The sequence below is a fragment of the Hirundo rustica genome, chromosome Z, assembly GCF_015227805.2.
Source record: "Hirundo rustica isolate bHirRus1 chromosome Z, bHirRus1.pri.v3, whole genome shotgun sequence".
Classification (NCBI taxonomy): domain Eukaryota; kingdom Metazoa; phylum Chordata; class Aves; order Passeriformes; family Hirundinidae; genus Hirundo; species Hirundo rustica.
Genome location: NC_053488.1, coordinates 65,294,639 through 65,366,727, shown reverse-complemented (window position 1 = coordinate 65,366,727; position 72,089 = coordinate 65,294,639). Strand labels below are relative to the sequence as shown.

At 37.8% G+C, this 72,089-nt stretch overlaps 2 protein-coding genes across 2 annotated transcripts; one reads left to right on the top strand and one right to left on the bottom strand.

Annotated features, from left to right (window-relative positions):
- The first annotated feature begins 6,729 nt into the window (after positions 1-6,729).
- GNG10 (G protein subunit gamma 10) lies at positions 6,730-12,984 on the top strand. Its single transcript, XM_040090738.1, has 3 exons — positions 6,730-6,886; positions 10,215-10,346; positions 12,081-12,984. The coding sequence occupies exons 1-2, from the start codon at positions 6,806-6,808 to the stop codon at positions 10,338-10,340; spliced, it is 207 nt and encodes a 68-aa protein (XP_039946672.1). The 5' UTR covers positions 6,730-6,805; the 3' UTR covers positions 10,341-10,346; positions 12,081-12,984.
- A 4,691-nt stretch (positions 12,985-17,675) lies between these two features.
- On the bottom strand, positions 17,676-70,530 carry SHOC1 (shortage in chiasmata 1). The gene is made up of 31 exons (XM_058424118.1): positions 70,354-70,530; positions 69,538-69,624; positions 65,928-66,064; positions 63,997-64,074; positions 60,043-60,172; positions 59,373-59,454; positions 57,609-57,799; positions 55,770-55,932; positions 53,816-53,918; positions 52,841-52,997; positions 51,546-51,653; positions 48,128-48,257; positions 47,170-47,264; positions 45,944-46,186; positions 44,349-44,795; positions 42,322-42,447; positions 40,690-40,866; positions 38,029-38,136; positions 36,223-36,410; positions 31,611-31,683; positions 30,119-30,191; positions 29,350-29,534; positions 28,742-28,847; positions 26,946-27,057; positions 25,885-26,006; positions 24,843-24,936; positions 23,663-23,794; positions 22,144-22,293; positions 20,911-21,082; positions 20,135-20,692; positions 17,676-17,785 (listed from the first exon to the last, which is right to left on the bottom strand). The coding sequence occupies exons 4-31, from the start codon at positions 64,063-64,065 to the stop codon at positions 17,685-17,687; spliced, it is 4,395 nt and encodes a 1,464-aa protein (XP_058280101.1). The 5' UTR covers positions 64,066-64,074; positions 65,928-66,064; positions 69,538-69,624; positions 70,354-70,530; the 3' UTR covers positions 17,676-17,684.
- Positions 70,531-72,089: the final 1,559 nt, after the last annotated feature.

Below are 72,089 nucleotides of genomic sequence, written 5' to 3'. Positions count from 1 at the left end.
GGAGACAGAGGAGTCCTTTTACTTTATTCGAATAAAGGGAGAGGCCATGGGGCATTTCCCCTGGGGTCTCTCAAATTTTTTTGAGGACGCAGCCTCCTATTTATTCCAATTTTCTGGCCACATTTTCCTCTCTCTTTCCCCATTGGCTGAGGTACTTGAGAGGTACAGGCTTCCTGAAATGCCTAAGACCTAAGATTCCCCTTTTAATGTATAACTCCCCGCTAATTTTTAATTTTTATGGGATTTATGGGTTTTCCCCATTGTTGCTTTCATATTTCAATATTCAATTTCATTTATAAACAAACTTATGGTTTGTTTGTAAAGGCAAGTATCTTCTTTTTCATTCATCAACCAGTAGAATCCTTCCCATTGTGTCTCTTATCTCTCAGTGCTAGTTTTATCTACTAGCAGACTCAGGGCTTGTTTGTAAAGACAAATCTCATTCCTCTTAATTCTAAGGTCTTGACCTGGAAATACATTCCACATTTCTCCATAACTAAAAACTAAACTGTGCCAACCCATGACAATTGTTCATCCCACTTCCTCATATCCTCTCTGTGGTCCTTCTGGTAAAACCACATATGTGTACCTGTGGTGTGTACCTTCTATATACTCCCTCTTGAGCAAGAGGACTCCTGCTGTCAGTTGTAAAAACAGGGGTCCCTACAGGTTAGGAGTAGGGCATATTCTCTTTGAAATGCTGGAAATCCCGAGTCAGTTTATCTACTAGTTTATCTGATAGCTCTTCCACAGCTATAATGATGGGGGAAGGAATACTGTCTTTGTATTCCTGGATGTGGAAAATCCACCCACTGTTGTTTGTGCATCATCTTTCCAAACTACTGTTGACAAGGGCTTGGCATGCGCTGTTGGTGTACTCTGTACAAATTTCCACCATGAATCGTTGACATAAGATATCATCTGCACCTGGGGGGGGCTGCACATTGTCCAGGTCAAAAAATATCATTTCTCATGTGGCTAATTCCCTCAGGTATTTAATACCTTTCTCTATTGCAGGCAATTTGCTTAAGTTACATTAAATATCTTGTTTATAGGGACACCTTGCCCTCACACTTGATAAGTTACCTCCACAGATAAAGAACTTGTGTCTTTTTTCCCATTGCTTTTTTAATCCTCAGGTTCTAAGCAAATGATCCCAGTTCTCTGCCTTCCTTACTCTCTTATTGCTACACTGTTGGCTTTGTTGTTCCAGCACTGGAATGGCCAGGTGATTATACACTCACCTGGACAATGACTGAAATCTCCCACAGCTCACTCATGGAAAGGGATCAAGTTGTGCTTGTCTCTTCTGTCTGCTCTTCCATTTCCTATGATGGCCTTGATGATGGCTCTGTAATTTATCATTGTGATGGTGTTGCTTCTTTGTCCTCTTTATTCTTCCTGTCCTCCTTGACTGTTTTTGCTAAAGGTGTTTTCATGTACGTTTCCTCTTCCATACAAGGGTAACTGACACTGGTACCTGTAGATTCTGTTTCAGTAATTTCAGTGGCAGTTCCTGTTGCTGGGATTGGGGGAGCTGCAGCGTCTCACAGTGTCTGAAGCAGCTGCATGGCCTGTTTTCATCTCACTGCCAGATTCAGAGATCTTCTTTTACCCCTGAGACAACTGAGCAGTGTTGACCATGGCTCAATAAGCCTAGGCCAGGCCACAACATGTCACGGTGATCCAGGTCCTCTCTGGGCTGCCAGGGTGACAGCACACTTTAAAAAAGCAGTTTACTAGTTTTTTTGATTCTGTACTTCCTCAGGGGTAAAGTGCAAACATCTCATAAAATCCCCCACACCCTGCCACGCCAAACTATTCAGCTGTTCTGGTAGGGTAGGGTAGGTTATGTTAGAGTTAATTCAGCTAGGGTAGAAGAAATTCCTTCTCCGTAGCTGTTGTAGTGCTGTGTTTTGGATTTAAAATGAGAATGGTGTTGATAACACAGCAATGTTTTTGGTTTTTCCTAAAATTTTGCTTATCCAAAGGACTTTTTTTCCCTCCTTATCTCATGCTCTGCCAGTGAGAAGATACACCAAAAAACCCAAACTGGGAGAGAGCATAGCTGGAACAAGTGACCTGTACTGGCCAAAGGGGTATTCCACACCAGAGAACATAATGCCTGGTATATAAAGTGGGCAGAGTTACCTGGAAGAGTAGCCACTCTGGATTTGGGAAGGAGGAGTCTGATATCTGTCAGCAGGTGGTGAGCAATTGTATGGTAGTTTGTTTTCTTTTTATTAACATTATTATTATTTCCCATTATTATTGTATTTTACTTTCTTTTCAATTATTAAACTGTTCTTATCTCAATGTGTGAATTTTACTCTGATCCTTCTCCCCGTTGCACTGGGTTGGAAGTGGAGAATTTGGGGTGGATTTGAGCAAGTGGTTGCATTGTGCTTAATTTCCACCCAGCTGAAACCATAGTTGAGCATTTGGCACCTGAGCATGGACCCAAAAGGTTGATGTAAGGACAGGTCTGACCAAAGTGTGTTAAAAGAAAATTGCTATAAACATTCATTGTAGTAGTTTAACCATTGCTAGTTAAAATGTGCACTTCTTTTCTCTCATGTTTGTGACATTTTGTCTGTATTGTACCAGTAGTACTTGCAGTACTTGTTCTCTGTGGTGTATTTTGTAGGACGGGGCTATGATATGACAGCTTTGCTGGGCAGGACACCAATCAGGCATATGTATTCAGCATTGCAGACACCTCTGTGCTTTGGGAGTTCTTTACCATGCATGATTACTAAGCTTTGTATTTTTCTCCTCAGAGGAAAAACTTATGGGGGGGAGACCTTCACCTTTTTTTCTCCCTCTCCTTTTTTCCTTCCTTACCCTCCAGGCTGATTATGGCAGTGAAGAATTTTAAAGATTTTGAATATTCTTTGACTACCTTTGAAACCCAACTGGTTTTTTTACTAGGAGCCAGCATGTTGTTGCAAATGGTTCAAATCTTCTTTAAGGTCAGAGAAAAAATTGAGAACATTACCTAGAGATCTGCCTAAAAACTGGACAGTTTGGAGTGATGGGAAGGAGAGCTGAATTAAAATTTGTAAGCTAAGAACAAATTGATAATCGAAAATAAAGTAAAATAATATAACAGTGATAACAAAAAGGAAAAAAGCAAGTGATGCACAATGCAATTGCTCACCACCTGCTGACTGATGCTAGACTCCCCTTCTCAAACCCAGATTGATAACTCCCCACAGTTTAGGTACTGGGCATGACATTCTATGGTGTGGAATATCTCTTTGGTCAGTTATGGTCGTCTGTCCTTGCTATGCTCCCTCCCAGTTTGGGAGAGCAGGAAAAAAGGAAGGAACAAAAAGTCCTTGACTTTGGATAAACAGGACTTAGCAAAACCCAAAACATCAGTATGTTATCAACACCATTCTCATCAAAACACAACACTGTAACAGCTACTGAGAAGAAATTAATTCTATCCCATCTGATGGGGACCATCATGATAATAATATTATGCTGGATCTCTATAAACAGTAGTAAAATTAAAAAAGAACTTCTAAATTGTTCCTTCATCTCTGTTGAATGTAGGGTAGAAATAAACTGAATTCATTTTGCATCTAATTATCAATTAAAATCTAAAAATTGTTAAAGAAGTTATGCAGAAAAAGCTGTGCTTGCTTTCATGAAATAATCTTAGGGACACTGCAAAGATGCTTACAAAGTGAGAGACCACAGCTTTGATGTGTTGCTGCTTCATCCCCCAAAACACAGTCAGTCTCCTGCAAGAGTGAAGAGGGAAGAATAAATTGTTGTGGTAGAAACAGAGAATGAAGCTAAGCACAAATACAGTGGTGCTGATTATTAGAAAAGACAGTTGTATCTGGAAATGTACAAGGCAATTCTATAAAAGAGGATCTAAACCTGTGTGTGCAGTTTCACATGCTAATAGCTCTGCTGCTCTTGACCTTCTGCCTCATTTTTGCTCTGTCTTTTTCCAAGCCAAATATTTGGGTTATGCAAATATGAAGCTGAAACACAGATCTGTTTTCCCTTGTTGTCTACCTTCCTTGTAATCAAGATTAATTTAATGACCTCATAGTATAGTGAAAATCAATGCAATGGAGGTACAGTCCTGGCAGAGGACAGAGCCTTATCTTCCAGCGGCAATGGTGTTTTTTCTGCATAATACTTCTGGCCAGATACCAAGTGGCTGGAGAAGTCAGACTTATCATGCAGCCTCCTGGAAGTGAGACATTTTGCTGGCTCATTTTGGAGTCCCCTCTTCTCTAGACATGTCACCCCTTCGAAAATAATCAAATGCAGACATAAATTGATAGAATGTAGCAAAAATTTGCTCGGCAGAAACACTGCAGTCACATTCCTGTAACAAAGGATAGAAAAAACTCGGGCGTTTTTAGAAAGCTGTCAGCCCTGCAGTGACACCTCCTTAGCAAAGGCTACTAGGCATTTCTAGACTATCAGGGTAGTTCTAAATTATGTCTGTCTTCTGGGAATAAATTTTCAGAGACTGTTGAGAGTTACAATAGTAGGTCTAGTATAGCCAGTGTGGGTTGAATTGACTTGAGAGAGGAATGTCTACATGAACAAGTATTGCTGGCACTGGGTACTGGTAAGATCATTATGGGGAAAAGGACTGCAAGGTATTAGGATCTTAGAGAAGATTCAGTGCGTCTTTTCTGTGACCATGCTGAGGCTCTGACTGAGGCATAAGCATGTGCATGCCTGGTTGTCCCTACAGAATCATAGAATCATTAGAGTGGGGAAAGTCCATTAAGACCATCATTCTGCAGGACCCGAGCTGAACTTTGCTTGAAACTCTGTAGGGGACACCTCCTCAAATGACCAAGAGCAACCAGTAGAGGCCCATGCAGGTGCTGTGACAGTCACAAGGCTGTGCAAACTAAATGACTATGCATGAGGTAGGTGGTAACAAGTTATTAGTTAGGCTTATGTAAAAATAGAGTATTAGATAGGGTTATGTAAAAATTTGTGTATAAATTCTCATTTTCACTCTTCAGTGTGCTTGATTTGTAGAAAAATTTCTACCTTGCACCCTCTGTACAATAGGCAATAACTCCTTTCTAAACATAAATGTTTGTCTGTGTTCCTAAAATGTCCAAGTTCCAAAAATTTGGCAATACCTGCAGCTCAATGTTTTTCTTGTTGTGAGATATGATATGAGGCATGGCCTCACCATTGCCAAGTACAGAGGGAAAAGTCACTGCCCTGGTCCTGCTGCCCACACTACTGGCTAATACAGACAGGATGCCATTGTCCTTCTTGGCCTCCTGGGCACATGCTGGGCCATGTTCAGCTGCTGTTGACCAGCAGCCCCCGGTCCTTTTCTGCCAGGCGGCTTTCTAGACACTCTATTCCAGCCTGTAGCACAACCTAGGGTGTTGTGACCCAAAGGCAGTACTCACCACTTGATGTTGTGGAACCTTGCAGAATTTGCCTCAGTCCATCGATCCAGGCTCTCCTGATCCCTCTACAGAGCCTTCCTGCTCTGCAGATCAAGACTCCCACCCAACTTGGTGTCATCTATGAACTTGCTGAATGCGGACTTTATCCTCTCATCCCAACAGTTGATGAAGACAGTAAACATGGCTGACTCCAGTACAGACCCCTGGGGAACACAACTAGTGACCAACCACCAGCTGGATTTAACTCCATTCACCAGAACTTTTTGGCCCCAGCCATCCAGCCAGTTCCTTACCCAGCAAAGAGTTCACATATAAACACCATGAGCTGACAGTTTCTCCAGGAGAATGCTGTGGGAGATGGTGTCAAAGGCTTTGCTGAAGTCTAGGTAGACAACATCCACAGCTTTTCCCTCATTCTCTAGTTGTGTCACCTTGCTATACAAGAACATTTGGTTGGTCAGGCAGGACCTGTCTTCCACAAACCATTCTGGCTGGGCCTGGACTTCTGGATGTTCTGCCTTACGTTAAAAGCAACAATTTTAGGCTATAAGCTGCATCCCAATAACTTTTAAAAAAACCAGCAAACTAATAGCTGGCAAACCCCTGCCAAAAAGTGCAAAGACTTATTTATGGTCACTGCTGAAATGGTGGTGAACAGCGCTGGGTGGGGAGAGGGGAGATGCAGCAACCCTTGCAGCAGTTGCCAGGTAGTTGGAGCAGAACAGCTGCCTGCGGGCAGAAGACATATTTAGAACTCCATCTTTGTCAGTGTTCAAGACCAAGTTTGATAGAGCTCTGAGCAACCAGATATAGTGTGTGGCATCCTTGCCCAAATTGGTGGGGTTAGAGCTAGACCATATTTAAAGTCCCTTATGAACTATTCTATTACTCTGTGAATTCCCTTCCCCCTCTCTTGTTCTCCCCATTTTTCCCCACTTCTTTTTGCAGTTTCGCCCTTATTTTCCTTTTTCTCTCCTTTTCCCCTTTTTTCCTCTTTTTTTTTTCCTTCTTTTCTTCTTTCCTTCTTTTCTTCATCCCTGTTTTTCCTCCCACTTCGCCGTCTTTTTTTTTTCTCCCCCTCCTTCCCCCTTTTCCCACTTTTTTTGTTTGTTTGTTTGTTTGCTTGTTTCCTTCTCTTCCCTTTTATTTTTTTTCGCAACCAGCAGGTTTCCGCCCCCCATAGCAGCTCGAAACCCGCACGCAGCGCCGCTGTAAGGCGCTACAGACGGCGGCGCGCAGCGGGGTCCGGCCGGGAGCCGGGGCGGTGCCGCGGGAGCTGCGGGCGGAGCGGCCGCGGCCCCTCCCCGGGGCGGAGGCGGCCGAGCCGAGCCCGCCCGAGTCGCGCTGCTTGCCCGCTTCATCCCCTCCGTCTTCCCCGCGGCTTCGGCATGTCGTCGGGCGGCAGCCTGAGCACCATGCAGCGGCTGGTGGAGCAGCTGAAGCTGGAGGCGGCCGTGGAGAGGATCAAGGTGAGCCGGGGCGCGGGGACCGGGGCGCGGGGCGCGGGGACCGGGGTGAGGCGCCGGGTGCCGCGACCCCCAGGGCGGGGCGGTGGAGAGGAGCCGCTCCTGCCTTTGCCTCCGCGCTGGTCCGCGCCGCTCGCCCTGGGAAGGAAGAGGGCGAGGGGTGCCTGTGACCGGCGGGCTTCGAGCCTCGGCCGCACGGGAGCGATGGAGCGAGTGCCGTTCCCTGGTGGAAGCAGCAGCGATAAATAATACAGCAGCTCCTCGTTAGTTCTGCGCCAGCAAACAGAAGATCGGGAGTAGTTCCGCGCAGCGGAGCCAGCCCGACTCCCCCTGGCTTCGGAGCCCTGGCGGGATCTGCAGGGGGAGGCGGTGCGGGGTGGTACCCGCTGGCACACTTGGGGAAGGCAGGCGATTCGCTACGCACGCATGAGTCTTCTGCTTGCACGTTTCCAGACAAAGGCAGCATGATGAGGCGGTCCTGTCGTCTGCCAGCTCCTCAGGCTTGGTGACCTGACCGAGACAGCTCTTGGTTTCCAGCAGATGTTGGGGGGGGGTTCATAACCTCGAATAAAATCCAGCATAGTCTGTGAAGAGATGGAGGTCAAATTAATTTATATCCTGCATTTTATTTCTTATTCGCCTTGCATTCGCCATTTTTTTTCTGGCCAGTCACAAAAGACCAGCTTCCTCAGTCTGACAGCAATGCAAGCATATTGAGCTGCAGAACCTTAGCTAATTGATTTAAAAATAATTCAAAATACTTCTTCACACTACTCCTGTCCTGGGCTGGTGAAAATTTGGAGTGCTCGTTGCAAGGTGAAGCCAGTCTGGCTTTTGGATATCATCCTAATCAATTTGTTAATGTTATCACATTTTATTAGCCAAACAGAATCAGCAGATGTTTGATACACTAGAAGTGACTGTGCTTATCAGTGCAATAAGGTGTGGAAATGTGAAAAACAGCATGTTTCAGAGTAGAAATGTAGACTCTTGTGGTAAGACGAGTATTGCCAAACACGGAAACGGTTGCCCACCAGTTATTGTTGGTGCCTGGGTCGCTGTTCCTGCTCATTTTGAGTCATAAACTCAAAATACTCATATACACTTCCCCACTTTTTTTTTTTTTTTTTTTTTTTTGGGTGGGGGGAGTGGCTGTAAAATAGATAGTTTGCAGTTTACAGGTGTTACTTTGTGGCAGTAACATATTCTGCAGCTGGACTTCTCAAGGCTGTGTATTTTTTTAAGTTTGCTCTCGTAATCCAGGGAGGCTTGTTCTTCATGGACCTCAGGCACATCTTTCTTGCAGCACAGTGCACAGCAGTCTCTTTCCAGGTCGGCTGTTCTAGGAGCCTGTTCATGGCTTTGAAATGACACATGATTAAAAATATGTCATATAAATTGTGTCATCTGGGTTTCTTTACATAGGATATAAAAATAACCTGAAATATATTCAGCTGATGAAAAAACACTTGGTTCAGGTTTAGCAAGCACTGAAATGGGAGAAAACATTGTTTCAGCTACTTTGAATAGACAATGTGTTTCCAGATGGAAGATGATTATGAAAGGATTTTTAAAAATACATTCCATACTGCCAAGTTCCAATGGTGGGTTTGTTTACCCTGCTGGCTGAAAAAGCTGACAGGAACAATATTTTCAGAAAGAGGAAACTGAGTAGGAAAGAAGTCCCCGTACACATCTTGCATGCAGGAGGCTGCTGAAGAGAGCGTGTTTGTCATGTGATGAGATACTGCTGAAAATTCCTATGTGAACAGGAGAAAAGAAGAATGTTATGGGGCATAGGTAGGACTAAGAATAGGCATGTATCTTTTGAGGATATTCCAGGATATACACAGCTTGGTATGTGTTGGGGGATTTGGCAGCAAAGTGCAAGGAGATGCTGTAGCCACTGCTAACTCTCAAAGGAAAAAGCTCCACATGGCCATGGCCTGACCAAGGTTGGCTGGTGGCATCTTTGCCTGATAGCCACGTGGTGCACAGCTGGGCACCACAAGGGGCATGTGCTGTTGTTGAGGCAAGGGTGCTAATGTTTCAGGGGGTCCAAAGGACTAGGCAGGGCAGGAGACCTCTGCAGCCTCCAGGAAGGGCTTCTTCTCAGGTAAGGAAGGAATGACAAAGCCTGCTGACTTAGCAGGAATCCTTGCTGCAGATGTTTCTCCCTGTACTCTGCTCAAGAGAACCTGAAAGACTGAGGGAAAAAGGGTTCTTACAACTCCTCGAAGTGCCAACAACTGCAAGCTAAATTCAGGCAATTGCTAGGATGAGCGTCCTGGAGGAGAGCCTGGAGGGAAGTTGGAATACAGTGAAAAGGAGAGCAGCAAAATAGCAAACAAAAGTGTGTGCTAGGCCAGATTTCCCATGTGTTTTCAGATGCTATTAGATGGGATGGCCCAGAACCAAAATTCCACTGGGGCTTTGGGGTAGTTCTTTTAGACAGGAGGCTGGGAAGTGTGGATGGTCTTCCTGGTTATTGTTTTGGCAACACTGCAGAGCTGTGTAGGAAGAAAAGTCAGTATTTCAGGAGTCCTGTAACAAAGGAGGAAGTGAAGTCAGGGGGGAACTTATAGTTCCATCTATATATTTAGTATTTCCTTTTATAAAATCTGTATCAGGCAGCATGGGTTTTGACAGTTCCCTGCAGCTGTTCCTAATGAGTGTCTGGGAAATTGGAAATTCCTCTACATTTTACTTCAAAAATGTAGGTACATGACTGACTTGCCATTCACAAGGAGAGCAGGGGAGTTCAATGCTGAAGACATTTTACCTTTGGGATCCTGGGCTTGTTCTGCAGCTCTGGACTCTCCTTTTACGGGGCCAGAAGTTCTCACTTCACTGCTGGGGGAAACATGACACTATGTGCTTCAAAAGCTTTTCATCCTCATCTTTTTGCTTTCATTCCTTGTTATGCTCTGTGTTGTTTAGAAGTTTGGAATGAAAATCCTTTTGATAAAATATCAGAGAATATTAGAGTTCAATTACAAACCTCCAAACACCACAACAGATTGGAAAATGGTCATGGCTCTGAACATTTTAATGGGAAAAAATTGCATCACACTGGCACCTCAGTTCTCTACACTCTTCTGGCTTATCACTGGCATAATATTTCATGTGTACTTCATCAGAGCTTTGTAAATTGTGCTTCTGTGCTGATTTACTTGGTGTTCTAGAATCTAAGGCAATTTGGCTGCACTCCAGCTCTGTTTGATAGCTCTTCAAGAGGAAATGCTAAATAGCTGCTTGTGAATTAATTTGTTTCCTCTCTGGATGCCTTTTTTTTTTTTTTTTTTTTTTTTTTTTTTTTTCTCCTTTTCAGGTCTCTCAGGCAGCTGCAGAACTCCAGCAGTACTGTATGCAAAATGCCTGCAAAGATGCCTTGCTTGTTGGTGTTCCTGCAGGGAGCAATCCCTTCCGAGAACCCCGATCCTGTGCTCTGCTCTGAAATCAGGTAATAAAGTCACAGATGCCATGACAACTACTCTAATTTGAAACTCAAGCCCTTGGGACAAAGACACATGGTGATAGTTGTTTAAGTGTTGAGCTCTTGCTCGAATGTTCATTATTTCTCTGCTGGCTCTGCAAATGGTTTTCTGTTTTTTTCAGGTGTGGTAGTTGAAACATGACTCTTTTCTACAACTCTTTCTAGAGGTGTTTTCTTTATAGTTGTTTTTTGTTGGGATAGTTGTGGTTTTGTGTTTGTGCAGCAATAAGGTAATTAGCACCATCCAAACTAATTAAAGTTGTCAAGACACACAGCTGTCTTTGGCATAGCCAGACAGTAGACAGTCACATACCCAGCTTGGAGAAGTAAGAGAAAGCCGGGGCAATCTTATGTGACCTGATGACTGGCTCACAGCTTAAGCAAGTATCATGTTAAAATACATTTAGGTCTTTAATGTCATATTGCAGTTCATTTTGCCGTGTCTGTCCCTAGGTTCTTCCTGTTCTTACTGTTGGTACAGCACCAACACCAGTGGAAGCAGAGAGGAGTTGAGGCAATCTGTAATCACATCCTTTATAACTAAAGGATGTGCTACACCCTGAACTCTGGCTTAGTGCTCTGCAATGCCTGTACCCCTGTAACACCTGCAGAGTAGGTGGGTGGGTGGCTGTCATTTGCAAACCTTTGGGATCCAGTTCCATGATTCCCAGTCTGGCCTCTCCCATTTGTGAGAAAGGTTATCGGTGATTGCAGCAGGAGAAAGAAAGGCCATGCATGCTAGTAGTCTTGGGCAGAACCATACCATAACTTGGAAAATCTATTCCTTTTGCTTGACACACAAATGTGGAAGTAGGATATTCAGAAGGGGTTATTCCTCCTTAGAAGAAAAAAATAATTCCTGCTAAAGAGCTGAAAAGTCTACAGAGAGAGGAAGAAACACTGAAGTCTGTTCTTTTGATGAGAGTGCTATTAAAGAAAAAATTAATGTTTTCTCTAAGGGCAGAATTTAAGCTAGAAGATAAAATACTTGTAAAATCTTCCCTTTGCTGCTGCCAACTTTTCCTGAGCTTTCACTTGCGCTTTTGCCTTGTCAATAGCATGGCTTCAATTGCTGCTACATAGGTTTAACAAAACAGGATTGAACCTAAAGGAAGGAAACAACTGAAGATGAGATGATCTTCTGGAAAAATCTGGAGAGCATGAAACAAAAGCAGATTTTATTAATTTGGGTGCTACCTGTAATTTTTCATGCAAATAAGATAAAATTTTAATGACCTTTGCATATGTTCTCCTGTTATTTAAGCAGCCTTTCTGCTTTTTGGGTTTATGGGGATCTGGATGTGCGAGTGTCTTTGTATTTTGAGGTGACCGCATCATACAGATACATTACAAAATATTTTCTCAGGAGAATTTGATGATTAATTTATGATACTTTTAAAAATGCATAGCTTAGCCCAAGATGTCATTTGGCATTTTTTCACTGATAGATCAAATATTTAGTTTATTATTCTTGTGTTACCTTAGGATCATAAGAAATTCAGAGCAAAGTAAAAAAGCCAGTTAAAAATTTTATGATATTGTGAAGATCCAGAACAGGATCCAGAAAAGGAAAGTCATTATTTGGGTTTTTGCAGTGCAAAGGAGCTTTTCTGTTATAAATTGTAAGAGAAATTACATCTATCAGCTTAAGAAGATGGAATTTAATAAGCCTTTTTTTTCTTCTTCTTCTTCTTCTTGTAGGGAAGGTCATTGGAGAATTGCCTTCAAGCATGACATGAATAACAACAGCCTTTCCTTCACAAGAAGAGTTTCTGTCTTTTATGTGGCTGAAACAGCATCCTAGATATCTGTCTGTGTGTTCTTGTTAATCTGTATTCCACTATCTTTTAGTAATGTTCTTGAAGCTTTTTAAATGTAACTCTTATTCTTCCTGTAAGCATCACCACTTTTACTACACCATGCTAACTATACAAGTATTACTTGAGAAGTTTACATTTTCGAAATTAGAAGAAAAAGTGACCTTTTAACCAAATTACTTATTATGATTTTGATAAACTGTAACACCAGAATAATAGCAAAAATTATTCAAGGGGATTTTTTTTTTTTTTCCAAATAAAACTATCCAAAAAGGAATAATTAAAGTATAAAGCTAAATGCTGTTAGTGCTGAAGTAATGTCCTCAGGGGACATTTTGCTTCCATTAACAAGACCTGGAACCAACTTTAATTTTTTTCAACTGCATCTCAGTGCATAAATGACACATTTTAGTAACTGCTGAATACATTATGTAGCAGAGGCTTGATTCCTAAAGCATGTTTCTTGCAATACTTCTAATCTGTAAGCCTTTTTCTATGTTGTATTTGTAACAGTACTGCCGTGGTAGAATTTTCTTGATGTATTTAAAATGTTACCAAACAGACACTAAGAATATGTGAACACCCAAAGATAATTGCATGCATTGTTGTCACAGTTTGCAATACACAGAATTTACTAAATTGTGCTTGGTTATTTGCCTTCACTTTTTTGATAGAGCACTTTTACAAGAACAATTTTTAAATAGGTTTTTAATTTTGTCTACTTTCTATTGTTTGTATTAATCTTTTAGAAGTTTGGAAATAAAATTCCTATCCCTCTTGGCTTTGAACTCGTGTAATTGCAACAAAGAGCAGCTACTGAAAGGAGGAGGATACTTGGATTTTGCAGTGGGAAGGAAGGCCTCAAGCTCCTTGCTTTTTTGGGAAGAGAAGGTTACTGTTGGATTTTTAGAAACTGTATCTTATTAGTAGAAAAATCCCATTCATATCAATTGACCACATTTGGGGTTTGGATATGATGGGGCTCACACATTTTGAAGCTGCAAGGGAGAACTCTGCAGTCTGAGTACTTTGTGTTCATGAATGTTAACTGAAACGGGGTGACAGTGTCCTCCAGGCAGTTGAGTCTTCATCAAATACTTTCATGTTGCTGTCCTGCAAAAAGACACCACATGAGAGCTGTAGTACTGCCTGTATATATTGTGCCTTTAAATACAGAAGAGAATGTCCTTCATTCAGGGCTTTTCATCATTCTGATTTCCTTTCACTGTAGATTAAGTACGGCAGTTTTTCTGTTAGTACTGGACACAGGTAAGGAAGTCTAGAGAAAACCAAGTTATTCTTGCAGAGACTATTAGAGGCTTGCTTTGAGGCCAAAATGTCAAAGATACTGATTTGGACAGCCAGCATATGGCTGCTGCCTACTTCCTCTCAGGCAAGCCCTTTATATTTCTTTTACTTCTTGGGATGAAACCTACCCTCATCCCCACACCTTTTTCTCTCCCCAGACCCCCTGTTGCATACACTTTCAGGCTCAGCAATGTCAGATCGAGCTTGGGTTTTGAAGTGGCTGCTGAGCTGCCACAAGGAGTGGCCAAATCACAGTGAGCAGCAGAGAGCCACCACTGCTAGACAGCCAGTCAACTGCTCTTGTCTCTTAGCTGTGCTGTCCAACTCCATCGGGTCTCTCGCAGCTGGAGCACCAGGTCAACACAGTTGGAGTAGCACTGTGAGCATACTGCAGGACCTGGCTGTATCAGTGTCTTGCACCAACACGGACTAGAAAGATCTGTGCAGCAGTTGTGAGATGGATTGGGAACACTCCACTCTAGTGTCCCTCTGAGCGTGGTGTTTAATCCTCAGACACGGATTCCAGCCTTGTCAGAGCAGTGTGGTTGCTGTACTTTGCTCTAAGGGCAATATGTATCCAAGCTGCTGGGTAGAAGCAGGGAGAGCGGCATGTTACGTGAGACAAGTCAAATGTCAGAACAAGCTCCAAAATAGGATTGGTTATCACTGAGGCTTGTTGCTGTGTGTTACTTGTTTTCATGTTGTATTTCATTTTTATATTGGATTTTATAGTGGTTTGTTCTGTACTTCCCTGTTCTCCTAGAAAATATTGTATCCCAAGGACTGCCCCTGTCCCCCTTCCCTGTCTATCCTCCCACACTCCTCCCAGTCCCCTCCTACTGGGGGACAGGCCCTGTCTGTCATTTGGCTGTTCTTCCCAGCTTCTGGAGAGTTTGGGTAAGGACATCGGATGATTGGGTAAGAGCCGAGGAGGTTCCTCCCTTTATGTTCCCACTGGTTTCTTTGAATGTCCCTCCAACCCTGTTCCACTCCCACCTCACCCCTCATTGGGTGTTGGTTTGTCCCCTCCTTTAGCCCCTCCCCTGGGTATAAGCCTGGACTACGAAGACGGGCGATGACTTGGTTTGAGCCACGGCCCTGAGGCAGACGTCGAAGCAGGACGGGACAAAGACTGGAATAAAGCCCTTGGATTCACCATCTCGTCAAGTCTGACTCCTTTCCTCCGCCACAGACAGGGTCTCTCTCGTGATTAGGGGAAAAACCCCTCCACCGCTCCCCGGGTTTTTAGGACCCAGGGGAGATTTCCTGTCCTGTCGCAGTCTCGAGCTAGCCTGGGCAAAATGGAGCTGGTAGCTCTGTAAGAGACAAGTGACAGAGGCTCTTTGGTTCCTGTTGGCAATCAGTTTGGTGAAATGTGCGGCAGTGCTGCTTATTTTGTGCGGGCTGGGTGAAGTGGCTGCATCTCAGCAGCTCAGCATTTGCAGGTCCCCTTTCCTTGGCATACCCAAAGAACCTGACAAACAAGCCTGGGCAGCTGAGTGCTTCTGTAGGCAGAAGTACATGTTGTCTCTTTCCTACCCAGTCTACAGGGCAATGATTTTTCTACAGCTGCCAGTGTACCTGGGTTTGCACAAATGCTGAACTGAACCCAGTGGTGGCTTAGGCCAGGGCAAGCATCACATTTTGCCACTTCTGCTCCAACAGGTGTGATCCCCAGTAAGCTGGACAACTATGGGCAGCATCTTAGCTTCCTTTACCAAAGACTATCCAAGAGGGCTATCTGCTGCGCAGAGGCCTTCGATACCATCTGATGGCAGCAGGTCCTGTAGGACACCCATGGTAAAGAAGATTGAGTGAGTGTGCACATCTGTATGCTCAGTGCCTCACACGAGCCATGAGCCCCCTTGTCTCACTGTCATCTCTCCCAGCTGAGCAGCAAGGCTCTTCTCCATTTACAGCTGCCTCCTGCCTGGTCACTGAAATGTTTATAAACTTCTTCCAGGAATGAAGTGTCCCTTTCTGCTGAGGTAAGGCTGGAGAATAGATTTTATACTATGCAGTTTTGTCTAAGAATTAGTTGCTTCCTAATTCATAGGAACAGGTAATTTGGTGAAGGGGGGGTGGGGGGAGTGGGGAAGGGCATCACTGTTGTTCAGTGGTAATTTTACTCCACATTAAACAGACAAAAGGAGGGGGAAGAATGTAATATTTTATAAATTTGTCAATGTGTCCATATCTGTGAGAGACCGAGATTTGTAATAAATACAGTAAAAAACAACGGGTCATTGCAAGCCCTTTCTCTTATTTTCCACTACATTACCAGACATTTAACTGTACAGTGACATTTTTTCTACCTAATGAAAACTTAACACAGACAGCACTTGGAATTTTTATGTAATGTAGACAACATGCCTTTGTTTTTGAAGCTATCTACAGATTATCTATGCTACACTTTTGCAACTGTTCATGTGGGAGTTATCGAGTCAGCCTTTGCTCGTGGAAGAGAACATAAATACATAGCTTGGCACTGGCAGCTATAATTTTCTCAACCTGTGGTCATCTGTGACTGAGACTTTGTAGAGCTGTACTTTAAAAAACCCCAGAACAACAGATTCCTGGTTCTGGAAATCTGGAGCTAGTTCGGAACAACATAACCCGCCGATGCAAAAGAAGTAAAAAGGTTAGGTGAGGTGACCACAAAAATGGGCCAGGGATAGTAAGCAAATTGCAACTTTTATTTCAGTCTTCCTCTTACTCTAGGAAACAGTGCCTTGTTTGCAATTTTACTAGAAATCTTATGTTACCACTTGTGAAACTTATTTCCTCAAATCTTGCAATCAGTGTACAAATAATTCAGGGATATTACTCTGAACTAAAATTGCAATTACTGCTGTCATAGCTTTTAAGAATTTAGTCAAAAACCAGCACACTGTTTTCTCTGAGAGACCAAATCTTTCTTTCCTAAGTGCTGGCTTCAGTTATTCAAATAGTGAATATGTGCTTAATGAAGTCTTAATGTCAAAGAAGTATTTAAGTGCAAGCATAAATCTTAAATTTCATGGGTTTTCTTTCATTACTTCCCTGCTCCACCCACCTTTCTGTTACTGCATCAAAATTAAAAACATTAGTGAGTTTGAAACCTGAATTATCTCAGCTGAAGGCCACTGAACAGAGAGAGACATTCTGAAACTGGCTGGCATGTCTGTGCAAACAGTTTATGCATTCCTGCAGCAGAATGGAGTTACTGTCTACCATTGCTCCTACACATATTTCCAGTTTTGCTGCCAAATCTTTTGACGGAAAGTGAGAGTCTTGGTACTATTCTATCTTGTTCTTACAACTGAGATAGATTTTTTTTTTTTTTTAATTCAACCTTCTACCCATTCTGATTGTACCCTATAATATCTGGATCTGCCTCCCTGATGACGTTCATGCCCCTGCTTGCCAATGCCTTGCAGAAAGCTGAAAAATGTGGACGCCAATAAATGGCCTCCAGCAAGTTATGCAAAAAGTGAGGGTCACAGCTTAGTTCCCTGAATCAAATCTAGGAGAATGCTAAATTTCAACACGGCCTTTGCATGTTGTCCACAAAACAAAGAGCTTTTTCCTAGACTATGACTAAAAGGAGCTCAGGAACTTATCACATCATTCCTGAAGGAGCTGCCAGAAGAGGAGAAGTGGAACAAGGGACAGCTACAAAAAGGCAGAGCTGTAACTTCAAGAAATCTCTTAAGACTTTGAGAAGCCTTGAGATTCTGGCAGATCTAGCCCAAGCTCGGAGAGCAAACACAGGTGCCTTGAAAACTCAGAGTGAGCCTCAGCATCTGGTTTGGTTTTTGTTTTTTTGGGTTTTTTTTTTTTGTTTTTTGGTTTTTTTTTTGGTTTTTTTTTTTTTTTTTTTTGGGTTTTTTTTTTTTTTTTTTTTTTTTTTTTTTTGGTTTTTTTTTTTTTTAATATAAAGAGTGATAAAGTACCTCTATATCATCCATGACAACAGCAAAGCAGTAATTACCTAGCTTCAAGAAACTAGTTTAGCAACATTTTAAAAACATACAGAAGAAACCAGAGCTAGTAAGAATTTCCAAATCCTAATTTCTTTCTAAAAACGAACAACAATAATTTATTTCCCTCTAAAGAGTTCAAGAATGAAAAAAAAAAAAAAAAGAAAAAAAAAAAGAAAAAAAAAAAAAGGTATGTAATTTGGAAATCCCCCTTATGTTCAAAAGAATTTAAGACGTGTTTGCCCATCTCTTCTTCCAGGGACTCTTTCATATGTCAATCTCCTTTTCTTGAACTCCTTTACTTCTGGAAATCCTACATCTGAAAAAGAAGTGGAAAAAAGAAAAACCATGATAAACTAAAAATACAACATGTATGCAGACCTAACTGTTTGCTTCTCAGAAGCAGTAACAGACTTTGGCTTTGACTGGTGTGTTTCCTCAAAAAAGTATCAACTGGCATGAAACAAAATGTGCACCTTATACAAAAATAAATAAATCAACCTATACTTAAACACAATATTTCAGAAAATATTTAATGTTTATTTCTATTTCATTAATACTAAACTTAGAACTATTCTACAATTGTTGACATTTAATATTTTTTAACCAGACATGGTCATGTTTCTAAGTTGTTTTAAAAAGCTACTTACATTCTTAAGATTCAAGTGTTTTTATAATAATGTATTTGAGAAGTTGCTTATTCCAAGCAAGTTAATGTAAGGAAATTATATTTAGTCTTTACAAAAAGTATTGTCAGAAAATGTTAAAACTGACCAAGGATTTGATCTGCTCCAGTGGAAATACTGGTTTGGCATGGTGTGATGAATTATCTGTGGTTTAATGAGAGCTTGATCTGAAACCTGAAGAATCCTTGGGGTTTGTTCCCAGTGTGTCTTTTTAACTTGACTCTCTACATATTTCTTAAATTTCTGCTCTCAGAGGCTTTTATTGTATTAAGGTGAAGTTGGCGGGGGGGTGGGTGGGTGGTTGGTTTGGTTTTGGGGGGGAGATGGGGTGGGGGAGGGGGTTGCATTACCATGCAGAACTATTTTGTATACTTTTTTTCCCCCCTGGTTAGTGAATTATAAAGTAGAATAAGCCTCCTCTTCCAAAATCTAAACCAGAAGTCACTTCTCCTTGTTTTGATTTGATTCACATTGAAGTATACTTTTATCCTACTGGGCAAGAATAAAACAGAAAGCTTATCAGTTGGAGATCACAGTGTTTCCAGAACACTGTAAAATGTGGTACCAGGAGAATCTGCCCTGATCTCTACTGAAACATGTTGTATGTAGAATTTTATGCTATCAGTGCCAGTTACAGGTTACTGGAGTATTTGTTATCTACTCAGCATACTGCAAGTCTCAGTTTTAATTCCAGAGAAGCCAAAGGTCTGTTCCGAGTTTCTGTATGAACATTGACATAGGCTGAAAATTAAAAGAAGCTCACCATATCCAATTAACTTTTTCTCTTTTTACCTCCATAGTTACCCTAAGCAGTTCATGACAGAGTGATTTAAATTAGTTACTTAGGTTTTCATGAACGATCTGATTAAGGCTCTGCTGACCTTGTACCACCAAGAGATTTAGTGACAGCTAGCATCAGACAAATCATAAATTAAGTTATCTGTACTAGGTGTTAGGCACTTTCTAAAAACAAACTTAAACTTGCATTTATTTAAAAAATGTGGCATTTCACCTACAGGGAAATAGGAGAATTAAAAAGAAAAAAAAAAAACCACAATAAATGATACAGCAATACATAGTCTGATAAGGATTTTCTTAGTTGCAAGACTCCATGGATACATATTATGGCTTACTATATTTGATGAAGTAAACTAGGGATAAGAAAATGACAAAAAAAAAGAAAAAAAAAAAAAAAAAAAAAAAAAAAAAAGAGCCAAATATTTTGTATAAGGACTGCAGACACTTGCAGGGTAAACAAAGTTTTGAAATACACATCATACCATCTCTTTGAAAATATAAGCTTTGGAATTATTTCAAGTGGAGAATTTACCCCTGGAGATACTAGCTAAAAAAATATTCCAAGAATAAGGAAATATATGAAACAAACTTAGAAAATTTTCAGAGTGCCATTTATTTTTAACTCCATTAGTGCCAACAGCAAAACACAGCCGTTAGTAGAATCTGAATTTCACTCTCAGCATTTGCTGAATCTCCTTTTTGTCCTATGGAGAAAATACTATCTTTTGTTCACCCTTGCCTAAATCTATGTTTACAAAATAATCTTCCTCATGACTTCTAAATTAATTCTGGCATGTTCATTATCTATATTTTAGGCACTATCAAAGAGAAAAGGAGCTGCATCTTTACTGAAGAACTATGCTTTTCAATATTTACCACGGAAAAATAATGGCAGTAACACAATTCTAGTTAAGGAACTAGAATTTGTTTGGCTTTTTTTTTTTTTTTTTTTTAAATACCCCAAGACATATTTGTGCTCAAAATAAAATCTGTAAGGAACCTTTTATCACAGAAGAAATACATATGCAAGTAAGTTTTAGCAAAGGGAGCATGCAATTCTTGGCTTGAATTTGATTTAACAACTACTTAAATAAAAGATAAAATACAGTCTTACAGTACTCCTTACAACTCTGCGGTTGAGTAACAAAAAGAATTTCAGCAAAATCTGCTTACTTTGGACGTACCTTTTTTAACTTTTTCTTTTCTCGATAAGAATGGAGGCCTTTGTTTTCTCTTTCCTTTAGATGCTCCACCTATTTGGTTAAAACTCAGATTTTGAAGCTCATCCGTATCATCAAAGAAATCAGAGAGAAAACTATCATGAGCAAATGAATTATGTAGGCCTGTGGATGAAGAGTCATTCCACAGGGGCTGGTCAATCTGAATTTCTGGGTTTTTAAATGCTTTGTCTCTAAATTCCTCTAGAAAACTCCTAGAGCTCTTCTGAGGTATACAGTCACTGAAAGCTGCAAAGAAATCCTCTTTTTCAGTGTCATTAGAAGAATGACCAGAGCTATCATGCATCCTCAAAGGCTGTCTTTGAACATGGAGAGAATTTTTAACTTCTGGATGAGCAAAATCTTCATAGTCCTTTGATACAGCAAAGAAATTGGACTTCCTCCTTGTAACTACTTCTGATGAGCATGCTTTCTTTTGCATACAACTTGCAAGATCAGATTTTAAAAACCCCTTATGATAATTCAGTGGAGGAATTAGGGCTTCAGAATTCGAATGAGACGTTCCTGGTAGAGAAAAATTTGAACCATTTTGTTTGGAAAATAAAAGATTAGCTTATTTTTACATTTTACAGAAAACCAAGATGTCATTAAGCATTGTGATTGCAGTCTGTCTCATCAGAATAACCGACCTTACCATGATTAGAAAATAAAGATTCTAATACATTCGGATTTTTCACTTGATTTCAAAGGAGACACCTTTTCCTAGTAATTCAAGGTATTACCTGTGCTGTTTTGTGCCTTATCAAGCAGCTCTAAAATCTGACAATTTTGTTTATTATCAGGACACAATGTGTTGAAGTTATTCTGTTTTTCTGGGTGTGATGCACCTTTCACAGTTTTTTCTAAAGGAGCAGCAGTATTTAGGCTGTATGAAGATATTATGTCACTGAAATGCTGAAATGATAAAGAAAGGATTTGTCAGGAATGTTTATGGTACATATCTACACTGCCAAGTACAAAAAGTTAAATCAGTTGTTAAGATTCTAAGATGTATACATTTTTGTTTATTGGAACTACAACAAAAAGACTTATCAAAGCAGAAGAGGTGTGTACAGTACACAATGTACCACCTATCTTAAATCTATAAACAGATTAAGCAATAGTCTCTGTCTTGAAACACTGGAAAAGCAATATCTTAATACAGTTTATTATCTTTCATTACTCCAAGACTATAGGAAACAGTGTCTGGCACCTATCATGCATCACTGAAGAATTTAACTCAGCTGTTTCTGGCAATAAAGATGGCATTACACATATACAGTTAAAACAATAGTATGCAAAATTTCACAGGGCCCAAATACCTGTTCACTTGCTCCTTCACCTTAATGGAATTCTTCACCTAAAATGAATGGTGTCCTCAACCATATTCTTGAATGATAAAATATGTGCATTTTTATTGAATTAGAAGACTATATTCAGCCTATAAATTCCCCAGACTTGACCCAACTGGAACAGTAGGAGCCCACACAATTCTTCATCTCTAGGGTTTTATCAAACACTTAGTACTATGAACGTTAAGTGGTGGGTTTATTATAGGGAGGGAGGGAGGTAGGCAGGAAGGAAGGAGGGAAGGAAGTCCTGGAAATACGTCATTGGAAAACATCTTTTACATTAGAAATACACAAAAGCTTGCACACTGATAAAAAATTCAGTATTGTGACTCTTGAGGAGGAAGTTGATCTAATGAGTATTTTTCCAGTTAAGAAAATGCTCTCATTATCTTCCCACAAACAAAACGGTGACTTGACTAAATCTGCTGAGAATCAGCAGACTCAACATTTTAGAAATTAATGATATGCTAAAACCTGTAATTCATTTTTAAATGACATTAATAAATGCACATGTAGCATCAGATTTAAAAAAAAAAAAAAAAACAAACCACAACAACCCAAACCAACGACATATTACAACAGAACAAAAAAAGTTATCTGATACATAAAATAATTTTTGCCAACCTTTAAAACTTTTTTTGGAACCTCTGGCAGAAGTTCTTGGAGCTGACAAAAGTTTGCAAGAAATAACCTGTTCAGTGAAGATCCCTTCTTTAACATAAACTGAGCAACCAAAGGATTAATACATGGAAAAGTAAGCAGGAATTTTTCTGTCTGGAAATGGAAATTATTTTGTTAGATTGACATCTGACAGACTTTTTATCCCTTCTTCCTGTTACTACAAAGTCACATCTTATTGAATAAGTCCTAGAGCATATCAGAAAAACAGCTTTAAAACAGTGCACTTTTATAGTCCAATAAAACCTCCTTTTTTACTACAGATGCAACATAGTATAATTTCTGAAAGAGTAAGTTCTGCATAATCATTTGACAAAAAGCAAGTCTAAAGATGTTTATTTTTCTAAAGGTTAAAACAAGTGAATAACTTAAACTTGACTTTAAAATGCATTTACAGATTTACAATTAATTCTCCATTTTAAAGAAATTACCTAGATCAATATAAACTGTCAAAACTGGTTCTGTTTTACAAAAGCTGTATTTGTTAAAGGCAATGAAACAGGTGAAAAAAGCAATAGTCAGTGGGACAACAAATGTCACAAACAGGGCAGCAAGTTGTTATCAATGACAGCTTCCTGTTCCTGACTTTCATAAAACACTGCCAAGATCAAATATCTTTAACAGAGACACAATACAATGACTCCTCCTCATTTTTTACCAGGATCCTTAATCTCTAAATTGGAAAACCTATAATCCAATACCCCCCTCTTGAAAGGCCATGCCAATACCTGCTTTATAATGCTTCTGAATTTTACAGAAGCCAAAAACAATCTCAGCTTTACAAGAGATTAAATGAGATGAAATAATGAGAATCTTTACAAGATATTAAATGAAATGTCACATGCAATTAACAAATCCATACATTTCATTTGAGAACCTTACTATACAAATTAAAGAATATCATCTATTTGGTGGTGATTGATGGGCTTGTTCCAGCATTTACTGGAATGAGTTAAACAAGAAACTGCATGAGTTACACAAGTTTTTATCGTCTATTACTAAAGTCAGCAATGTCACTGACTTCAGTAATGGATCAGCACTGCCGAATTTGGTTTCCAGCCCACGTGAGCCACTGTAAGTTTATCTTTTACAGTTTGGGTAGTTTTTTCTAAACTTAGTGCCTAGAACTGTAGAACTGCACAAATTTGCAGGCAGATGTGGTGGATAAATTTCCCTACAAGTTAATTGTAAAAGCACAGGGAAAGTCCAAGTTGCATCTAATTGTGCTGACAAGGATGATGGAAATACTATATATATACATATATATATGTGTGTGTGTGTGTATATATGCCTTTGCATTTATACTAGAAATATGCTTGTATATATAGCTGCATATATAAAAAATATATAAATATAATGCTTATTATAATAATATATTTTAAGAGAACTGCAACAAAAAAGCCTAAAACTTTATGAATCTTAGAAACAGGAAGAAAACTGTAAATTCATGGGAAGAGAAGCAAACCTCAGATGGTAAGATAGAAAGCCAGGATTTATCCAGCCATTCATGAGGACTGATATTAGATGCCATCAAAATGTTGTCAGCAATCTGACGAATTACCAGTGTTGTCTCTTCAATCCCCAGCATAAGAATTACCTAAAAGTGATATATGATATTCTTGGTTGAAACTTACTCTAAGGAGTGTCTTAATTTACTACAGAAGTTAAGGTGAAAACTAAAGGTCACCCTGAACACAAGAGTTGGTACTGCTAAGTAGTTAAACCTGATCCAGGCTTATCATGCAGAAAAACTCCAACCTCTGACCACTAGCCTGGCTGCAAATTACAGTCCTTATTTATGCAAATCCTATGTAGGTGAAATTAATTGATTAATCCTATAGGTCTTTTATATGTGATCAAGTTTCTGGGTATGAGGTCCTGATAAAAAAGGCAATTGTGAGATGCTTATTACAGTTTAAGAAGATGTGAAACATTTTGAAGCTATAATTTCTACACAAACATGCTGAGTATATGAAATGAAAAAAACCTTTGTCCTCTCTTTGTCCTCATAACTTTTATTTGATCAGGCAGATTTTATACAAATGTTAATATACAAATAATAATGACTTTTCATAAAGATCTGCACTGAAGATTGGCAGCACATAAGTGAAAAAAAAAGTACCTAAAAAGATATCACTTGGTTCAAAAATATAAGTTAGCAACAAATTTGGTAATCTGAGTAAAACTTCTGCCCTACTTTTTAATGCTGACTATTCTAGATACTAAAACAGATTGTCTAAGATTCTAGATTTCCTGATTTTTAGGAAGAAGTTAATTTATCTTGTCACATGAAAAAGGCAAACTAGCTGACAGTAAATTATTTTTTTCTTTTGTCACATCAGCAACATAATATTGATCTGAAATTTCAAGTTAAGATATATGCAAGATTCATGTATATTCTAATAATTTATTAAAGGTACAATCTCACTTTTTGACTCCTAGTCATAAAGACTTCAACTGCTATTTGAATCTGATTTAACTTGTATTGCAGTCAACAGTCTTTTCACTGACTTTAGCAGCACTGAATTAAGATGCTCTCTTATTTTAGTAATTTTGAGCTATTTTATGTTTTTGATGTAGAAGGCATACTTGATCAAGCTTTATGGAAATATCATATCATGAAGATTAATACAGAAAAAAATTACCTTCACTTCAAAGTCTTCTGACTTCTGTGTAAGTTCAATTAGAGTGGCATAAATTAAGACAAGGTTAAGGAGAGTATTTCCCTTGAGACTGTACCTGTAAAACAGTTTCACTGGATCATTAATATTTTATATCCACAAGCAATAATCTCAAACCATTTGTTCCATGTCTTCATAAATATCTGTTTCATTTCCTGGAATTCAGAATACTGGTACAGTTTGAGCATTAATATCTGTGGAAAGAGAACTAGAATACATTAAAGGACTGACTGCTGAAGGATGGACTCTAAGGAAAGAAAAGAGAGTCAGTCTACAGAAAACCAAGTCTGGTCTGAAGCAAAAGATTTGGATCAAGGTCAGCCACTGGAGACACTAGCAAAAAAGCAGAGAGGAAATTACCACTTGCTTATAGAAAAAAAAATCTCAAAAGAGGTAATAAATTAATGTTTATGAACTATGTCAACAAAAAGTATGCTTCCATACCAAAAGGAGCAGTGGAAGAACACTTGAAGAATGTTTCCCTGTTGCAAATTATACACAGTGGTATTAACACAGTAATTCATAACAATGCATTTGTAGGGGTTAATTTACTTCAAACAGATGTAAGAATAATTCCAGTATTTCATATCCTTAGAGTTGTGAAATTTCTAAACCTGTTGATTTCAAATATACCTCATGTTGGTTATTGCCTGCTTCAAACTCTGTTATTTTATAACAACTATTTCTTTATCATGTGTGTAAGACTAAAAATAGCCTCACAAATAAAAAACAATTTTTCTAACATTTTGGTGGTCTCCAGTAATGACTGTTACTTTTACAATTTCACTGAGTTTTTCAGTAGGAGCATGACAACATTGTTACTAAGTGAAAAACTCAAAGCACAATAGAAGTATGAGCTTACAATATTTGTATTGTTCTAAGAGAAATGTATTCCTACATAGAAGTTCAAAGATAAATAAGTATCAACTTGTTTTAATAAGCAGCTTTCTTTAGTGACAAGTTTGTTTAAAAAATACCAGGAAAACAAAAGAATTTAATAACTTACTCTAAACTCAGTCTTTTTCTGGAATAGAAAATAATCCAACAGCACGTATATTGGAGTGATAATGCCATCAGCCTCGATATTACAGTGTCACAGGAGTCTTCATAATTTAGTTCTTCCATACTCTACCATGGAATTTAAATAAAGAGTTAAAACTAAATAAATATATTAACATGACTGCCCCAAGATTTTAGTGAGTATCGATATAATATACAGAAACTAGATCAAACAGCCAAATAATATAAGCATTAAGGGCACATATGGGAATTGGGAGAACTAGCTTGTATTCCCAACTTTTATTTTCTTTGAACTTCAGAAGGTTGATTCACAGCTTTAAGCCTCTTCTTTCTTCCTCTAAAAAGTAACACTGTCAATACATTTTTAGGCTGTTCTTCAGATTTTTTGCGAAATTAAATAATGCAAAATATTGTTATAAACTTCTGAAGTACTTACTTTGCCTATACAAATCATATCATATTTACACTAACTATAGAAAGTACAACATCATTAATTGCAGTAGCTTGTAGGAATGTCTACATTGAATTTGTAATACTAATTGATTACTTTATTATGTATATATCTTTCAGAAGCAGTTCTTCTACCTCTAATCTCTCTCGCTGCATGCCAGAATTTAAGCAGTATGCTATTGCTTAAACTATTATTTTTTAATTAAAAGTAGGACAAACTATTTTATAGACTAATTCAGATAACCATCTGAAATAGGAGGAGTTAATATGTACATTGGTAAGAGAAGAGAGCCACAAATACATTTAATTGGTTGCTACAAAATTTCTTTATACAACACTATTTCCAAGAATGCATCCTTTAATTACATTTTGTATAATCAGATCACAGGTAAAATGTTAGTTCAGTAAAGAAACTGAGAACATTTTAAACTAGTCAAACTAGCACAGATAGAATTTTAGGGTTAATGATTCGTGATGTGAAACAATGCATGAACTAAATATGATTATGGGGAAGAAAAGATATATCAGAAGTCCAAAGGCATGTCCTAGAAGTGACTGAACACAACAGAACTTAGACACAGTAGTTTCATTTTGTACCTGTAAAAAGATAGCAGTACATGCATCTATTGTCAACACAACATATCGATCTATACTTCCAAAGAGCCTTAAGGAGTAACTACTGCTTCTTTCAACAAAGGTAATGCTGTACCTAAAGAAGTAAAATAATTTAATTAAAATTCACACAAGTAAAATAATACTATATTCTTAAAGGAAATGGATAACATACACCCCTTAATACAGTTTTTTAACTTATAGTCTTGATCTTTTTCAAATGCTCAGTTCACTTTAAGACACACTTGAATACATACCATGCAGCAATGATTTAGTGAAAATAAATTATATTGCTAACTGCATTGAGTATGACCTTGACACACAGGCTTTGAGCTGGGGCGGGGGGGGGGGGGGAAGTAGAAACCAAGATGGATACTCAGATACTTAGAAACTTTTAGTGCATTTATTTTCCTCTTTTCTTGATTGCACAGCACAAGGCAAAGCAAACTCCCTGATTACCACTGGTATGATCCTAAAAATTTCTGACTGACTTAGAACTGCCAGCAGCATAGGCTCCTGCTGTGTTTTACTAGGAAACTCAAGAGACCTAAACCTGCATCTGCCAGTGGTATGTCCTCTAGAAACTTGTATGGACAGTGTACTCAGACATTTGTTTTAAAGTAACGCCTTACCTTTTCTGAAGGTAAGCTCTTTGCTCACCTATTTAACTCCTTCATCAGTGCTAAAGGGAGCTAGTGAAAAAGTAACAAAACCCTGTTCCCACATATTTGGATTACAGCCAGGTTGAACAGAGAATTTGAACAAGTCAGAGTTTAAAAGCATGTCAGATTATGTGTTCAAATTTTAAATGTCAAAGACATTCTCCCCCGTCCCGCCCCCCTGTCCCCACCCCGTCCCCCTTCTGAAGTATAATTAGAAACAGATCAAAAATGTCTCCACAGCTGACTCAAGGACATGGCCAGGATCAAAACTGGCATGTCTCTCCCACAATGTGGTGAAACACATCTGTGTATCTGTTACTGTGTTTGACAGATATTGCTGCTCTGGTCCCTGTTTCTTTGTTTCTTTTCTTTCTTACTTTCCCCTTATGAGATAAAAGGTAGCTTTACCGAGTATTACTGTGAAAGCAAAATTCAAGAAAATTATGTCAAAGAAATAATAAAGAAGCACAATGATTTACAACCCTAGCAGTTTTCATACAGGTTATAGAGTATTAAAAATTAAGTGAATAGTGGATCTGAATTTTATTAATATATTAGCTTTTGTTTTAAACTGTTTTTTGTTTAAGCCTCTCCTAAACACCGTGATGCACCAGAAAATAAGATGTTTTACTATTGTTCAGTTTGAGTACTTAGTATAGCTTCAGTAGATTAAAACAACAACAACAAAACCCCCAAAGCAATTTTTAAAGAAGAATTAAATGCAAAGTCTTCCAAGGATCAAGAAGCCCTAAGGAAAATTTTGTAAACATTATGATTTTCAGAGGAAAGAAGACAATTTAAAAAGTTGTTCTGATTAAAAAGCACCAGCTACAATTTTAAAAATTGGCCAATTCCATTCTGGTTGGCATGTGTGTGGACCTCTAGTACTAAATTATCAACTTCAACAGAAAAATCTATATTCTTGTCTCTTAAAATTCTAATAGTTTACTTGCAGTAAATGCAGAATAGTTTACTTGCAGTAAATACAGAATAGTTTACTTGCAGAAATGTACCTGATAGCCAAGTAGATGGTTAATACATGATAGACTAGAACAACATACATGTCCTGAAAATCAAAAAATAAATAGTCCAGATGATAAATAGGTTCTTTTCACTCACTTGGATTCAAAAAGCTGAAGAATATCTGGCATATTAAGAAGACCTTCAGTTGTCAGAAATACATATGGAATCTGTACTTCCAGAAGAAAGGAACTACCATGATTCCCTGAAATATTTTGTATATGTAAGATAATAGTTTAATAAGCAAAAAACTAATGATACATCAAATGGGCATTCAAAAATGCAGGTTTTGTTCACCTCCAATAAAACACTTCCATTCCATACTTACTTTTCCCCAAAATGAAACACCTTTGAATTTCTTTGAAATTATGCTTTAATTCAGTTTTTTTTTTTTTTAGATCTACAACATTCCCTTAGGATGAGGAAGGGTGGATACAGCTTGCAGAAGCTGTAAACAAGTTAAGAACTTGGCACAAGTTAAAAAACAAACCCACATGTACTACAACATCCTGGCCAAAACTAGGTTTACACACAAATAAAAACACCTTCTTGCTGCATAGAGAACCCAGTTCCATTTGTTTAGCTTTATGCCTCATAATGTATTACTCATTCACTTCCACAGGCATATAAATGTAGCATTTTATGGAATGGAAAATGTTTTCTTTTCATGTGTCAGTCTATTTATTACAATTCTGGAAAGCACTTACCCATTTGTATTGTTTCAGGGAGGGTGGTTTTAAAAGTCATGTAAGGAACATTCAGATTTTTGCACAGATTTCTCCAGCCAGAATTTTCAGAATAATCATATTCCATTACTAATGAGAAGTGTGTCCAAGGGAAGTCAGCTCCAATTTGCTGATTATGTACAATAACGCAGGAATATCTACTAAGACTTAAAAACCCCCAACAAAATATGAATAAAAATAAATAGAGGTAATAAAAATAAGGTAGAATTACCTTCAGAACAAAATAAACTCAGTTTTACTTTGACAAATTCTAATTGCTTAAAGTCTGTTTACAAAAATATATTCACCCTTCCTGGATAAGGTTCAAACTCCTTTAAAAATTAATTTAAAAATCAAAAGCTGTACTCCTCCCCCTACAATTTTCCGTCTCAAACAGAATATTTTCTAGAAATAATTTGTCATAATTTGTCATTTCTTCTGTTATGCCCTTTTACCACCTTTTTCTAAAACATGCAAAAATCATGTTTTTCTACATGGTTCTCTAATTTTTAAACAGGCAAAACAACGTATAAAATATGTAATTGTTTGTTCCCTAAAGTTCCTCTAAGCCTCACTAAGCATTTTTCTAGAGGGGACAAAATTCTCAACACTGAAAATGAAGCTGTAGGTTCATATAATAAAAACTTTTTACTCTAGACTGGAAAGCCCTATGGAAATGAGCTAAAGTAACTGAAGTTTGACTTAGTACTGCCTAAAGAATTTGTTGTCAAGAATCAAGAATTTAACTTACCTGCTTATGATGTCTTTACAATTTAAAGGGCTTCCCTTTTTCTCATTATTCAAATCCACAGCTTTCAAACCTGCTTAAAAAATCAAACAGTTGATGAAATAAACGAGCCTCCATGACTGAATCAACGCACAACAGTAAGTCGCTGACGTGAAACAACACAGGTTATTAAAGTTTTAAGTATTATATTGTCTGTCTTGCTGAAGTCCTATATAATTTTTGTTTGTATTGTACTGTTGGATGTAATGATTTAGAAATATACTTCTCAGAACCCAAGGAAAAAGTAATGCAAACAAGTTTCATGTCTCATAAACTCAAAATCCTATTACCTTAAAATTAAAAGGTAATACAAAAGGAAGCACATTTTCCCGTTTATAAGTTAAATTTCTTTACACCTTTTATACATTTGAAATTTTAACTTGAAGATGTATCTAAAAAGGAATATTGTTACTACACAAGTGCCTCTTTTCAAATGCGTAGTTGGACTGACCTGTGTTTACAAACAAGTCTTAAAATCTTAAAAAAAATCTTTTCATTAAATATTATTAGTAAAATCACAGTGAACATGCCTCCTCCCTTTCAAAACATTCTAAAAGACAGGCTTTAGTCTTTTAAGAGCACAGGAAATATAACTTTATTTTTAAAGGCAAAAGAAAACAGTACAGTACATGATGCTTGATAAGGTTCAAGTAAGCAGGATTTATAAAAATGGATTTAAAAAAACAACATCAAAGTGACTTGTTCTAAACAATAACTATAACTATAGGCTCAAATTATCATTTTCCTGAAACATGATTGTTTTACCAGCTGAATTTGAAGTGTTGAACAAGCTTGTACTTGTGAAATTACTCAGAGGTAAAATGTTGGAGTGATGAAAGTGCTGCTTGTATCAGTGGGGAGGTGGGATATTGGAAACAATATATTTTTCTTTGAGTTTTTTAGATTGATTCAGCTTATGGTGACATATTTAACAAATTAGCAAACAAGATCAGCAACATATAGCTAAAGGAAAATATGATCTGTACCTGACTACTCATTCAAGGCTTTATGCTGGGGAGTTTAGTCAAGACTTTTAAAATCTAACTGTTCTGAATATGCTTGCAAGGAAGAAAGCTTGTGACTAACGATCAGCTAAAAACAATGAGACAATATGATCAAGACAACAGAGGCAAATATAATTAGGCAATGGGCTGTCCACAGCTCCTTCATGGCCTGTTAAAAAAATCTTTGACTCAACAGATAAATTATCACTCTCTTGCAATTGAAAACATTAAACCAGAACTCCTAAAGGGAGAAAAGGAAAGGAGAGAAAATGAAAGATAAAAGGCTGATGGAAGAATTATGAAATATTAAACAGTGAGAAAAGTATGTAGAAAGGCTCCTGATGAGAAGAAAAGGAAGAAACACCTTCATCAAGCATTTAAAGAGGAATGCAGCAATATACAGAATAACAGCCACTTTTTATTTCAAAAATATGCATTAAATAATTATTTACCTTCTATCCTAGATAATGGGTGAATGAAGACAGATTTTTCTCTTTCAGAGTCCATCCTTGTAATGATTAGTATCTGTATGAAGACAAGTAAAAGAAACTCTAGTAGTGTTAATTTTTTTTTTTTTTCTTTCAGCCCGCATATATCTTTCTTTCTCCTCTGTATAGACAACACAAGATTGAATAAACAGATGGCAAAACCAGGAACTTTTCCACGACGACAATCATAGAATACCTCAAGTTGGAAGGGGCCCATAAGGACAGAGTCCAACTCCCTGCTTCTCACTGGACCACCTAAAACTAAACCATATGACTGTCTCCAAGAGCTCCTTGAACTTGGACAGTCTTGATGCTCTATCCACTTATGTAGAAGTCTGTTCCAGGGAAGACCACCCACTAATGAAAAGCTTTTTGCCTAATGTGCCTCAACTTCCTCAGACACCACTTCATTTCATTTGCTTGTGTCCTGTTACTGGTAACCAGAGAGAGGAGATATGCAACTTCCTCTCTGCTGTTTGGCTTGAGAAAGGTGTAGGCTGTGATGGGGTCACCTCTCAGCCTTCTCTTTCCAACAAGGAACAACAAAAACCACTTCAGCTTCCCCTCTTCTTGCCCTTGAGGCCTTCTACCATCTTGGTCCCCCTCCTCTGGATGGACAAAACAGACAAGTTTGATATCCTCCTTATATTGAGGTGCTTAAAACTGCCCTCAGCACTGGAGGTGAGGCTGCCCCAGTACAGAGCAGAGCGAGACAATCCCCTCCCTTGCCTGGCTGGTGATGCTGTGCCTGATGCACCCCAGGACAGGCTTGGCCCTTCTGGCTGCCAGGGCACTGCTGACTCAACTTGCCATTGACACAGACTTCTAGTTTCTTCCCACTGGGCTCCAGTATCTTCTTTCCCAATTTGTATGTACAACCATGATTGTCCCATCCCAGGTGGACAATCTGGCACTTAGTCTCAGTATATTTCATAGAGCTGGTGAGTGCTTAGCTTTCTAGTTTAATTATTCTGTAAGACTTTTCTACTCTCAAGAGAGTCGACTGCTCCTCCTAATTTAATACCATCAGTAAAATCACTTAATGTATTTTTGATTCCTGTGTCCAGACAATTTACAAAAACATTTAAGAGCACTGTCTCTAAAACTGAGCCCTGGCAAACACCACTGCTCACTGGCTACCAGCCTGATGTAATTCCATTCACTGTAATTCTTTAAGCTTAAGCCATCAGTCAATTACTCACTGTATTGAGTAACCCAGTATTATGGACTTGTTTAGCTCTGTGATGAAGATTTCATCCAGGATACTGTGAGACACAGTATTAAAAGCTTTGCTAAAATTATAAACCACACTCACTGGCTTCCCTTGGTCAACTAGATGGGTCACCTTGTCATAAGCAGGAAAAGAAAGGAAATTGAGTTGGTTAAGCAGCACTTTTCTCTTGTGAACCTGTGCTACTTGCGGCCAATGACTGCATTGTCTCTCAAGTGTTTTTCAGTAACTCCCAGAATAAACTTGTCTATAATTTTAACAGGCACTGAAGTGGGATGGACAAGTCCGTAGTTACCAGAGGCTTCCTTCTTCCCCTTCTTGAAAATTGGAACAACATTTAACACCTTTCAACCAGCTAGGATCTCTCCAGACTCCCAAGATCATTGGAAATTAATGGAAAGAGTTCCCACAGGGATATTTTTGAGGGATATTTGGAATGAACCCCACTGGGCTCTATACATCTATGCACATCCAGATGGAGCAGCAAGTATCAAACAAGTCCAGGATTGGCTGGGAGTTCAACATTATCCTCAGTCACAGTCTTCTAACACTGGGCTCTGGGGATTGAAGACAGATGCACAAGAAGGCACTGAATGTCTCTGCTTTGTCTACATCCCTATTTGTGAGCTGACCAGCCCTGTTGAGCAATAGACCAACGTTGTCTCTGATTCCCATTTTGCTCTTGACTTATTTAAAAAAGCCCTTTTTGTTATCCTTCATAGTGCTGACCAGCTTGAACTTCAATTGAGCTTTGGTCCCATAAATTTTCTCCCTACAGGAGTGAAACAGCCTCTCTGAAGTCCCTTCATGTCACCTGTTCATAAGTGATTTCCAAAGTCCACATACATTCCCTTTTCCACCTAAATTCTATAAGGCCCCTGCTCAGGCATGCCAGGCTTCTGCCTTGCTTGCTTTGCTTTTGACTTGCTTGGAATTGCCTGCTCCAGTACTCAAAAAGAATGCTACTTGAAGACACTATCTAAAGATATTATACCACATTAAACTATTGTACTATATCAGATCTGTCACATTAGAACATCATCCTTGTGGAGACAAAACTTAAGCTGAAGATATCTAGAATTCAGCCTGCAAAGTACTTATGTACTGGAGGGACGTACTGGATGTACTGTTGAACTAGTTAGAAAGATTTTCCAGTCTGTATATGGAGTCACAAAAGTGTTTCTGCAAGAGATCTGAGACTCATTAAATATTGCTTAAGACAAATACGTTGAAAAGGATTAGAATCTACCAAACTGACACAGTATTAAAAAGAATCCCCACCAGAGAAGGTGTTTACATTGTCCATCATTTCAACTGATACAAACTAAACACATGCTACACTAACTATATAAAGAGGAATATGTACCTATATACATACACAACATTTTCTGACAGGATGATCTCTGAACTTTTATGCCATTGTATAGAAACTTTCCGTGGTGTACAAGATAAGATTTTTAAGAAGGCATTTAGCATTGTCTCATTCTTAAGATTTACAGACATAAGAAATGTATGTGTAAATATTAAAAGCGTGTTAGATCTTGTCAGAAAAGAACTTCTGGTCAGCCAGACAATCATAAAGCAGATTTCAATCTCCATTGAAAGCAGATTTCAATTTCCATCAGTAGCTGCACAGAAGAGCCACTCAACAATCCAATGGCATATTTATAAGCAGTTTTGGACAACTCCGTTTAAAAATGTAGACCTGCTTTTCCACACACAATTCAACAGCAGACTCATTATATGTTCATGTGAGCTAGATGAAATTTTTAGTCATTTTCTATCTAATCGTGAGTACAGAAGATAATGAAACAAAGAGCAATTTTTTTTTTTTTTCCCCCTAAAACAGCAGTAACTTCTTCCTTGCAAAGGAAATGTCCCATTGCAAGCCTGCATCAATAACAACTTTGGCTAATAAAAGAATAATGAGACTATATTTCACATTATATTAACTGATATTGATGTGATATGATAGAACAGTAAACTGAATTTATTGAATACAACTTTTACTTCTTATTAAACTGAAATACTCTTTCTACCTAGTCTGGCTCATTAAAACCTGTCTCTGAATGTTAAGAAACAGTAAACAATTAGTAATTGCGAATAAAATAATATATAGCATTGTATTATGCAAGCAAGTCAAAACTCAGGAGTTTAATTTTTTATTACCATTTTTTTTTTTTTTTTTTTTTTTTTTTAATCAAGGCTTGTGGAGCTCAGAAGAAAAGCCAAATATTCACTGAGCTGACATCAAGATGACATCAAGTTCTGATATGCCTCCTACTACAACATAATCCTACTATCACAGAGCAAAACGTGTTGCTCTTAAGATGAAAAGGACACAAAATCATCTTAGTGTCTCTGTTGAAGGACAGACAACAAGACAGCCAGCACCATTTAATTTTTGTTGCTTTGTTTAAATTTTAAATTCTAGAAGGGTATATAGTAAGTTCTCATATTGTTCTTCTCAGCAAAATTTAATCAAAAGATATTCAGAGCTCCCAGTGCAATTCTTAAACACAAGAAGAATAAATCCCCAGGAAGTGAAGTATGGAAAGAAGCTAAAATAAACATAAAGGTCTTTTTTGGCTGTGTTTAGGATCATAAATTCTATTCCATATAGTTAGAACACTTTAAACACTATGCATTTTATTCTGCTTCCTAATGTGATCAGTATTCTGTAAAGAAATAATAAATATTCTGCAAAGGAAAGTGGTGTTTTGCACTGTGTCGTATCACCCAAATATTCACACATCAGAAAAGAGAATCTTTGGACAATTTGAATATCCTCCAAAACTCCCTCTTTCATGCCAAAGCTATCACTCACAGATATTTGCTTCCTGAATCATTCAAATGCCAGGAGGTTGGCCAGATATACTCTTTAAGCAGAGGTTATCTGCGGATTACACCATCCACACACTCCTTAGCATATGTGTGCTCTAAGTCATATAAGCACACAGTCACTTCTTGTGCTATGATTCTCTCTGCGTCAGATGAGTGAGGTTTTCAAATAAAAGGTTCTATTATAATTTTCAGTAACTGATGTGATACAATATACTTATCATGAAAACAAAACCACCTGCAACAAGATAAAGCCCTGGCAATACTAAAATTCTTTTGCATGTTATTTTATGCCAGCAACAAGGGGAGATTTGATCAAACAAAAACTTGTACTGCTGTGACAGAGTTCTTAGAATTTATGTTAGCCTTATCTAATAGATACCATGAGGTAATTATTAGAGGGTTTTTTTTGTAAACAAACCGTTGTTAAAACACAGTTTTGCAATTCATATAATCCAGAACAATTTTGTTTGTAAAGACAAATCGGTTACATTGTTTGTTAACCTTAACACTGTGTTTCTCTCCACAACTTTTCATCCAATTCAACATTTCACACTGAAGTGCTGTTATTTTGGGATGTGTTTCATGCTTTTTCTGGCTGCTGTACTGTACAACCTTCAACTGCCTCCAGATGTTATTCAAACAGGATTCTAAAATATTTTTATAGATATCTTTTGCCTTCGACAAATAACCTGTTAATAAAGCAACAAAAGAAGTAAATAAAGTGAAGAAGATAACTGTCAAACACTGTGTTCAATCTGCACATCAATTTAAAATCTATGTGTATCCTGCACAAAAACAGATGAAATTTTAATGGCTTCTAAGTATGGAAGGAGGATATGACCACTAATTGGGTACATAAATTGTGTTCATAAAACTGTACTTTATGTAGTATCTGCTAAATTATACAAGATTGCACCCTAAAGCTGCAGATGCTATCAGCAACACTCTTATATGTAAATAATCTGTATTGTTTATACTAAATAACAACAGTATTTCTATCACTGTTGTCTAAAGCTTGTTTGTTTTGTGTGTTTACCACTCGCCATATCACCACAACTACTCTCAACTCTGAGTGATGCCTTCTATGTATAAATGGTGAACAATGCTGGGGTTTATCTGAAAATGCATAAAGAAAAAATACATCCAATATAACTACATGATGAATCACACAGCACAACACAGCAGTGAAGACTACTACAAGGCTTACTTAGTATGTCACTCAATTTCCTAGGTTTTTTCAGATCTTTTTTACTTGTACAATTTCCTGTGTGAGCTGTTGTGCAGGTTTGGAAACACAGGCGCTTTTGTAATTCTGAAATATCACCTAGGAGTGCTTCTGCTACAATAAACAATGGAGGAAGAACTGCTTATTTTTCTTCCTTCCATCCTTCTACATTGTTTAATGTAATGATAGAAAAGAATTGTACTCAGAATTCTACTTATATATTCATTCTGTATTCTTCTTCCTACTCTTTTATTGCTAGAAATATTTAAGGAAATACAAAATATTTTTTCCCCTACAGTTCCAGTTTATGGCAGATATTTTACATTTTACATCAATTTTAAGGAAGCATCATCCATCAAAGCATAGTTCAGACTGAAGGCAGATGCTCCGAAGCAACTTTATCTCCTATAAAGACAGAGGGAGTCTGACTTTCCTAGGGCTTCATAAATACTGTCTTCAACTTCTTATAGATTTATCCTGATACAGCTATCTGAAAATTTAAAATACACAACTATGGGAATTTGACAAGCTCAGTATTATCATTTCAGGCACTAAACTGGGTTACAATGGATTGCCATATTCCAAATTTGAACAAGACCAGAAGAGCTAAAAGAAAAAAAGAAAAAAAAAAAAAGAAGAAAAAAAAAATCCAAACCCAACTTCTATGAAAGTCCAGTGTTGTAAGTTCAAACCTCTTTCCTCATGACACGTTAGATAATTTTTAAGATTTTGCTTAAATGCTCTCAAGTTCAAGTAGTTCACTTCCACAGAGTATAACAATATTTTATGCAGAAAGCACTCCACACTCACAAAAGATACACGGTAAATAGAAAAGGACTCGACATTTTTGCATGTTCCTCAGTTCCCACACAGAGATTCCAATGAAAATTTATCATTCTGAGATACAAGACATATCATCTATGTGAAAGTTCTTAACAAATCCATGGAATAACATAAACAGTGGCCTATTAGTCATGAACTAAGCATATACCCTGATGGCAAAGAGTCACAGCTACAAACATGAGACAGTCTGCAGAACACACACAAAGCTTTGGTATCATTATTCAGTACTGAAAACAAACCTAGAGCTGTATCCAAGCCACATGTTAGTAGCAGATCTCGAATTGTCACCAGCAAGTGTACCAGAGCAGCATGTCTGAACAGCATGATCTCCTTCTCATCTATTTTACCTTTACAAATAGAAGACAGAGGTGTAGTCTACACAAAATTTCACAACTCATGTTATATATATTATGTATATATATGTAGTCAGGTATCTAAGCATTTTCATTAAACACACTTAAACATAGATATCCTCCAAAGGTTAACCTTCAGATCTTGCCAAATAGCTTATGATACAGCATAACATTTCTCAGGTCATCTGGCCCAGATCAAGTGGCACACGGGACAGTGGTTTTGAAAGGTGTGTACAGATAGATGGTGCTTGCTGGAGGAGGAGGTAACAGTTCCCCTGGGCATATCAATAAAGCCATATTGTTTTACTGATTTTAGTGTGGCAATTCTCTGCACCTAATTAATATCTCATGAAGAACATGAGAATCTTTACCTTCAAGAAGGTAAATCTGAATGACATTTGCTTCTTCTTAGCCCCACATTCATCAAACAAATTTATGGGTTTTCTATTCTGTATTGTGTAACCATTCTGAATATATATTATAGGACTTGGTTGAGCAGGAAGGAATTCCTAGTCTGAAGATAGAAGGTATTTTTGGGAATTACACACAGGTAATGGTACAGTTCATTATCATAAACTGGAAATTTTTGAAAACTCAACTACAGAGCTAAGTATGCCTAATAATAAAACACATGCTTCAAGATGCTAAAAAAAGGTTGAAGGTGATAATTAAAGAATAAATTACAACAGCTGAAGGTGCATTCTAGGAGGAAAATAGTAGCTAGTTCTGTGTACTGAGATTAACATAACTCTTAAATCAAAAAGACAATCAAAGCACTTGGGAAGGAAAAATCAAGTGAAGGACACAGCATACAGAAGGACTCAGCTGGAAACCACACAAAAGGCAAAGATCTTGCAACTGTTTTGCCTCGAATGATAAAAAGTTAATGTTCAGCTCTGTTAGTGAAGGATTATATCCAGCTCTTTACAACAATCACCATAAAAACTGGGAGAGGAATACAGGTCATTTAGAAACAAAGTAACACAGTAAGAAACCACTTTACGATGAAAGACTGGAGCACTTGGTGATATTTGATGCATAAAAGACCAGCAGGGGAATAGTAATCTGCTAATATATCACTACCATTACAGTAAATGATTTCTACATTCACTCAGGGATTAAGGAGCAAATACAACAGAATACTCTGGAGTAAAGTGGAATAAGACTGGATATTGTGAAACTATTTAAAACCAGGAAGGAAATAAAAGAAGTATGTTACCAGGGAGATTTTTGTATCTCCTACAGAGAAAGATAAATATTCCTCAGGAACGAGTTGGATATTTTTTCTATTGTTTCTGTGGACCTTCCAGCAAGAAAGTTCTTACTTCTTTCTGCTGCTTTAGTTGGAGAAAAATGCAATTTCTGTAACATGTAAACTGCATTTGAGCAGATGTAAGTTTTCTTAAATAATTCCTGAATTGAAATGCAGACTCTTACATATTTTTTCTTTGATTCAGAGAAGCAGTAGTAATTCTCTGTATACTTTTCTCACTTATGTTTTCCTTTCTGTGATTCCCTGATACACATATAGATACCATGTTTGTCGCTCATGTTTGTGAAGATGGTGTTAGCTTTTTTGGAAGCTCATTCACTTTGAGAGAATACTGCTGCTGACAATTTTGATATGGTAATTCTATAGATCACAGGCTGTCATCCTGCAGGGCCAACTACAGTTTCTTTTTGTTTGCCTTCCTTCTCATTTGTGGTTTCATTATTGTTAATGTTTTCTTTGAGAAAAATACATTCAGCATAGAAAGTAATGAAATTGAGACAGCAAGAGTTTATTTCATAATTTGTGACATAATATAGAAACTTTGCAGGTAGTAGACAGCCCACTATGTTATCCTTACAACTAGTTCTCAACTATGAGCTGTACAACTCAAAAAATAGCAAAAACTAACACAAAAAGCAACTTTCTAAATGTGCCTCAAACCAGTCTCTATTTTGTTATGAAGTTTTCCTGACTCTCTTTACAGTCAAAAATCTTTGTAAGGGGTCACTAACTTTGATGACTTTCCTTCTAATTTTTCTGGTTTTATAGGGCTTTCACATGCCACATAGGAGAGAAATGAAGTCAGAAAGAAATGAAATTATTATGGATTATTTTCCTCCTAACATGGACACAGTATTTAGCATCATGCAGGTGTGACAAAATATAGCTACTAAAAGAAAAGAAACAACAAAAGAAGCAACACAAACAGTTTCTAATTTTAAAATACAGCATAAAAAACCATTAAACATTGTTTGCTATAGAAACATTTCTGAAGCATATGAAGATTTTCAATCTTTTAAATTTAAATCCAATTAGAGTACTTTTGTATTGCAATATTGATGTTAATAAATTTGGTGCTGAACAATGAGGAGACATTTTTGAAGTAAATTTAATTAATTTATTTATTTAATTTAAGAGAAAATCGGTGGTTGTAACTCTATAAGATAAAACTGTTAAAAGATTTACCATTAATTTACAGAACGCCTTGAACCTTGTGTCACCAATTGAATCTGTATTAGTTTTAAAGAAGAACAGAGCTTTTTTAAAAGACGTACCCTGCTTAAAATTATCACATATCACTTTCTCTTGCTGCTTTAAGAAAAACCTTGTGTGATCAAATTTAACACTGTCAAAGCTCCAAGTAACAGAAGGAAGTACACCCAGATGTGTCAAGTCTTTTAGTACAGGAATGGCTGCTCCTTCCAGGAGGTGGTATGCCTGGCATTGGCTTTCTGGATAACACAATGAACAAAACATATTAATGCCGTTTGGTTTCACATACCACTACTGGACATGAATATTCAAAAGACTTAGCAAAACATTAATAACTTTATCCTGTTCATGAAAGCTGCAACATCACTGGAAAAAAGTTACTTGCCACAGAGCCTCCTGAGTGGCAGCAATCAGCTGAACCTCACAGCACGTAATCACATTGTTCCATGCATTTCATAACATGATCAAAATCTGTGATGAGAAGTTAGGATTTTCTAGTCCTGTGACTCACACTAAGGTTGTTCTACTATTTAATTATTCTACAGCCTGCTTCTACATCACAGTTATTGTCAAAATGCTAATTTTGGTCTTGACAGCAGAAATGCTTTAATTTTTCTACCCAATTGCATTAAAGAAATTTTGCTTCAAAATTTATTAGGAAAAAAAAAAAAAAAAAAAAAAAAAAAAAGCTTAAAGCTATGATTCCCATCTCAGATGGGAACAGATGAAAAGACTACTCTTTCACTGGTTCAGTGAAAGAAAATCCTATTAAGCACATGGCTGGGATGAACCCATTTCCATGGAAAAACAAACTAATCTGTGCTAGGCCTACAGCTTCCTAGGGCTAGGTATTTTTAGTTTGAGGCTATATAACAGCTTGGTTAAATATTTTCTAGGTTATTCTCTACCATTTCTATTGCATGAGGAAAGTGTTTTCAGTTATGTTCTTTGATACAATGCGTCATACAACAGCTGGAGTTCAAGTGGTAAGGCCCAGACATGTATGAGATAAAACCACAGCTGATTTCTACTGTGTTAAAGACCTCACCAGTCAAAATGACTACTGATCTCTTCCATCCCCATTTCTCATTTACTCAAACAAATATGTGCAGAATAATAAATGGAAGGTACTGATTGTCATCAAGAGACTTCATGCCTGCTAATTTTGATCAGACATAACTCAAAGTCCAAGTTACTCTTTTCACCTTGCATGCAATTGGCTTTAATCTTAAGATGGAGCTCCACAACCTGCTCTCACCCCGTGCCAAAATAAATATCCATCTACTCGCAATACTTTCAGCCACAAAGAGAAGAGACTAAGTCTAATTAAAAAAAAAAAAAAAACAACAAACAAACCACAACTGTATTTGTCTTAGCAATACTATTTAATATAAAATTCTATTGCAAAACTATATAGAATCAGAGAATGAACAAGATCATTGAGTTCAACTGTTAACCTGGCAGTACTGTGTTCGAGGTACTAAACCATGTCCCCAAGTGCCACATACTCAGGGTTTTTTAACACTTTCAGGGATGGTGAGTCTACCACTTCCTTGGAAGTTCCAGTTCCAATACCTGATCATCCTTCCAATGAAGAAGTTTTTCCCAGTATCCAAATAGCTTGATGCCATTTCCTCTGGTCCTGTCACTTGTTACCCAGGAAAAGGTAAAGCAGTTCCAAAAATAGAGTATACCTGATGGTTGAACATTGACAGTGATACTGTCTTCGCTCTCTTGGGTTTTTTCCTCTGTTTTTACTGTCTCACAAAAAGAATCTTCCTCTTTGTGAGCACGCATATGCTGCTCTTCAGGCTGTGCTACTAAATAATGAAACCACAAGTGAATATTTAGCTACAAATATCACAAAACCAGCTCAATGAATAAGAAAACTGTTCTATAAATAACTTTACATGCAAAGCCACTTTCAAATTAAGTTGCTTCTGTGACACATACATTTTCTTTTAATGAATTCTTCATTGTTTTCATGGGCTTATACACTACAAAAATCCACAAGGCACATAAACAGATTAGGTCCTATCTGCCTTCAGAACCCAAGAAGTCAGGCATTATCAGATTGCTCTTCCTAAGGGCAGAAATACAGGCTGGGAAAGTTAAGGAGCTGATACTACTGCTCTATAATATAGTCCCATATGACTGCTCATATGCCTTTATATGGAAAAAAACCATGCATGACAGAAAAGGTGCTGCTAAAAATAAGGAGCTCAAACCATGAAAAATACATCAGTGAGTGTGAGTAGAAAAGGTTAGATACTTTAAGCAATGCAGAAAGAACATAGAAGTTGCAAAAGGGAAATAAAAAAAGAAAAAATTGCATACTGAAAATATTTTTTCTCCTGTCTTCTAGCTACCTTTTGCAACTTTTTAAAATTTCTAAGTGGCCTTCCCTTCTTCCTGATATATACTGATGCATGAGCTACAACTTCTGGCCAGGAAGCTTCTTCTACCTCTTTATTTCTGATTACTTTTCTGTGAGAGGGCTTCTTAATGAATAAGAATATTCTTCTAAATATTATTGATTTTTCTACTTAAGAATGCCACTTTCCTCAGAAAACAAACTAACAATACAGAGACAGAAGGAAAAGAAAAAATGAATTTTTATTCTGGTTAACTTAGGTAACTTGCCTTGTTTTGAAAAGATATTTGGGTTTCAAAATAGGATCATTGAATTGTTTCCTCTACTTTCTTCCTGTGTATTTTCTAAACATTACACACTATGATATCTTAAAAAAAAAAAAAGTCAAACAATGAAGAGACCTAAAAGCACTGCTGGCCATTCTAATTTTCAGTTAAGAGTTAGAATGACCCTTGATAAAAAATTTTCTTTATTGCAAAAGGATGCAATGATTTATAAAATATCTATATCGATGTGGCTTATCATAGACCCCCGTATTTTAATGGGTTCTGTATATATGAGGCATAACTGATCTGCAGCACTCGGGTCTACCTGTACATATACCTCAATCTGCATTGAATCTTCTTAACCCGCCCCCCAAGCCCGTTCGTGAATGTGACAACTCGTCTTTCAATACATTTGCATTCCTTGTTAGGCGATGCAGGTCTGGTCAGGGTTCACTAGATGGCAGCGTAAAACGTCACGTACCTCGGTCTCTTCTAAGTAAGAAGACCTTGGATTATTGCTTTCTGACGCCATGAGAAGTTTTATGCATCTTCTACAGTGTCAGAAACACAAGAATTTTACCAAGAAATAGTTACTTCTAACCATAATCCTCTTGTTCGTTTTCTAGGCTACAGAAGTGAGAGTACTGATATTTGCTATTTGATAATTGCAATGAATTTGAGGATTACTACTTCTCCAAAGTGGCCAGGAGATCCAATGCAGAGCATATGGATGGAAAAGATCTCCTGAAGTAAGTACCATTCAGAGTTACTTTTTCAGAGTAGGAATAAACTCAAATATTTATTTTATGAAATACCACTTCCAACAGAAAAAAAATCCTGTCTCCAAAAAACACCCCTGCCCCCATCCCAACTAAACCAACCAAACAAAATCTTCTAATATATCTTAAGGAAAACCACAAAAGGTAAGATACTTAGCTAAAAATTTGACTACATTTAAGACAAAAAAATGTTGCCAATTTACTTAAAATAATTGATTAGTATGAACTTAGCATCTATTGTAACCAGTGAAATAGAGACAAATTAAATCTAGAAAAATGGCAGAATAAACTGGCTCACATACCTTTTTCAGATCTATCTACATAATAATTTTCCTCTCTTTGGGTGACTGTATGTTTATATCTCATCATAATAAAGTTGTTCAGATCAGAGTCATCGTTAGCCCATCTAGAAGCAAGTGCAAGTGATGCAGGCTTTCCACTACAGGATGAGTTTTCCAGTTTAGAAGACACATCTTTACAGCTGTCTAATTCAGATGGTTTGGGGATTTTTTTTTCTTGGTTTAAGAAACAAATTGCCTCTTCTGTCTTAATCTTTCTTATGCTTCCTCCACTAAGCTCTTCCACAGATGTATTTGTACTATGAATTTTTGCAGATGTTGCTGTACCCATGGCAAAGTACTGCCTTGCAATCTTCTGTGACAAGTCAGGATTAATCACTTTCTCTGAGTGATGTCTTTCAGCAGAAAGCAGCTCTTGGTTTGTCATAGAATTCTTCTCTTCAAGCCATCCTGAAAAATACAATTTCATTTCTTTGCAGTGATACAGATTTTTTTTTTTTTTTCCCCTTCTCTCTCCTCACTGGAATTAAGGACTTTGGAAAATTTATAGAGAAGGCATTTTTAAAAACTTCTTTCTGCCTTCTCAGATCACTAGGATCCTGTTTCAGAAAACTTGCACTGATGAGTTCTAAGTAAAAATGCACAATATTAAGACACAGAAGGCCATGCTATTGTTTGAAGTTTTTGCTGGGATTTCTTGATGCTAGATTTCTAGGAGCTGGGATGCAACACTTTTCATTAGGAAGAAAAACTGTTTTGTTTTGGTTTTTAAAGGGAAAAATGAAGAATGTGAACAGTTCCCTCTAAAAATATGCTTCACTAGAACTACAATTTTTTTGCATTCTGGCTGTACATCCATCTGAAACACAGTAGTGAAACAACTAAAAAAAATTTATAAGGCAGTTAATTGGAAATGTTCTTGCATGAGCAGTGTCTATGTGTTTCACAATATATCATCCTTGGAGTCCTACAATCTCAACTGGAGCCTTGCAGTCTGGCCATAGTTATACAACAAAATCTGAGTAACTTTTTGCATTTTTTGTTGAAGTTTGATTATAAGTATGTAAAAACATTCATGAGAAATTCTGAAGTGATGAGCTGTTCAAGGTAGAAATAGCTTGCACAAAAAAACCCTCTACAGCACCACAAAACAAGGAATTCTCTCTGTAACATACTCCCCCCACAGAGACATGGTGCAGGTAGGACTATGTGAATATCTGCTTTATTAAAATATTACAAAGCAAAACTACTACTTCCTAAAAAATTCTCCTGTATGAAACTATTTTATTAAAAAATGACTGGTGGAGGCTATTCTTCATCTGCACAGTAATTGAAAAGATCAATTAATTCAACACTTTTGTTCCCAAAATTTGTTCTAAGTTACTGAACACACCTTAATTGCAGTAGTGCCCTTCCTTCATTTAATGTAAATGAATGTAAAACATTTTTAATGTTTTTTTAATGTAAAACATTTTGCTCTTAAGAACAAGAAATAATTACTATCCTTTGTTCTTTGAGATATGTAACTCCCTGTGTGATCTCTATTAATGTACCTATCTTTGCCTTTTTATCATGTTTTTAAAAAAGAAGATACTTACTTTCTAATTGATATGATGTAAATGGTGTGAATGTTTCTACTTCTGTATGAAGTAAACTGTTTGCATTATTTCCATCCATATTCAATTGTTCCAGAATTTCTACAGCTGCTGGATTTAAACTCCTATGAAGCCACCAACCCTCCTCTAGTGAGCCAAGCACTGGTGCTTCGACCTCAACTGGCAGCTCTTTCTGCAGTTCTGTCAGTGAAGGATGCTGATGTGCAAGGTTAACAGCTGGATGCTCTACAAAAGAACCAGAAATTAACATAAAATATCAATAATCTAGAAAGATGAAAACTGACTGTCCTTTTGGAAATGAAAACTCCCTACTGCTGGCCTGTTACTTGTATCTATTATTCATATTTCCATTTGTCACTCTGTGTCCATCAACAGATTTAAGAGCAAAGCAGTTAACATTTCAGAGCAAGTGCACTTTTCTGAGTTCTGTGAGTAAGAGGGGTGAGGATTTCAATTTTTTTTTCATGTGTAGCTGCATTACTAAAGTTACAAATTATCTTGTTAATTATCTGTGGGTTACTGCCATGGTTACAAAGTCTTATCATAATCCTTACCTGAAAAAAAAAGAATTAACTGAAACAGTAATGAACATACCATACATTATTTTCAATGATAAATCAGTGTACAAATGATTTGGACAACGAAACAAGTCAATATACATAACATAATCCTGAGACTTGTAAAATCAAGGCAAAGTGAAACAAAACAATAGTGGTAATACATGTTCTGGAACTTTCATGAATAGCTTACAGCTTTGTTTGCTTCTGTTCTACTCATGTGAAGTTACAATATTATTTTCCATTAACAGTACTATTGTATTTATTGCTACATATTTTGGAACATTATTAAGAGATAATAGCACACAGGAAGGAGTCAAACAGATTACCAAATTTCAGTTATTTTTCAGCTATTATTGCATATAACAGTAGTGAACACTGTCATTAAAAAAAAAACCAAAAAAACTTTATTCAAATTACCTCCATAGAAGGATACATGACATACCAATTTTTACATTGCCATACTGTAACTATTATATGTTTAAAATAATCACATAATCCAAACTTCACAGGGTTACAGTAATTGGATAAACTTCAATGACTCAAAATACATTCCCTGTAATATTACATTATCTTTTCTGCTACATTTCTCCATGTACATGGAACTTGAAAACATCAGTTGGAAATTGATCATTAATTAGAAATTCTTACCAACAAGCAAAAGAGAGCTCATATTATCCCGATACTTCTCTGACTGCCACACCAAAGATTCTAAGAATTCCCTAGAGGGGTCTGCAATCAAAATACTACAAAGAACACAAAAACAAAACAAAAACAAAACAACCACAACAAAAACTTGCAGGTATGAAGTTTAGCAGCATTATCTGTTGGATTTTGATTTATATAAAACTATCTTTTAAAGATATACTTTAAATTTTCAGTTCATTCATTCATTCACTTGTTCATTAAAATTTTTTTCCTATCTATACAGAGGACAATAGGCAAGAGTGAGAGGAGCCATCAAGGCTGGGTCATGAAGTAAAGCAGCACTGAATGAGAATTCTGTCAAGACCACGGTTCCCACCCCAAAGCGATTTTGAAATTCTTCCTGCATATGTTAGAAATATAGCAAGGCAAGAAATGCTAGTCTCAAACAAGATGAGAAGGAAAAGGTGGAGCAATCCTAATCCTACGTTGGCATGAAAAGGTGTGAAATGTATTGTTGGAGGATATCCCCAAAACAGACTATACTTTCTCACTATATCTGTTCTGGACATTTTGCAGGTGATCCTTGTGCAACATACATGCTTGTTGTAGCTAAAAATACACACATATGCCCATAAACATATTTGCTAAATACTTTAAATATTTACTGTTGTCTACTGCAAAAAGGATTTTCATATTATTAACCACCACCAACCCCCCCCCCCCCCCCCCCCCCCCCCCGCCCTGAGAAAGAGGTCAGCGGAAGCAATTTCCTTTCCTTTTTCAGGCTCCTCTAGAAAACCACACATATGGACTTATGCATTCCATCACTCTTTCACACAAAACACAATATATGTGCCACTCAAAGAATGTAAGTACCAATTCATAAATACAGTGAAGTTATTTTTTTCAATAATTTTGAGGATTTATCAAAGAATGTGTCACTAACAAGGCTTCATATTACCTGTTACCAGAGAGAGAAATAGGTTCTTCTTCAATTCCTCTGCATGGAAAATTAACCCATGATCTTTGTTGTCTGCATGGAGGAGTTAAAGGCACTTCCATTTCATCTTTCAAATATGGAATATATACAGCTGGAAATTGCATAAAGCCCCAGCCAAAACAAAAGAAAAATCAAAATCACAAAGCTACTGTGAATGAAATGCACATGCAATGCTTACAAATCTTACACTAGTGATGTTCTGAATTAAAACAGAAAATATTTTCATGGGACAATTCAATAAGCTATATATACCCCAAATACTTCACATCTAATTTCCAGACAATCTGGGCAAAAAATGCAGATCACATTCCTTTGATGGAGTTCTGGGTACATACACTTCCCATATGAGATTATCTAAATAAATAAATAATCAGGTACCATAGCTGAGATTTTGATACTCATGCCTGTTTGCCTTCTTAGGTAGTTCCTCCATAAATTAAGTTAATTAAGTGGCAAAATTGTGGTATCTGTAAGAATGGCCTCAGGAACTTCAAAAACAGTCAGGATTTTAATGAAAAAAATCACTCTTTGAAAGACAATCAGTACTCATTGAAATTTGTAGGGATGATCACTGAAACTAATTACACACCAGGTTTGTTTGCTTTTTTAAAGCAGTATACAAACAAACATGGTGTGTTAAAGTCCTCTACACGTCACTTTAAACATTCTTCTTTTTTTCCCCCTGATCATATTAAATGCGGACATATTAATGATTATTGGGTATTATTCAAGTTTTTTACAAATTTGCAACTGCCTTGATTTTGGTGGTTCACATGATTGCCCTAGCATTAATCTCTCTGGCATTCAATTAACCAGAAAGTAGAAATCACAAATACCAGAGTTGTTCCATGTTCTGTGAAAACTAAGGCAGAAAAATTGTGAATAAATCAATGCCTCCACAAGGGAAAACACTTATAATGAATTCTCTATTCATTCCACCAGGCAATAAGTAGATGCAATCATCATACCCACACCGCCTGGCCAATCAGCACAAAGCAGGCTATGAATCAGTCACCTGCCCAGCTGTTTACAGCCTCTCCTTGAAGGACCTGATAAGCTGACTGTGAGGCAGGAAGGGTTAGGGACAGTAATAGAAAGCCAAAGTACACAAACATACCAGAAAAGCAGGAAAAATAAGGTAAGAAATAAAAGCGGGTACAAAAGAAAGCAACATACTTCCAGTCAGTATAACTTCTTTCCCACTTAGAACAAAAAAGGTTCAACGAACTTAAGCTGCAAACTTCAGCTCACAAACCAGTTTTTGTGAGGAGCAACGATTTTAGGACTTTGAACAGGACAGAAGCTGATCTCAGGACAGCAAAAATACCTGCCATATCTACTATTCTTTCTCGTTGAGCAATACTATTCATATTTGTTCTTGTCTAGTTATTTTTGCCTTTGAGATTGGAATTTTTTATCATCTACATTAGTTAAATTCTGCCTACACTGAGTAACATTCCCCTTCCCAGAACATTGTTGACTCAGAGAAATACCTTGTCTTTTAATGCCTTTTTTAAACAAACTCAATGACTAGAGAAAGACTGCTTAGTCTTACAACTGCATTTTCTCTGAATTCAAGCAAACATATTTCACTTCTGGTGACTCATAAAGAGCAAAATTAATTAGAAGGAGAAGACTGTCAGGCATTTCAGCTGAAACCCCACATCCAGTGCAGAAACTTCTGCAATCAAACGGTGTTCTAGCAGCACTAGCACACACACTTGTAGGTCTCTATCCTACAGACCTGAGTCTATCCTGAACAACAACAAAAAAAGAGAGAGTGAGAGATGGAAGCTGATTGTGCCTCAACAATATAATTCTGCCTGATTCAACACCAGAGCTAAGAGAGCAACTGGTAATAAAGATTAATGCAGCTACTTTCTTTAAAAGATAATTTAAGATGGCTCGACTGCTCATCAATCTACTGCAGAAGAATGGATAATATCCTGGAGAAGATCACAATCAACTTATTATTACTAAATACAGGGTAAGAGTCTGATCTACTGCACTTAAGCCTCTCCTGCTTGTAAGCTTTAGAATTAAAGAGCAGTCAGAGAGCTGACTAGACACAGATTACAGTTTATCATGCTAGACAATAATCTCCAGATGTAAAATAGTCTTGGTGTATTTGCACTGAGCTTTTATTTCAGACACTTTGAAATTATATGACTGTTCCAACTAAAATTCCACTACAGCATAGTATCTGAAGCATGATACTCTTAGTACTATTAGCCTGCAGGGGACAACTATCAGCTCTGCTTAAAACTTGTTGAAACTAAGATAAGAAGGGTCTTGTTCTGGAGAAAACTTAGTATTTCTCAAGTATTATAGTAACTTCTGTATGGAAAGCTATCAAGCACTGAAGGATAATATTGCTACTGCCCAATGCAACAACGGATAGATCTTTTGATAGACAGCATATAGACGAGGATAAGACTTATGTGTATAATGATGTACTAACACTGTGCTCAGATCACATTAATTTGTAAATGTTACTCTTTGTGCAGGCCCTTCTGTATTAAATGAGAGGTGAAAGATATCACCAGCATAGCCATTTTTATGCCTCACTTAGTCAGCCAGAATTCAGCTGTGAATGCGGTAGCGCTGGCAAAGGCTGTACATTATTTTGAAAGGTTACACCTGGAACTCAAAAAAATCTTTAACTAAGGTTGGATGACTAGGTTGAGCAGTGAGACGTCAAAGCTGCACAGCATTGGCTGACGGTAGCTTGGGTCTTCAAGCTATTAAAGGTGGACGCAGAGTGTATTTCCTGATCTCAGTGCAGAAGGAGCAAGGGTTCATTAGGGCAAGGGTACATTAGCAAATATTCAATCGTTTGAGTTTATTTCTGTAGAAAACAGCTCCAGCTTAACTTCTCAATCACACATAATTACTGAACCATTTCCAAAACAGAATGTCTTCACAAGAGTTTTGAATCTCTAGAACTTACAAACACAGCTCTACCTGAATAGTTCTCCACCACCCTAATTTGAAAGCATTTATGTAACACTTTAACAAACTTTAAACTGTGCTCTTTGACTCCACAATTTTAATGAATCTGCCTTAACTTTCATCTGCCCTCTCTTAGTAGATGAGTTGCTAGTTAAAAAATAAACTAAAAATATAATAAAGTGCAAAAGTTATAGACATCACTTACAGCCAAAAGCAACATGAAGGAATTGTAAAGTTGCTTGTGTTTAGATTATAAAGCTCTAGAAAGGAGCTTTCCATATGGTGTGGGTACAAAATAATAGATTACACAAAGTGAATCTTCTTATCTGTGTCATTGGTACGTGTTCTCTCACAATTAGAATATTAGAAAAACTATTTAAAGAAATTATTTTAAATATCGCCCCTTGATTTATACAGATTTTCCTACCTGACTCACAGAATTCCAACATACTTGTGCTAATACTGGAGCAAACCTCTTGTGGGATGGCACAGTACTTGGAAATTTCTGTTTTGTATGTAATTTCTGCTTTGAGATCTGAAAACACATTTTGAAAGGTGCCATAAATGACCCATTTATTAATTTTTCCCATAAGAGCTTTCAGTCTTTTTATTGCACCTCCATGATATATTGTTATGAAAAATTAGTCATGCTTAGTTACCCCAGATGCTTTAGCTGATTAGGGCAGTGCTCAGTCTCATCCCCTAAGTGACAGAAAAAAATCCCCCACAATACTGTGTAGTCACTATCTGAATTATTCCAAGTTCTTATGACTACAACAATTTCCGAACAACTAAGTAGCCTAAATATAGTTTACTAGGAGTATATGTATATGGATCAAGCTGCAATCTCAGCTTGAAAGGTGGCACATTCTAAATATATCAGGGGAATGCACAAGAAACTGTCTTAGTGAAATATCTTTGTTTAAAAGTTTTGTTTCTATCTCCAGTAAGAGGTTACTTCAAACTGCTCCCCTATCAGACACAAAATTCAGCACACATCCTCCATCTTCAGAAGCATTAATCTTCCTTCTTTGAGCTTCTTCCTGTCCACCAAAACAGTGGAAAACAATGTATTTTGACTTAAAAAACTCCAACCCAACATATCAACCCTCATGCAATGACTTTCTTTTAACTAAACAAAATACTGTTATACAAATCAATTAATTAGCCAGTAACTATTGTTAAAGCCATATTTATCAGTAATCTAAAAGCATTTTGTAATTTTTCTAAAATTCCTTTAAAGAAACTATTACTGTCATTGAGACTAATCGTGTTACCCATGGAAATATTTAACCATTTTCCCCCAGAAATCTGCTTTTGTGTTTGCAATTACAGTGCAATAAAATAATTTTTTATGGTACGACTGTTCTGCATATAATCCTCTTAGGGATGTCTCTGAAAGTAAACCTAAAAACATATCAGAGAACACAAGACCAAATGATTATAGCTATAGTTGATTATATACCACAAATCATGGCTTATATTACATTTGTGTTCAAGATTGCAACACAACCATAGACAAGTAGTTACCACCCCTTAAGGAGACATTTCTAATACCAGAAATTTGAGTGTAACACAGCTCCTAGTTCATCCACAGAAATTCTCATCTGATAAGCTGTGAAGTAATTTTTAAGTGAACTCAATAAAAAAGACCTTGATTGTGTTAAATGTGTTCAAATGACAGAAGAATCAAGTCAAGCACTTAAGGAAAGAAGACCTCACCTTCTCTGCTCACTTGTTTGCAAACGTCTTCATCGTCTACAGTGACTGGAGCTAAACTTAACACCTCCTTTAGTTGCAAGTATGATGGAATCTTAACATAATCAGATCTGCTATTGTTGGGTTTGCCGAATTCTAACTCAACAGGCAACAGGAAATACTGAAAAAATATTAATCACAACAGAATGGCCAGTAAATTTCCTTTGATGTTCCTGTACAAAACCTTGTTACTTCTTCAAAACCTTGAAATAATTTAATTCTAAATCAATCTAAGAGCTTTTAGGATAGAAATCACTTGACATTTACACAGCACACAGAAAGCTTTGCTCAATACAGGGTAAAATACAGTTACACAACTTCAGATTGAGTTAGTGGAGTGTAAAAAGTGTGTCTTAGCTAACAGTTCCTGACCAAGTACAATCCTAATTTATTTTACTGAAAGTTTGTTTTTTAGAATTGTGAAAATGAAGCAAAAAGTAGATTTGACTTTTTTTTTTTTTAAAAAAAAGCCAAGCTGGCCCCCCAAATCCCAGAATGTCTTGTAGCTTTCCCTTTCCCATACTCATGTCATGGCTTCCTGCTCTGATTAATTTTTATTCTTAGTGTAACAAGTATCTAAATAAAACTGTAAACACATCAGGTACAAGGAGAAACAGCTGGCCAGAGTGGAGAGTCCTAAAAACAGAGTGGAAAGTCCTAAAAACAGAGTGGAGAGTCCTAAAAACAGCATCAAAGAATTAAAAAACCCACAAATAATACCAGTGTTTTCTAATCTTGGAAACATGAAAGCTCAAAATATTTGGCATATTTGAAAAAAACCTCAGTAAAATGACTTGCAGGTGAACAAACACACACACACATCACATAGAACAACCACTAATATAATATAATATAATATAATATAATATAATATAATATAATATAATATAATATAATATAATATAATATAATATATACTATGAAACAGCAGGATGATACCTCTTCTTCTTTTATAGATATAGTACAGAAATTCTCTTTAATCCCCTGCAATTCATTTTGACTCTCTTCTATCTTCATTCCATTTTGGAAAGACAAACATTCTCTTTAAAAGATCATAAAAGAAAGTAAATGACATCTTTGTATTATTTAATGTCTAAGATTGACATTCTTAGCAATAGCTTTGAGAGGCATATACATGGCAAAAGTTTTTCTAAATCCATGCCTTTTCTAAAAAGGCAGTTCCAAGTGATGGTGTACTGATCTGTGTAATTAACCAAAAAATATTTTCAACACATTATATGCAGAGTAGAATATTGGGGCCTGCCTTATACAGTTACAGAAAAAACCCTTCATATTATTCAACCTCCCAGCAGGTAAGTTCCCTCATGTAAAATTGCTTTCTGCAAAAGCTGCGGATCTAATTTCTTCCAATGTCAAATTTTTATACCATACATAAAATCTCTCTAATCTATTTGCCTTATTTCTTTTTTGCCATCTTCCGTTTCTCTTTTCAGGAAAGATTCAGCATGAAAGAAAGCAAAGTGTGCTTATTGATAGTTAAAGCGAAAACTAGAAGTATGTTCCTGGTTTAACTGTAAAGCTTTAACACTTGGAAGTAAAAATCAGGAAAGAAGCTACTACTTGCATAGTAAAGCAAGGACATAAGCAGCACAGGGATGAAGATTTGTCAGGTAGAAATAAAACGCTTCAGCAGGCTTGCCCTTTGTGCTAATTACAGGTACTATTTCCATAGTGACTTTTCAGGGGATTAACTTCCTCATCAGTCCCTGACACCAGTATTTTGCAGAGGAATATTTTCAAACACAGAGTACAAATTTTTCCATGTGCAGCCTTGGGATGCTCATGAATTTTAACTGAAGTTGAAGTCTGCCTGAGTCCTTTCCTCTAAATGCATCTCCCTGTGCTCTGCACTAGGAGATCTGGACTCTCACCTTGGACAGGTCCATGGTTTTGCTAGTTAACCACAGATCAGGAGGACAGAACTATTTCTGTAAAGCTTCACACTAGCTTTTTTTTCCTCCCATTACTTGTATTTCCGAAAGCCATTATAGAATTTGGATCATGTTATCTTCAGTGGGTATTTACAGTTTTCACACAGTGTAAAATCCAAGAATCATTGCAAGATTTGGGCTCATTTTTGAAAAAACAGGCAAACAACCGAATTTCTCCTTGTTCTACTGTATGGGTGCAGTTGGTTTAGTTAAAATCTGCTTTACCTTTGTCTGTCAGTCACGCAATCTTTCCAAGTGCAAAGGAAGCAATACAAGTAGTCCAGACATTAAGTAAATCAGTACAAGATTTGGCCAGAGTTTATGAACATACGTACACAATGCTATCTTAACAAAATACTCAGCCCATTTCTGATACAACACACCTGTTTTAACATACCAGTTTACTCAAATTCATGACACAGATGTCATGCAACTAAATTCAATCAACCTAGTAATACAAAACTGAGGAAAACCGTAAGAATAATTAATATTTAAACCTGAAGAAACACAATTCAACAGGTAAGAGCTTGCATGGATTTACTGGCCGCACACCTGAGGGGAGAGATAAAAGAAACATGGAAGCATGTGCAAAATCTAGCCCTACTAAATTTAGTGATACTTTCATGACAGGGAATCAGTCGGTTTGAGGGAGGACAATGTCCCTTAAACATGTACATTTTTTTATTTTTCTGAAATTAATATCCTGATTGCATTTTACACGTATAGAATGAAAAATTACATAGTTTCATTAGTCCATTTTTTTTAATGCATATAAATTTCACCTTCCTAATTTCTTCCTAAGATGGAAAGCTGAAGTCTTTACCTGTTACCTGCAAATGTAAACTAGTTACAAAGGTAAAATACAACCAATGTTAAAATGTTAATGGCATTATATAGAGAAGATTTCTTATGTTTAATATTATACAGCAATTACTAGGCACCTGAAAATATTCTCTGCTGTTAAAATCTTCCCTCCGGAATCTAAAAGGGGATCTTTCACAAAAAAAAATTGTAGTCTGCTCAGAAGTATAGATAAAGCTGGCAGTTTTTTACGAAAAGTTTCAAGATTATCAATAAAAACCAACTCCTCTTCCAAACATAAATCTGACAAAACAGAAGAAAAAACACATTAAAAACAAGATTAAAAGACTAAGAATTATTAGAATAAAGAGAACTGTTGAGCAACTGTTGCAATACTATAAATGTCAGCAGAACAATAACTGCTTTTTACTTTAAGCTTAAAACTAGTAAAACATTTAAAGTGCGACAAAGTCTAGACTTCGATGGTTCACATGATAACCTTTAGTTTTCTTCAGATTTTTCTTTTGTCTAATATAATATCTGTTTAAAACAAAAGGTATTTTCTTTTTGTTTCCTTGTTCCCACTTTCAAGTATGATAAAGGAACTTCTGAGGTAGGTTCTGGCCAAGAAACTTAGCTCAGTCCAATTTTACATGTAGAAATGAGGCACCTAAATAAACCTAAATGCAGATTCCCTAATTCTGAAGAAAAAAAAATTACAAAAAAGGTTGCAAATTACTATGATTTCAAGAAAGATGACATTATTGTATCTACACAGGCTGGGAAAAGAACAAATCAAGAGCAGCCTTGTGAGCAGGACTGGGGTTGCTGATGGATGAGAGGCTGGACATGACCCAGCCATGAGCACTCACAACCCAGAAAGCCAAACATGTCCTGGGCTGCATCCAAAGCAGGGGATGGAGGCAGCCGAGGAGGGAGGGAATTCTGCACCTCTGCTCTGCTCTACTCTGGTGAGACCCCACCTGAAATCCTGCACCCAGGTCTGGGGTCCTCAGCTGAAAAAAGATATGGACCTCTTGGAGCAGATCCAGAGGAGGGATCACAAAAAACAGTCAGAGGAAAGGAACACCTCTCCTTTGAGAAAAGGCTGGGAGAATTGGCATATGATCAGCCTGGAGAGGAAAAGGCTCCAGGAAAAAACCTTACTGTGGCTTCTCAGTACTTAAAGGAGGCCTATAAAAAAGGTGAGGATAGACTTTTTAGATCTTAGGTTTTAAACTTAAAGAGGGATAATTCAACTTAGACATAAGGAATTAGTTTCTTACAACAAGGGAGGTGATTGATGCCCTGTCCTGGGGTGTTCCAGGTGAGGCTGGATGAGGATCTGACCAATCTGAGTTGATTACAGAGGATTTGGACTCTCATAAATGTCCTTTCCAACCCAAGTCATCACATTATTCCATTTCTTTTGAGTTTAAATTATTGCTCTCCTGGGACAGAAGTGATGTAGTAACCATTGCACATATGACACATTCACTTACATTTGCAGTATGAAATGCATATGTATCTATGCACACATTTTATACATATATAATATATATAGAAGGGCAAAGGGAGTTTTTTGTTCTTCTTTCTTATTTTTTACCAATTTGGAAGTCTCCTTACTCCCACTTCCCCCTCTCCCTCTCTGTAATAATTCTCTGTTCTCTCATAGTGTCTGGAAATGATAGATGCTGATTATGTTCCCACCAAACTGTTTTATGATGCTGACTCAAATAGATGTCCATAAAGAAATCTATCTTAAACTTCTTTTGGCTTGCATCTCTCTTGAACTATTACCACAAACCCTGCTTCTCCAGAGTATAATTCTGTCTTTAGTGGTTATACCTTATGCAACTGCAAAGTTTTTGATCAACCAAAGTACTTTATCAATGTCCCTGGAACATGCACAAAAAAATTATGGAAGTTAACAAGATTATGCTATCAAAACTTAGAAAAAAGTGAATTGAACATTTTACCTTGCCGTGGCCCTTTAAATTCAGCAGCATAGTAAATCTTCAAATATTTGTCTTGGGTGGTGTCTTCCTTAAAACCATTCTTCATAAGTAAAAAACATTCTTCTGTGTTAGTCTGAGAGTAAGGATTTGAACTTGGAATAACTTCTATTAAATCATTACTAGTATGAAACTCTACAGAGGAGATAGGTTTCCTAAAAAACAGAAAAAAAATATCTGACACTTAGCTGTAGCAAAGTCCGTTGTAACTTCCCTGATTTCTCAGTGAATCAACAGCACTTTGGTGCTCTAAGAACTTTAAGAATCACCATATTCATCAAAGCAGATTGGAAACTACAGAGTTCTCGCTATTCACTGGATCTCTGGTCAAATTATACGTTCAATTCTTCCCAAATAAAACAAAAAACGCATCAAACCTATTGATGTCATAATGTTTGTGACAGAAATCTGCTGCTGCGTTAAATGTACATTTCTGTTTCAAAAACCACAAAGAAATGGCAAGTAACAACAATATGAAAAAGACAGGGTAAGTGAAGAAACAAAACCACTTCAATTTCCTGTAACTTTTCATACTAATATCAGTTTTTATTGCTACTATTATTTATTTATCAAACCTCCTTACTGTTTGCCAAAGGAGAGTCATTTGACTACAGAAAGAAAAAAAAAAAAAAGAAAAGCCGTAATTTTCCCATGCTAAGTATGCATCTGGACAAAACAGTTACAACAGCTGATCAAAACATGTGTTAATGCTGTGCTACCCATTAAAATTGACTGCAACATTCTAGTAACTCTGATGAGTGTTGACATTTCTGAAGCACCCAAATCAACTCATTGACAGTTACTGTACTTAATATTCTCATTCCAGACAACTGATTTCTCAATTTTGCATCCTATTGATTTATTCATATTTTTCATAATACTTAGCATTACACCAGCTTGCTATTTGCTAGTTGTCTAAAGGTAATTCTCATAAAAGCAATCAGTGTGTAAGTGCACCTCTGAAATTCAGTACAGGACTTTATGTGTAAACAGCAAGAGAGGGGAAACTCCGCTACCTGTCTTAAAAAAAAAAAAAAAAATCAACTTTTTACAACATTTTTATTACAGTTCAAAAGTTAATTTTGAAGCTACAAGTAGCATAGTTCACAAGTCATAACTATGTGGTACTGATAATAATAACTAATATCCAAATCACATGGCATACCCTTTGAAAATCCATGAACCTTAAAACACTGCCTAAGTTACGACTTCGCTGAAATCACTGGGTTTCACTGCAGTTTCATAGATAGAACAAACCTAACTGAGTTGCTTATTTTGAGACTAAACAGGCCACCTCTTCCAAAGTCAAAGCCCTAGTAAGGCTTTTCTAGAAAATGGCAAATATTTAAATGCAGACTATTCTAAGTATGAAAAAATATGTTCAAGTCAAGTACTATGCTTGTACAGTTACATGAGATAGTTGTCTTAGAGAGGAAGGGGAAAAAAGCTTACTTTCATGTTCATGCAGTTTTCAGAGACTTCTCCAATGTCATAAACAGATTATACAACCATTAAAATACTATATAAAGAACCAGTGATCTCCATAAAAACACAATACCTAGGGGAAAAAAACCATCTCTAAGCTATCTGATAGAGTGTACAGCTCCAGCACACTTGCTACTGTCAGGAAATATATTTATATTCTGTTTTCATCATTAGCTTATAATTCACAAAGTACCGGAATGATATCAAAGAAATCATAAATCTTTTTAACTTAAAGTTACTGACTTTTCCAAGAAATCCTCCACAGGTAAACTTTTCTTCCATTGATCCAGTACTGAAATAGCAATCATGTTCTGTGTTGAACAAACTAAGACAAAAAGGAGAGAAAAAAAGTCACACAGAAAATGAATTTTTACATATTGATTAAATCATTGCAGGGATTAATCAAACTTGACATACAATGCATAGAAGAAACAACACTTTTAGCTTCCACTAGCAAAAGTAATACAAATGCAAAAGAAAGATGCAAACGTATTTTTATTTGCCTTTGTCATCTGAAAAATCTCATTTTTCACCACATCTCAACCTCAGCATCATCTTCCAAACTAACTAACCTCTCCCAGCTAATCAGATTTGGTATTTTACTTATCTCTAATCATTTCTTTTCTTCCATAAACTCTTCTCTGGAAAGAAAACTTTCCAGAGATCTTTACAAACTAATCAAATATCATCTCATATATGATGCCAGTCAAATAAATTGAGTGGCATCAAACAAATTACCCATTTGTTTCAATTTAGGCAATGAAGATGTTCTGCCTTCAAGGGCTACAAGAACTGGCATAGTGCTATGTCTGGAATTATTTTTTTCACCAGATTTAACATTTTATGGATAAGCACAAGCTTTTCCTTTAATCTATAGTAAATCTAAACTAATCTTAAAGATTATATTACATACTTCTAGTCCACGGCTTCCTATACTTATCATCAGCAAAGAGTCCATTGAGATGATACTTTTCATCTTGATATAAACAGGGAGGAAAGCAAAGTGACAATTTCCAGATGGAAAACTTCTGCCTTGCCATGCTCTGAATAAAAAAAAGGCATGCAATAAAATCATGAGAGAGACAGTTCCATTGTTTTTGTGCTGCCTCTTCAAACATTCCCACTGCTTTCAAGAGTTTTCTACTAGAACACAATATTTTATAATTAAACCTTATTTTTGTAAAGCTACACAGTCCAAACTAAGAGAAGATAATAACATTTACCTAATCTGCCATTTAACTTTTAATCTACATCTCTGAGTATGTAGAATTGCACATAAGCTTAGCTACACTTTAACTAAATTTTGACTGTGCAATTACAAGTGCTGATCTTAGCACTTGGAATGGTCTTCTGAATGGACACATGGATAAGCCGACCAGAAACAATCCAGTATCATTCCTACTATTGCTGTTTCAAGTGTTTTTAATATTCTCTTGTCTTTCATGTGCCATTATGATGTAATAAAAGCCCTTTTAAAGACTTCCATTTTCACTAAAACCAGGGGTAGCAATCAATCGAATTCTGGAATTACACAGTCTATGTGGCAAGTTTAGTAACTTTTCACTGAATACCAAGTTCAATAAACTACCTTCGAGTTATTTTGTCACAGAAACCCATGCCCAGTATTGTATAAAGAGCACAGAACCACAGAATACCCAGTGAATTCAAGAAGAAAAGAAAAATTATACTTACACATTTGTGTTTAACAAATTTATAGAAAGAAGAAGAAAGAAGTTATTCTTAAAAAGACTGTGGAGTAAAAGGCACATTGGAAAAGAGAACTAGCTATAGTCACATGGAAGAACATAATGAATGAGACCAGAGACTTTTTTCTAGTTGCAAAGCCATTCATTGCCTCGGTTCAGCTGTGTTGCTTCAGGTCCCAGAATTGTCCACCCATTCCAATATATGCTGTCAAGCCCAATACAGCTTGTACTGTTAGACATATTTGAAATATTTCACTGATTTGGACTGCAACCAGAATAACCATGCTATTGGTGTACTTTCCAAACCTTCCTGTCTAAGAAAAGAGAAAACTTAGGGTCAAAAAACCCTCAAATAAACCTACCAAAATAAACCAACACCAACAAACAAACGGACACATGGGAAGCAATGAAAACAAAAACTGCCACTTCATTAACACAAATCCTTTTTCCATTTCAGTTTAATCCTTTGTGGGATAGTTACAATTCTGTAAGTGCTAGTTAATTTTAATTATAAAAGCAAAAACTCCTGCAATCATAGGATCTTTTCCTTAAAAGTCTCATGAAAAAAACAGATCTGATCCAATGTAGTCTCTCTTGCCTAAGTCAAACCATGGCATTTCCTCAGTGTTCTCTTTCAGAAATTCTGAATAAAGAAGACAGAATCAGACAACTACGTGTAGCTGGACCTGTGTCTTCTACATGTTACTGGCCATGTATCAGTTTAGGTACTCTGTATTGAAGTGTACTGCTGAAACAACTGCATTTATCATAAAATAAAGGGCAGCAAGTGAGTTTCCTAATACAGATAACAGAAACAGAAAATGCTAAGGAACTCTGCGCTTCATTAAAAGAAGCTTCAGAATTGGCACATAAAATTGTCAGTGGACTTTAGGTTAAAGAAGAATGCTAATGCTATTGTAGAAGTAGAAGCTTTTGAACAAATAAGTGCATGCAATAATAAAACAGATCAGAAAGAAATTTGAAACACCACTGTGTAATTTTACTGAGGCTAACTTTAGCTTAATAGCTAAAATTGTTTTCTGTCACTGATATTTGTGAAGTGGAAGAAATACATCCTAAAGCTATCATCACAGGTAATAGCATTAAACCAGGAAAATTGTGCATTTTACAAAATATTTTAAATGAAATAGCTCTAAGTGTAAAGTTTAAGCTGAATTAGATCACTTAATAAAGTCTGACAAAACACAACCTTTCTTGCCATTCTCAAATATATAAAGGCCATTATTTTCATTATTTTATTTTCAAGGCCATTATTAATGGCTGCAGCATTAATAATCAGCACAACTTTACCCCTGTTAATCAAGACAATATAAAGATCTCTGCACATTTCTCTTCCAACTGAAAGATATTATGTGCATTTTCCCAGCTCCAATCAGTTTGCGTGCATTGTCAGTTGAAAACATTAGAAAACCTTGCACTACCAAGATGACTTTGCAATCACACCTACAACACTCAGAAACATGAAATACATAACTCTTGCATGTAGGATGACTGCAAATGCTCTTTTCTTCAAAGATACTTATAAAGGGAAGCTGGAAAAACTATACCTGGAATTGATAAAAGTGCATAACAAGCATATGAGGAGCAGGATTCTGCATCCAGTTAAGTCAGATATGCGCAGGAAGCAGTTTGATATAAGGCCATTGAATTCCAGCAGCTCCTAAAAGCTGGAAGCTTTAGTCACGTGCACTTGATACACGACAAATCAACATAGCTTTCTCTACAGGGTAGCAGCTGGGCAGAAGAGTGGAACCAGAAACTGCAGTTTGAGCATAGCATCTCTCTTGCACAGTCAGATCTGTAATACTTTTAAATGTGTGACCACATCCACTAACTTCTTCTGATAGCACTAGAGGGCAATATTTACACTGTTTCAGAGCAGCCATTCAGCAGGTCACTCAGCATTTCTCTTCTAAAAGTTTTCAGTTGTCCTGATGTCAGCACCATCTCCCTCAAAACTCAGGCAAGAAAAGCCATGTAATTATTTTCTTTTGCATATAGCCCATAACATGTTTTGATAACTCATCTATTTTTCATTCATAGATAATATGGAAACAACTGGTGATCGTGCTGAATGGAACTACATTGGTAAGATTTCCACCCAAAAACTGCATGACAGACTGCATACTGCTGGAAGTACAATAGAAAAGTATGTTCTGGTTGCTACAACCTAATAAAACAGTAGGTACATACACCAGCACTATACGGAACAGCTGTTGTACTACTCTAAGGAAAGAGATGTGGGCAATGCTTCATAAAACGGATCACAGATTAATTGCAAGTACCACTGCAGGACCACTTCCCAGACTGCAATTCTCCAGTTATGTGCTAGGAGAGCTTCTCTGTGTCCTTGTACTACCCCCGAACTCCTGAAGGCATGGTGTCTTGCTACAATGTTCTGCCCACACACTACAAATGCCCCTTTCTGGCAAAGCACCACTCTGCTTCTCCACAAGGGAAGTCTCGTATTTGGTTTGTGGCTTTTTCTTGAGAATTTAAGTAAGTAAAAACCCAATGATGACAGGTTGGTTCAGGGGTAAGAGGCTGGCGACATCATAGAGGGAGACAGGAAGGAAAACAAGACTTCACAAGGCTTTTAGATCTCACCTGATCAAAATTATGTAAAGGCAAAATATTAATTGCTGGTATGGGGGGGGAAAAAAAAATCTCCTTTCCTTGAATTTAATCTAAAACATTGCAAAAGCTTTTCCCTACAATCATTAAGGAATACAGCATTGTGCATCACTGTTCTAATACACACCAAAGTAGCTAGAGAGCTGGATTAGTTCTCCACAAAGTAATTAATTTAAATTAATGCATTAGAAGGCACAGTGTATTCTCCAAAGAAAGCTCTAACCAGGAAACTTGTATGTGCATGAGAAGTAAATTGTAAATGCAACAGACATTAAAAATAACTGATGCTTTTCAGTCTGTGCAAAATTGTACTTAATTTTTCCTAAAAAAAATCCTGTCATCACTTTACTATGTTAACCCACAAAGTGCAGCACAACAACCTCTCTGAAAAGAATGAGAATTCTAAAGAAAGTAGTTATCGTTACCTTTTTTAATGTGTACTCAATCTTTTCATCAGTAACTGCTATATTTTGTTCAGGCTATCAAGAGAAAGAATAAAACCATACCTCATATAAATAGTCTGTTGAGTGATACTTCAAAGCTGCAAACATCTTGGTTTGTGATGTTTTCAACATTTCAATTGTCTGGAAGACATACAGAATATGAATCAGTTAAAAACTTTTTATATCATCTCGAAATGTTGAAAGAGAAGGTTGAATTTAAGGTGCAACATGAATAGCTTCATGATTTCTAGGACATGCACCACGGACTAAATTTCCTGCAGCAGAAGGATACACAAAGCATTTAGTATTCTTCCTCTGGAAGGATGTAACAGACCAACTACAGGCCATGAACATTTGAACATTTGATTTTTATCTGAAAGAACTGGGCTTTTGTGTTTTTTTTTGTTTTGTGGATTTTTTTTTTTTTTTTTTTTTTTTTTAATTTTAGGTATGCCTCTTGGTGTTTATTTCTCAGAAAACCTTTAGAACCATTAAGTGAATGTAGACAATAAAAATTACCTTCCTTAAACAATAACACTTAAATTAACTGGTTCAATGATTTTTTAATGGATTATAAATTAGTTTTTAAAGACACTAATTCAACTGTCTATATGAAATTTTTACTGCCTAATGTATTTGTGAGAGGACTTTCCCCCTCGCTTTCAGTTTTACAAGAAAAAAGTAGATATTGTATAGGCTAGCTGAGAACATGAGGCCCTGAAGGAACACCAGGTTTCTAAGTTGGCTGATGCTTCTGAGGGGAACCAGGAAAGAAGCAAAAATTATACAAGGTCAGAGACAGTGTGAACGCAAAACAGGATATATTGTAGCTGGGATCTGCACAAGGTAAAACAGTACCTTTTCTTAATCAAAAATAAGTAGTAGAGTCAAAGACAAAGAAGGATAATTCTGCCAAAAAGTGTATGATGTAATTGAATATCAATCAAAATTAACTGTAGGGCCATAAAGGAAACCTGTGACAGAAGGCAATCTTCATGTTTTCACCAATAAGTATCATAACATGAGGCTAAAAAATGCCTACCTAGCAAACTTGGAAATACCAGTCTCAGGAAAGGATGTAATAGAATTGGAACCACTGGAGGAAAAAGTAACTAGGGGGTAATTGGTTACTTGAAAAGAGTCTGGGCAGAGAAAAGAAGTGCAGGAGAGGTAAAAAGGTAGGTCCAGGCAAAGAAACAAAAGAGGGAATAAGGTATACAAAGTCATATAAAGAACAAAGTAAAGGGGAATGTTCTGAGGGAAGGAGCGTGGATAGTTTAAAACAGTAGACCAAAATCACAAAATGCTAGAGAAAACCCTATGACCAGCCTGCTGGACCCTCCATCAGATCTACAACCAACAGATTTGGTGTGGGAAAGAGGAGCAAGTGGGGATGGGTTTGCAAGGAGAGATGGATCTGCAACTTAAGTGTTGGAGGGCAGTGGATAGAATTGCACCTTTGCAGAAGTGATGTGTATCACTGACTAAAACTTCCTTATAGCAATATAACCATACATTAATCCAAGTACTAGCTATAGAATTACAATTACTACTCCCAGTTCTAAAATCTGAATTAATACACCCAGAAAAACTGAACTGCTCAGAAGTTAACTCCAGGCACTACTAATTTCTTAAGGGCATGTCAATCAGTGAACAACAAAACCACTGCATCTGGTACATTCCAATTTAAAACTGAAAAAGTGAGATCTTGAAATACTAATCTGTGAGACTAAAAGGAAGCCTTCAAAATTTTTTAACGAAAAACAACGACTCTGCAATAGGATAGAGACAACAACCCTGATTCATTCTCCAAGGACTCGAGGGAACACCACTTTCAGTAAACGAAGTATGCAGGATGAAGTACTTCGGCCAGCACCAAATGATTTTAAATCGACAGCGCAACGGACACGAGCTAACCACTACCACCCACCTCAGCCCCTCACGACGCCACAACCGCCCTCCCCTCAGCGCCGCGGCGCCTCCGCCCCGCGCACCCGGCACGGCGAAGGCGCCCCTCTGATTGGCTGTCTCCCAGAGCGTTCACCTCTGATTGGCTATCTCCCTGAGCTGTCCCCTCTGACTGGCTGCTGCTGCTCCCGCCCTCCCCTCAGGAGGGGAGCGTCTCGAATCCCTGCGGAAAGAAAGGTGAATCCTCAGAATTAGCCGATAGGAAAGTTTACATGATTTTCAAACCTAAAAATATTTTTAAAGCAGTGAATTCATAAGTAAAAACAGTTAAGTAACTTCTTCTGCTCCCCTGGTAGCAGCTTGCGTGGAAAAAGAATTTAAAAGGACGGGATTGGGTTAATTTTTAAAGGGATCGTATCTGAAACTGCTGACCTGCTGCCTGTTACCTGGAGAAGAGAAATAGAATGAGACCACAGCTTAATACCCAGAAATATTTACTCTTCTTTGTTCGGAAAACCTGTGAAATGTCAGTGACTACATGAAGCAGTCACCTTAGGAAAAAAGAAGGTGCTTTTATTTTTTTCTTTTTTTTTCTTCTTCTCCTTCCATTAATGGCTGCCTAAATGGTGCTCACAGCCATCAAGCTGCTGCCTGTTGAACAAGTTGTTGTGTTTCTCGGATGACAGTTTTCTGTCAGATTCCTGCAGTGCTTAATTAATCAGTCCTGCAGGGACTGATTAATCCCTGGAATTACAAAAATTATAGGAGAAGTTATGGGAACGCCCTGTCTCCCCCACCCCTTCCTCACACCATCCAACTCTACACACATCCTAGCCCACAGTTCTGCTTGCTGAAATGACACGTTGTTGGTGCCACAAAGCCATTTTAGTGTCTGTCCATGCCTTCTCCTCCTTTTACGATAGATGTGGATGTCCTCAGAACTCATCAGAAGTACAAAAACCCTTGGCAATGCTGCTGCAAGTCCATTCAGCCACTTGCTGTAATAGTTTGAGGAGTCTGGAAAACAGGTCTCCTCCAAGAACTCATTGCAGGTTAAGTTCCAGATGAGGGTCTCTTTCTCTGTGGAAAACAAAAATTACACTTTTCACTCTGGTTCCAGGAATTCCATCAGTAATAGTATGTTCCAGTGAGTGAAAAAGTTAAATAAAAAGCATATGACAAATACTTTCTTTACTGCTATGAAATAATTGTTTGGGTTTTGTTTGTTTGTTTCTGTTGTTGTTTTGTGGTTTTGTTGTTGCCTTAAAAAAAACCCCAAAAAACAAAAAACAAACAAACAAACAAAAAACCCCAACAAAAAACAAAAAACAAACAACCAAAAAAACCTCTGAGGATGGGTTTAGCTCAGTCACTGGCATATTGCCAGTGTTTGCTAGACAGTTGTTCCTATGAAAAATGCAAATGCCAGTAGTTTATAGTTTTCTTGGTATTTATATATTTCTAATGTATTTCTCATGTGCTTTCTAAGAATTAGGAGATGAATTGTTAGGCCAAGTAGGCACAATACAGAGCCCACTAACTTCTAATCAAAATATTTCAGAAGGGATCCTCTCTAGCTGGAATATAGAGAAATGCATGTTTTACCCCTGCTTCGATAATCCCACCCATCCCCAGGAAAAAGAGAAGCTGTTAGCAAAGGTTTAGGCCCCTGGCACAGAGGCCCCAGGATAAAGAGGAGCGGTGAGGGAGCGTTTGCCTGGTGCAGAAGCTCTTTGTGCTGCCTCAGCTGCTACAGCGCCACTGCATGGCCTGCAGCCTCGCTGGTGTTCAGACTCAGTAGTGCATGCTTCCTGCAGGGCTCACTCCCCTTCCTGGGATAAGCACTGCAAGATGGCGGCTGGTGAGGCAGGGGACAGGGACTCCTGATGCCCTCTGGCAGGGCACGTTGGTGCATCCCCTTGTTTCCCTTCAGGGTCAGGATTACTATTCATGACTTCAGGAGGGGTGTGATTCCCCAGCTATAGTCATGACCTCTGGAGTTACAGGTGTGCTTTGCAGAGTAGATGCTGTGCTGACCTCAGTCATGCTATGAATATTCACTGCTGGATGCCTTGCCATGTTCATCTCCTTCTACTGAGTCAGCTCATACCAGGATTCATCCATCTGATCCCTGTCCATCTCCAGCTATTCCTCCTTGGCTCTCAGCTCACAGCCCCATAACTTCAACTCTGCCTGCTCCCTAGGATGGGCATGATGGAAACCAATGCATTACTGTCTCACTTATGTCTTCCCAAGTCATGACGGAGATCTGCTCCTGCTGAACTTCTCATGTGGGCCAGAGCAACACCACCAAGCACCTGAGCAGTGCCCTCATGTATCCACACCTTTGGATGGGAGGCCGGGGCTGGCAGAGCTACAGTTGTACAGACACAAACAGACTCATTCACAGAAAAGACAGAGCCCCCTATGTTGCACACCCTCAAATGAGCTCAAGGCATGACAGTTTGTCAGCAGTGGAAAAACTCAGACTGAATGGTTATTTTCTACCCTGGTAACTCTTAAAAAGACAGTTCTGCTGCAATGTCTGTGCCACATTTTCACTCTTCGCAGTCCTAGGCAGGACCAGAACTGACTCTTGACACATTCCCATGTCACAGGGAAGTTTTGCTTAGCCCACCTTGGTGGTTTCCCCTCACAAGATTTACAAAAGGAGCATCTTTGCCTACTCCAGCTGCCCACATTCTTCACAGACACAGGAGAGAGATAGGAGACATCTAAGACAGGCTGGTGGAAATTGTTCCTGGAACAGCCTGGTTCTCACCGTCCCAAGTGATTCCTCTGTTTTAAATACCTAAAGGATGTGCTGAATGTCTCCCCTGCCTGCAGGACCTATCCTTGAGGCTGCCAGGCTGTGCTGGAGACCATAGGAAGGGGCCCCACTGCTGTGGAGTCTCATCATGTTGGAGCCCATCTGCTGAGATTGTTCCCTGTCATGCCACAGCCACTCCTTCAGCAGCCTCCCTTAGGGGAGAAATTCAGCCCATGTGACCACCAGCTTCCCTCACTCCTCCAAGAACTTCTGTACCATTCACCTCCTCTAGCAAAGCTTTCTGGAGAGTATTGCAAGGCAAGCAAAGAGGATGCCCTAAATCCCGTCTGTTGTAGGCTTTTTCTCCTTTAACCCATCACTGTCACTAAACCCCACACAATATCAAGAGGCTGGTTCCAGCCCACGGTGCCTGACCAGCACCCCGTGTAGAGAGCTCTGCTTCCTTGGGAAGCAGCACTCATATGCGTGTACACACCAGCCTTTGTCTGTTGCTTGTGTGCCAGAGGGTCATTGGGTTGCAATTCCGTATTCAAGGGGGTGGGATGAAGGAGGTAGAAAGCAGATGAAGGAGGCTGCAGCCCACCACTCAGCTCTTTCCTGCACCACACGCTACTGCTCAGACTCACAGCACATACGAAAAACACGTCTGCCCCACTTCCCCTTTGTCCTCTCCAGCTCTTCTCACTTTCATGGAAAGCTGCTGCATGGTCACTGCTCCTCCATGAGAGCTGCTGTGATTCTACTTCGATTTGCTCTGCCACTGGCCTTCAGTGCTTCTGGGTTTGGACACAGGAGTGACAGATGCCATTTACAAGCTCCAGGACAGCATCCTCCAGTGGGCAAGACACATGCCACATACCCAAACAGGAGAGTTGACCCAGGCAGACAACATAGCATGGGCTCACCTGCTCCAACAGCTGAATCTGCTTGTTCAGCCTATTTTGCAATCACCTCCTGGAATCATCTCCATTCCTCCTCCATGTCCCTCTGCTCTGGGAAAAGGCAGGAGCAAGATGGTGTCAGCATGAGATGGGATAACCCCCTCTCTGTCCAAACCACATGCATGGAAAACTGCATGTGTTTGCAATTACCACCCTCTGCTCATTCCCAAGACACTTTTGTCAAGGGGAGACAACTTTGCCTGCCTCAGCTGGGCTGACTTTTTCCAATTAACTCATTGGCAGAGCTGACTCTACACTATGATTGTACTTGTCTAACGTCTCAGAGTCAATACCTGTAAGTCCCATTGGAATGAATTCCACTTTGATAAAATGTGCCTTTAAACAACAAGGCATCTTTCTCCTGGGATATGGAATGCAGTTGTGTTGGCTCTGCAACAGGAGCTGAGCTGCCAGCTGCTCCTTTTCCTACCACAACCCTACCTCCTGCTGTCCATCAGAGCCCTCCACCACCTTCATCTATCTCCTACCCAAGAGATCACAGCAGGGAAAAAAGTGTTGCTTTCATGGCCATACCCAGCACTCCAGGGATGTTCTGGCAGTGGGACTGGCCCCTCCTCCTCCTCCTCTATGACACAGTGATGGTGAGAGTCAGACCCTGCCTTACCTGTCAGGCTGTTCTCTGCCCCCATCAAGACAACACTGGTGTGGCTCTGTGCCTACCTACCCCAAGGACGGACTGGGGAAGCACCCCAGAGAAAATAAACAGAGGTGTAGGCAAGGACCTTACAGAGGAGGGGAACACAGGCCAAAGTATGCTACCTGTGGGTGTGCATGAGGAGATCCAGGTCCTCCTGATGTCACTGCTGGAGAAGCTCCAGAAACAGCCTTTTCCTGTGTCCACTCCAGCTGCACTGTCTAGACCTGCCTGGCACCCAAAAGAAGGCCCTTATTCTGCCCCAGGATCAGAACTCCCACAGCAGCAGGAGACTGTCATCATCTCTGAACAGTAACGCCTCTCTGCCCTCTCACCCTGGTGCTATTTAAGACAGGCATGGCTCCTTCTCCTCCCCTCTTTCACTTGTGATGACCCACTCAGCAGGTGATGGGGGCTCACTTGGCTCTCCAGCTGTGCTACATGAGCCTGGATATGGAAAAGCCCTGCCCAAAAGCCTGATGCAGCCTGGAGATGTGCTCCACATGTGGCAGCCTGTAGGATCACAAGGATGCTGTCAGGGAGGTGAAACACTGGAGAGAACACCTCCTCCTCACCTTGTGTGAGCAATCCATCTACAGCCCTTCCTCCACCTGCCCAATTCACCTCTGGCTTGAGTCCTTTTCCCCAGGAGCAGTCCCTACTGCAGACACAGTCTTGCTGAGCTCTATTCTTGGGGGAAAGACTCAAGGAGACCATGAAGGTCTGAGAGACAGTGTGTGTCCTACCACTGGTGCAGGGCAAGGAGACTCAGCTGGATGAGAAAGGGAGGCTTCAAAGGCCAGGCAAGAGCTGCACCTGCTGTCAAAGGCTCTAATTCCCCTTCAGTTACCTAGAAACCATTCAGAGCATCTGAGTAAGCATCTGCCAGTAGGTAATTCCATGAGACTTCAAGTGAAAACAAAGAACAAATAGATTTTTTTGAAACTTGTGAATTAGCATAATGATAAAAGAAAAAAACCCTTATACTTACTTTAATTTCAGGAAAAAAAAAGTAACTGAAAAATATAATTGGTAAGTTAAGAAATGGTGACAAAAGAAGAATAAAAAAACTTGATGAAACAGAGGCCATATGCATTCATTATTTGTAGAAAGTTGCACATTCATGTATTACAAATCCAGCAGGGGTTGTGGAAGAGGTTTTGTGAAAGGCTGCTGTGGACATAATTGAATTCCACTAGGGGCTGTTATTGTCACACATCTAGGTGAAGAGTTTTCTCTGGGAAGAGCAAAGTGTAGGCAGAAAAATCCCACAGACACTGAAAAAGAAGGGTTTCAGATCTCAAGGTATCTCCTTTCAAGGGGTCTTTTTATTAGCCCAAAATCTGTCAGAAGGGAAGAATCTTGTAAGGGGAGTTGGCTTTACTGAAAACACCTGAAATAGAAGTACAATGCTTTCATGGAATTTTGATGTATTTTCTTTGCTGTTTTATTTGCTTGCTTTTGAGAGAAAATAAAAATTTTATGACAACTAAATGATTATATGCTGACACATACATTTTGTGAACTTATTTTTGTTTAACAGTTCCCAAATACTGCAAATTATCATGCAATCATCCTACAAAAAACATGTATGCATGGTATGTAGTAACTGGCATATAATACTAAAGATTCGTGCATTGTTTTTGGAAATTCTGTTTGTTGAGGAGGAAGTATCACAGGTAATACTTTTACCTTTTCTCTCTTTCTCTCTCTCTCTTTCTTTTTTTTTTTTTTTTTTTTTTTTAATTTCACTAAGCCCTGAAATAAGTTCAAAAAAATGAATAATACCATTGTAATATTAAGAATGCTTTTTGAAACACATTTGCAAACCTTATTTTATACTAACCAGAGTGGGCATCAG

Coding starts and splice junctions, on each gene's coding strand:
- SHOC1 (XM_058424118.1), bottom strand. CDS start 64,065: ATGTTGAAAACATCACAAACCAAGATGTTTGCAGCTTTGAAGTATCAC. Junction 38,137..40,689: donor ATGTGATAATTTTAAGCAGG/GTACGTCTTTTA, acceptor CTATTTGTAAAG/GTAAAATAGATGAGAAGGAG. Junction 26,007..26,945: donor GTACTGCTATCTTTTTACAG/GTACAAAATGAA, acceptor ATTCCATGGTAG/AGTATGGAAGAACTAAATTA.
- GNG10 (XM_040090738.1), top strand. CDS start 6,806: ATGTCGTCGGGCGGCAGCCTGAGCACCATGCAGCGGCTGGTGGAGCAG. Junction 6,887..10,214: donor CGGCCGTGGAGAGGATCAAG/GTGAGCCGGGGC, acceptor TCTCCTTTTCAG/GTCTCTCAGGCAGCTGCAGA.